This window comes from Astyanax mexicanus, chromosome 11 (assembly GCF_023375975.1).
Source record: "Astyanax mexicanus isolate ESR-SI-001 chromosome 11, AstMex3_surface, whole genome shotgun sequence".
Taxonomy (NCBI): Eukaryota; Metazoa; Chordata; class Actinopteri; order Characiformes; family Acestrorhamphidae; genus Astyanax; species Astyanax mexicanus.
Genome location: NC_064418.1, coordinates 36142955 through 36195618, shown reverse-complemented (window position 1 = coordinate 36195618; position 52664 = coordinate 36142955). Strand labels below are relative to the sequence as shown.

The 52664-nt window shown below is 37.7% G+C and overlaps 2 protein-coding genes and 2 long non-coding RNA genes across 23 annotated transcripts; 3 read left to right on the top strand and 1 right to left on the bottom strand.

Moving 5' to 3' along the window:
• Positions 1 to 214: 214 nt before the first annotated feature.
• LOC111194897 (deleted in malignant brain tumors 1 protein-like) lies at positions 215 to 39311 on the top strand. Of its 19 annotated transcripts, none has more exons than XM_049484566.1 (32): positions 215 to 880; positions 1009 to 1311; positions 2568 to 2870; positions 3078 to 3386; positions 3721 to 4023; positions 16897 to 17205; positions 19283 to 19573; positions 20447 to 20749; positions 21001 to 21309; positions 21402 to 21704; positions 22433 to 22747; positions 22882 to 23196; positions 23285 to 23608; positions 23794 to 24129; positions 24290 to 24595; positions 24697 to 24765; positions 25827 to 26135; positions 26248 to 26313; positions 26624 to 26782; positions 26912 to 27004; positions 32954 to 33053; positions 33315 to 33379; positions 33498 to 33521; positions 33643 to 33703; positions 33791 to 33872; positions 35766 to 35941; positions 36079 to 36119; positions 36198 to 36263; positions 37213 to 37310; positions 38273 to 38368; positions 38469 to 38539; positions 38746 to 39311. In XM_049484566.1, exons 1-21 carry the CDS (start codon positions 670 to 672, stop codon positions 32959 to 32961), a joined length of 5244 nt encoding a protein of 1747 aa, XP_049340523.1. In that variant the 5' UTR covers positions 215 to 669; the 3' UTR covers positions 32962 to 33053; positions 33315 to 33379; positions 33498 to 33521; positions 33643 to 33703; positions 33791 to 33872; positions 35766 to 35941; positions 36079 to 36119; positions 36198 to 36263; positions 37213 to 37310; positions 38273 to 38368; positions 38469 to 38539; positions 38746 to 39311. The 19 variants fall into 19 exon arrangements, with proteins under 19 accessions (XP_049340523.1, XP_049340524.1, XP_049340521.1 ...); XM_049484567.1 differs by having other exon boundaries at positions 35766 to 35946; positions 38481 to 38539; XM_049484564.1 differs by having other exon boundaries at positions 35766 to 35946.
• On the top strand, positions 11085 to 13663 carry LOC125804892 (scavenger receptor cysteine-rich type 1 protein M130-like). Of its 2 annotated transcripts, XM_049484605.1 has the most exons (5): positions 11085 to 11144; positions 12352 to 12660; positions 13040 to 13093; positions 13185 to 13349; positions 13479 to 13663. In XM_049484605.1, exons 2-5 carry the CDS (start codon positions 12357 to 12359, stop codon positions 13646 to 13648), a joined length of 693 nt encoding a protein of 230 aa, XP_049340562.1. In that variant the 5' UTR covers positions 11085 to 11144; positions 12352 to 12356; the 3' UTR covers positions 13649 to 13663. The 2 variants fall into 2 exon arrangements, with proteins under 2 accessions (XP_049340562.1, XP_049340561.1); XM_049484604.1 differs by lacking the exon at positions 11085 to 11144 and having other exon boundaries at positions 11523 to 12660.
• On the top strand, positions 14225 to 16890 carry LOC125804894 (uncharacterized). The gene is made up of 4 exons (XR_007441114.1): positions 14225 to 14336; positions 14901 to 14963; positions 16046 to 16177; positions 16358 to 16890. It is a non-coding gene; the product is annotated as an uncharacterized LOC125804894 (long non-coding RNA).
• Positions 39312 to 44538: 5227 nt separating the features above from the next.
• Positions 44539 to 52388, bottom strand: LOC125804893 (uncharacterized). Its single transcript, XR_007441113.1, has 12 exons — positions 51820 to 52388; positions 50797 to 50896; positions 50471 to 50535; positions 50329 to 50352; positions 50147 to 50207; positions 49978 to 50059; positions 47904 to 48084; positions 47587 to 47771; positions 46540 to 46637; positions 45482 to 45577; positions 45311 to 45381; positions 44539 to 45104 (listed from the first exon to the last, which is right to left on the bottom strand). It is a non-coding gene; the product is annotated as an uncharacterized LOC125804893 (long non-coding RNA).
• Between the last annotated feature and the right edge of the window lie 276 nt (positions 52389 to 52664).

The following is a 52664-nucleotide window of genomic DNA, read 5'->3' as shown; positions in this document are numbered from 1 at the left end:
TTTACAGGGCTTTTATTTTGTGTACTACCAGGACTACATGAAATTGACATGTGATATCAGACATAACATGTGATATTATGTGGATTCCTTACCACTCCACAGCATAATGTCGTGATATTAAGGGGGGGGACTTTTATTTTGAAATGTGTTCTTTCTCACGCTTGCCGCAATGTTCAGTATATGCGCGCTCTAAGAAACAGCGTGGGGGCTAGTTTGACCAAGCGTTTTGAAGTGGGGGCTGGCTTGACCGCAGTGCAAAAAGCCTGCAATGTGTGGAGCGGTAGAGCTTAGATCGGGCCCAAAAATCCAGCCCGACCCGGCCCAAATCCATGCACTTTCTGCCCGAGCCAGACCCGACCTGAGCCATAAACTGTCCTTCTGAACCCGAGCCATTTTTTAGTAATTAGAGCGTTAAAATTGAGCTATTTAAAACATTTTCGGGCTGTTTGAATTAGCGAAATCTGTTAAGAATTATGTTAAATAACCTTGCGACGCTGAAGAAGCATAGACCTATTATTATTTATTTTTTTTATTCGCTTCTTTCTTTCTTTATTCCTTGTCTGTTGTACAGGCAGTGTGAGGTTGGTGGATGGTGGCAGTCGCTGTGCTGGGAGAGTGGAGGTTCTTCATAGAGGGCAGTGGGGAACAGTGTGTGGTGATGACTGGGATATGAGTGATGCTGCAGTGGTGTGTAGAGAGCTGGGCTGTGGAGAAGCTGTAGATGCACTGGGCAAATCTCATTTTGGATCAGGATCAGGACCAATCTGGATGGATGATGTGGACTGTAGTGGATCAGAGTCTAGACTGAAGAACTGTAGATCACCAGTATGGGGTAAACATGACTGCAATGAAACCCACAATTCTGGAGTCATCTGTTCAGGCAAGCTACACTATGTTCATATAATATGTGCACTGTATTGAATAGTTACATTGTGTGTCTGTGCTGTCTGACTTTCATTTATTAAATCCTGTTGTTATCTCATTGTTTATGCTCTTGTGATATTTTAGGAGCCAGGCTGGTTTTAGGTTCTCGCTGCTCTGAGAGAGTGGAGGTTCTTCATGGAGAGAGCTGGGTCACAGTGTGTGATGCTGACTTTGACCAGCAGGGTGCAGAGGTTGTGTGTCGAGAGCTGGGCTGTGGTTCTCCTGTGAAGGTTCTGGGAGCAGCTGCGTTTGGTAGAGGGGAGGGTCAGGTGTGGTCAGAGGTGCTTCAGTGTAGAGGAAACAAATCTCAGACTCACTTCTGTCCAAAATCATCTTCACTCAAACACAACTGCTCCCATGATAATGATGTGGGACTGGTGTGTGCAGGTAAGAACTGCATTCAGCACAATGAGCCTGTGACTTCATCTATTCCTACTTAGACAGCCCTCTGTCTCAGTAGCTCAGCCCTGTGCTCCATTACCTGTTTGCCATTAAGACCTGGTGAAATTTAATATTTGTGACTTATTATATTGTTTGTTTGGGGTGAGGGTGTTATGTTTGTGCAGCATTACTGTTCTGGCATTTGTTTTTTAGTGGATAATAGTGTAATAAAGTGTAGGGGATCTGTGTTTGTCTAGAATACATTGCAGTGTGAATTTAAAAACATTAAAAACACAGCTAGCAGAAACTTCCTGGTGGATAGCACTAATTATAAACACAATAGACTTTGGACAAATGTAATGAGTTTCTCTAGTCTAACAGACACAAGAGACTGTTGTTTTGGAGATAATTTGTGGATTTTTGGAGCTGCAGTAACACATTATACAAAATGGCTACAGCAACATGTATCCATGTGAATCACATGTAATATTCTGGGTTGGAGTGGAACAGACTTAGAATACTTGTACTGGCAGCACATAGTTTAAAAGCAAGAATGGTGAATTAAGTATGTGTCTACTGTTCTGTTCCTCCAGTCCATTAAGCAGGTAACAAGACTGGTGGAGGTCATATAGTGTCTGGAAAATAACTGCTCACAGGATTGCCAACAAATTAAAAGTCTATGTGTATCTTTTTTATTTTTGTTATTTTGAAACTGTAAAGAGAAAAAATATTAAAAATGCTAAATAGACGTGTCCACTTCAATGTTATGTGTTCTAAACATTAGGTCATTTTTATTTCCTTCTGTAGTCACAATAATATACATTTTGATTAGGGGTGTCCTATGCTGGAGTTATCTGTTCAGGTAAAACACTGTAAACAGGGACTGTATATTATCTGCCATGTAGGCAAAGTGTACAGCACATATGATTTTTCTTTTTAACCCACCCTAAATGCTTGTTGATTGCCAAGGTAAATTGGTATGTTTAAACTGAGCAATCACCAAACTGTGCTGTACACTGGAATTCTCAACCAACAATTAATTTACTGATTTTTTTTTTTACTGATTTCATAATTTTGCTGATCCATATTAATTTGTTTAATGTAATTCATAGCTTTACTGAACTTATTTTGAATCCTTATACTCTCTTTAGTTTTTTCCAATGCATTTATGAATCATTCATTGTGCAATATTTAGCATCATCATGCTTAATCATTTATCATTACTGATAAATAAGCTTTCTTTTTTTCATGGTAATTTTTAGGAGTCCTGCTGGTTAATGGCTCTCGCTGCTCTGGAAGAGTGGAGGTTCTTCATGGTGAGAGCTGGTTCACAGTGTGTGATGCTGACTTTAACCAGCAGGATGCAGAGGTTGTGTGTCGGGAGCTGGGCTGTGGTTCTCCTGTGGAGATTCTGGGAGCAGCTGCTTTTGGTAGAGGGGAGGGTCAGATGTGGTCAGAGGAGCTTCAGTGTAGAGGAAACGAATCACAGATTCACTTCTGTCCAAAATCATCTTTACTCAAACACAACTGCCCCCATGATAATGATGTGGGACTGGTGTGTTCTGGTAAGAGCTGCATGTTTGTGATTAATGTCATTAAGATTAGCTCAATGTTTATGTAAACTTTTTGTAATTCTGTCAAAAATGCAAATGTCTTGCTATTATTTCAGTTTTCAGCCACAATTCTACTTTACATCATTTATAGTGGTGAAAATACATGTTTTTTTCCATTCTTTCTCAATGTCTTGGTCTGTCTTACTCACTGTTGTACAGGCAGTGTGAGGTTGGTAGATGGTGACAGTCGCTGTGCTGGGAGAGTGGAGGTTCTTTATAGAGGACAGTGGGGATCAGTGTGTGGTGATGACTGGGATATGAGAGATGCTGCAGTGGTGTGTAGAGAGCTGGGCTGTGGAGAAGCTGTAGATACATATCATGAGTCTTACTTTGGATCAGCATCAGGACCAATCTGGATGGATAATGTGCACTGCAGTGGCTCTGAGTCTACACTGAGGAACTGTGAATCAGCAGGATGGGGTAAACATAACTGTGATCATTCTAAAGATGCTGGAGTCATCTGTTCAGGTAAATTGTATCAGTAAATTATTTTATGTTCCCTTCTGTTAACTAGGAACAGGAAACTGTTCATAATATATCATACATGTAAAACAAAGTCTTGTAAGTGGTGGGAAAGGACCCATTTTAGAGGCTTAGGGTCCAGTTAAGCGTAGTAGTACTGTTTGTAAGGAAACAGATAGCGTTCATTTAGTCAACTTTTCCACTGAAGGTTAAATGCCATATCTATTTTGACCATTCTTGCTGTGTTAATGTCAGAGATTCAATGACATGGAAAGACATTTTCATGTTGAAGCAGTGACTCACATATGTTTAAATTCAGCTTTATGTTCACAATTTTTAGGAGTCCGGGTGGTTGGTGGTTCTCACTGTTCTGGGAGAGTGGAGGTTCTTCATGGAGAGAGCTGGGTCACAGTGTGTGATGCTGACTTTAACCAGCAGGATGCAGAGGTTGTGTGTCGAGAGCTGGGCTGTGGTTCTCTTGTGGAGGTTCTGGGAGCAGCTGCTTTTGGTAGAGGGGAGGGTCCGGTGTGGTCAGAGAAGCTTCAGTGTAGAGGAACTGAATCTCAGATTCACTTCTGTCCAAAATCATCTTCACTCAAACACAACTGCTCCCATGATAATGATGTGGGACTGGTGTGTGCAGGTAAGTGTTTTTCAAAAAAATGTTTCCCATTTTTACTCTTACTAGTTCATAATTCGGTACATTTTTCTTGTTCTTATTTTCTCTTACACAGACAGTGTGAGGTTGGCGGATGGTGGCAGTCGCTGTGCTGGAAGAGCAGAGGTTTTTCACAGAGGACAGTGGGGAACAATTTGTGGTGCTGGTGCAAATTTCATAGCGGGTTTTGTCATGTGTAAAGAGTTGGGCTGTGGAGAGCCGTTTAGGACTGATGCAGCTGTTCCAGGATCTGCACCGATCTGGATGAGTCATGTGAAGTGTACTGGATCAGAGTCTACACTGAAACACTGTGGATCATTAGTGTGGGGTGAACACAGCTGTAATCATAATATGGATATTGAGCTTACCTGTTCAGGTATGTTTTAATTAGACAAAAACTGTAATACGTACGTATTACATGTATTACATTTGTGAACTTTCTGAGAATGTTTCGACACATCATAGACAAAATCAAATCAGAGATCATATGATGGAATGTCACTGTTTTGTATACCTATTCCATATTAAATATTCTATTACATAGTAAATTCTGACAGTTACAGCTAATGTGAGAAGCAGTGATGTTTTTTTTTTTAACATTTGCTTTGACTTTTATTTAATTGCTGAAAATATTAACCCAAGATATTGTCTAGTCAGTTTCATTTTGTTTGATAAAATTTAATTTAATAAAAAGGGTCTGCAGTACTGATTTGCTAGAGCACAACATTTGTTTTCAAAATTATAACCTGAATGAAACAAAATGCATTAGTCCTTTCCACTTCCAGACAACTTCTCAAACACTTTATGTGCCAAAACAAAACCAGTCAACACACTGTAATTAGAAACATAGTGCCATTTCCAGCTTAACAATTTAGTGCTGGACGATATGACAAAACGTATGTCACAATATATTAATTTTAGTCGATGTGTTATCGTTTTGATATAAATGTGTACAGCTCAACTGAACAACTTCCTGATGTGTACATTATCACACACTGAGATTGCCAGACTATGGTATTCTATACCACTCTGCTGTTTCGCTTTAAAAAAAATCAGTCAGTAAAGATGCTGTAAATACTGTACATAGGCCTGGACAATAATTCGATATCGGTATTTATCGCGATAAGAAATGTTTCAATAGCGGTGATATCATTTTTGTGGTATATCGATATGTATTATTTACAGATCTGTCACGGACATGCGATTTACTGGCGTCAGCTCGCCGCACAGCTGAACACAATCAGCTTCCGTAGCTGGACTATCTCTGTGCGTGATGACGTAATCACATAGGCACGTAGCCAGATAGGCTAGGCTAGGCTAGATTTGGCTAGGCTAGGCTAGGCTCGGGTCCGCTACGCATCTAAAATGCCTCGCGCTGGAGCCAAACGGAGCCGGCACGAGCGGATCCAAGGTTAAGGTAGGCTCGGTTTGCATCTGAAATGTTCCGCGCTGGAGTGGAACGGAACGGAACCGAGCCTAGCCTAGCCTCGGGTCCGCCCACGGGTCCGCTCGGTCCGCCTACGGGTTCGCTCGGTCCGCCTACGGGTCCGCTCGGTCCGCCTCTGGTTCGCTCGGTCCGCCCACGGGTCCGCTCGGTCAGCGGTCAGTTGCGGGTCCTCTTTGTCAGCCGCGGGTCCTCTTGGCTCCCAGCGCGGGACATTTTTGATGCAAAATGAATGCCCCTGCCGCTTCCACAAGTGATTAATTGAAGGAGGGAGGTCTAATTCAGTGGTGAGGATTTGGTTCGACTCTCGGAAGGTCTGCTAAACTTCAGTTTGCTGCAAATTGTGCCGGAGAGTGGAGCCGACCAGCAGCGGTAACGTTAAAACATCTAATCTGTTCCACCACCTCAATCAGTTCCACTACATACAATATTTTCCTTATACTGGCTGAAGCACTTTTATAGCTTATGTTGTAAGTTATTTAAGTTATTTAAAGTTTATGAATCCTTTAGGTTTGTTTATTTGACGGGGATATCATGTTCCTTTTATGTTCATAAAGAGTTGTATTTTGGCTGAAGCACTTTTGTAGCTTATATTGTAACTAAGTTATTTATAGTTGATAAAGCCTATAGGTTTGTTTATTTGACGGGGAAATTTTGTTGCTTTTATGTGTATAAAGGCTTCTTGTGTTCTTTATCCTAGTTGGAACACTTTTGTTTTGATCTGTTAAATTTGTTTACAAAAGACTAAGAAGCTCTGCTTCTATCCTAATTTTAAGTTATTTTTTATTGGTAATAGTTATATTGGCTTATGTTTGATAGGGATGTCATGTTTTTATTTTGCTATATGCAAATAAAATTGAGCATTGATTTATCTTGACTATTGTTTATTTCTTAAGTATTATAATGTTTTCGTGAAAGGAGGTTTCAAAGACTTAAATTAAGTAGACAGTAGTAGGTACTAGGGGTGTGCCATATCATATATCAGGATATTATACTCTGAAATATCGTGCCACATCACTCATCCCTAATTATCACATCAGGGTATTAATTTTTTTGCTGTTTTAAGCAAAAGGAAAAACTCACACATTTCTAATTTCCTATTAAATATTTACTAGAGACAGAATATATCTGTAAAGTGTCATTTATTTTACTTTAATACTGGATATATGGAGATATTTGGAGTGCATTATTATTATTAGTATCATGTAATTCTCAAATATTGACTTCTGTTATAAATCTGCTGAAATTATTGTTTTTTTTTAATATCTTAAAGGTGTGCAATATCATATCGCATACAATAATAAAAAAGTTTTTTGTTTTTTTGTCATATCGCCAAGAGTATCGTTATCGCGATAATACCATGAAATATTGTGATATTATTTTAGGGCCATATCGCCCACCCCTAGTAGGTACATATTTCCCTTGCAGGGATTCTTAGCAGTTTTCTGAGGCCTTCTAAGTATTTATATCGATATCGGAATTATATCGTATCGACCGAAATTAAGGAATATATCGTGATATGAATTTTGGCCATATCGTCCAGCACTAACTGTACATATCTTAAAAAAAATGTTATAAATTGATGCTCCTTTATTCGTATGCAAATTACAAAATTACAGAATTAAGATATCAAATATGGACAGAATTTAGATATTTAATTATATTTTGACCAACAAAAAAAGTCAGAATAAAAAAAAGTGTTTTTTTTTTTATTGTTTTTCTATAAATCTTTTGTTATGATTTTCAAAATGGCGGATTAGCCACTATGGCTATTTGGCGATGCCAACTGTTTTCCTAGCTAAATTAATCTGTATTATTAACATGGATGAATTGGATAGATTATGTGGTTTGATATGATCTGTGAACTGGGATCTAGCGTCGGAGGTCAGAGGGCACAAAGTAGGGTAATTAATGAGCAGTATTTTTGTTATTTGTGTTCATTTTTTTTATTCATTAATGAAGTGAACATGTTAATTTGACAACTCTAGTATTTTTTCATCTCATTACTAGCCTTCTGTTTTGTTTAGCATTTGTCTATTATACAAGTCTTTATTTAATCTGATTGTGAGAGAGAGAGAGATTTAAAATTTTTGCATTACACACAGATCACAGGACATCCAGACTTGCTGATGGTCCTCATGTTTGCTCTGGGAGAGTGGAGGTTTTTCATGGAGCGTCTTGGTTCACAGTGTGTGATGCTGACTTTGACCAGCAGGATGCAGAGGTTGTGTGTCGAGAGCTGGGCTGTGGTTTTCCTGTGGAGGTTCTGGGAGCAGCTGCTTTTGGTAAAGGGAAGGGTCAGGTGTGGTCAGAGGAGCTTCAGTGTAGAGGAGATGAATCTGAGATTACTCTCTGTCCAATAACCTCTTCACACAAATAAAACTGCTCTCATGGTAATGATGTGGGACTTGTATGTTCTGGTACAGTATAATATGTGATATTATCGTCTAACATTTCTTTATATAATATACAGTATAGGAGAGAACTTGCTCTTTTACGAGTCTCTTGGTTGTAAATTCAGGTCATACTCAGGCTCGGCTGATGAACGGCTCAGTCTCTTGTTCTGGTCGAGTGGAGCTCCAGTACCTCAGTGAGTGGGGTACAGTGTGTGATGTAAGCTGGGATATGAGAGCTTCCAGTGTCCTCTGTGCTCAGCTGAAGTGTGGGAGTGCTGTGGCTGTGTTGGGGTCAGACTGGTTTGGGGAGGGGAGTGGCCGGATCTGGGCGGATGTGTTTGATTGTCAGGGGAATGAAACACACCTATTGAAGTGTCCCATTTCATCATGGAGTCGAACTGCATGCTCTCATAAACAGGATGTTGGACTCATCTGCAGTGGTGAGCTTTTAAGAATCTTAAACATTCTTATCAATGGGCTGTAAAGTGATTTTAGGAGGAAGTGCCCTTATAATGTTCTTATATATATTTTTTTTTTACTTCACTTCAATTAATTTACTAATGTATCTCAGTTTTGAACATGTATATACATTTCCATAGACAATTTTGATTTCTGAAAATCAATTTCTAATTTCGCTCCATATATAGCTCAGCTAATGCAGCAGTACCTGTAAAAAAACAATGTGTTTAATTTCTAAATCTGATTTATTTCAAGTGCTGTAAAAACACTTGCTGTAAAAAAAAATCTTATTAAGCCTGTAAAATCTAAAATATATTTGTGGTACTTTCAGGTTCTTCTCTGGCGTCTCATGAGGGAGGAGTGCGGTTGTCTGGAGGGATGGAGTGTGAGGGGGAGGTGGAGGTGTTCTTCAGGCAGGAGTGGAGGAGAGTTCTGCTGGACTCCTGGAGTGAGTCTGAGGCCTCTGTGGTCTGCAGACAGCTGGGCTGTGGTTCTGTACTCAACATCTCCAGCTCCTCTTCATCCAGTCCTGAACACAGCTACATGTGTGTGACGGGTTTCAACTGCTCTGGGAGTGAAGCTCATCTGAGGAACTGCAGCAGCTCACAAGCAGTTAACTGCAGCTCCACGGAACAGCTCTACATCACCTGCTCTGGTACATTTAATTCAAATTATTTGGAGTTGTAGTGAATAATGCCTGTTGTTAGGGGGAAATTGTTTTATTTTGTTTTATTGTAAGGGTTATTATAATTATTATGAATCTGAAATGAACCAATCATCATGTGACTACGGGTGAACTAAGAAATCATACTTTGAACTGGTTTCTCTTAATTTTAGGCTACAGCTTCATCAGGCTGGTTGGTTCTGGGGGAGACTGTGCTGGAAGGCTGGAGGTTTTCCACAGTGGATCATGGGGGACAGTGAGTGATGAATTGTGGGATATTGAGGATGCGCAGGTGGTCTGCAGACAGCTGCAGTGTGTAGTCGCCCTCAGTGCTCCAGTACCAGTACCAGCCCGGTTTGGATCTGGAACTGGACCCATATGGCTGAATGAGGTGGAGTGTGAGGGGAACGAGGCGTCTCTGTGGAACTGCAGATATCAGCTGTGTGGAGAGGATTAATGTGGACACAAGGATGATGTAGGAGTCGTCTGCTCAGGTACAGTGTGCTGATTGCTGGTGTTCTTACAACACTTCACCTGTCAGACCTCTAAATTTTCTCTTCAGTGCTGAAAGTGAGACTTAGTTAAACTGTTAAAATAAGACTTGTTAAACCAATCTAAAGTTGTTGCCATGTGGGTCAGCCAGACGTCTTCCTGTACCTTTTTTTTCTTGTTTTTTTGAATGTGTCAGAATGTATCTAAAGGGCAAACTAAATTGTTTCAAATTGATCTGTATTTTGGTGTCTTTTTTTAGGTATTATGATAAAAGTGCAGTTTACTACAAAGTCAGCAGTAGAGTGCAGTAACACATTCTCTTCTAACTTTACTACAGACTAAGACTTAATTTATTCTTATTTTTGCGCCAATTTCCAAAGCTTTCTTTAAAACAAATATATTCAGTTTTTTTTTTTTTTTTTTTTTTTTTACAATATACACTTTTTTCGGATCCTTTTCTGTTTAAAGGCCCTGGCACTGCTAACTTTTGTACCATTTGAGCACACTGGATTTTGTACCATTTCAGGTTATTAACTGGGCTGGAGAGCTTAAAAAAATGGCAAAAAAAATGGGGGTGTTCTAAAACTTTTAACTAATAGTGTAGATTCATTAAGTTTGTTTTAAACTACATGAAAACTCCAGGGTCTAACATAAAGCATTTTCTCTCATCAGAGTATAAAGAGATCAGACTGACTGAGGGCTGTGAGGGGAATCTGGAGGTGTTCTATAATGGAACCTGGGGGAATGTGTGTAACAATGGGATGGATGTAGAAACAATGGGTCTCATCTGTCGGGAGCTGAACTGTGGAAGATTTAAGACTGAGAGAGCTACCAAAGCACGAGTGGAATCAGCTCCTAACTGGCTGGATGATGTAAAATGTAGGAAACATGACTCTACTCTGTTTCACTGTCCATCTTCATCCTGGATAGTCATATTTAAAATGAGCTTTTTTTATGTTTACTCGGGTTATCTTTGTCTGATGTTAAAGTTTTTTTAATAATCAGAAAAATATCAGTATATCTGTAGGGGGCAAATACTTCTTCATGGCAATGTATGTGTGCAGGATTGCTTGAGATTTTTTGGGACTACAAGCTACACCTTGCTGTGCTTTTTACACTCATCTGGTCATGCTGGGAACACATTTTAATAAAAAGTGTAAAGTGTATCAGAAAAAATTACATTTGTGAGTGAAATAATAAGATATATTACATTGAATTACATTACATTTGGCAGATGCTTTTGTCCAAAGTGACTTACAATAATGGTGTACATTTACTAATAGGAGCCTGTTCTGTCCGAAAATCGCACTGAAAAATTGTTTTTGTCATTGCTGGAATAGTTCGGTGGGGTTAGAGAAAAAGAGCAGTCTGGTGCAGCTTGAAGTTTCCTGTGCGCCCTGTTAGAATGCCTGGTGTTATTTGAAAATCACAACCAGACTGACTTTTAATTCTGTGCGTTGGTGTGAAATGAGGGGGTTTGCCGCTCAATTGAAACTCTCAATTGTTATTGCTGAGATCATTATTTTAGTAATGAGTTTAGTAGTATTGATTTGATTTTTGTAGTATTTATAGCATGTGTCTCCATTTCTAGGAGAGAAGAAACAGCTTGCATTTGAAAACCTTCAAAAATTCTTCTTATTTCCAAACCAGGGTCAGTGCTCAATAGGGGTGTCACGATCTCGATATTTTATCGAAATCGATCGAAATGAGGTCATGGTCTCGAGTATCGAAGTCAAAACGAGAATCGACGATCCCTCCCGCGCGCGCTACGCAAATAGCGCAGCGCGCTACGCAAATGGCGCGGCACCAACACAGCGCATCCTATTCATTTAATAGAGAGAGCCCGCCCTCAGTTCTGCTGTGTGAGAGGCAGAGAACAGCTGCCTTTCAGCCACAGAGGAGAAACTGAAAACGGACTTATAGAATTAAAGAAAGGGCTCTCAAGTTTTGAGTGTCGGCGGGAGTGTGATCACTGTTTTTTTATCTGTGCAACGGGGGAGGAGGGGGGTTGGGGTGCGCGCAGGTTTTGTATCTGTATCTAACGGAGGGGTGGGTGCGCGCAGGTGAGAGCGTGTGAACTCGCTGAAATGCGTGTGTCAGTGTGACTTGAGAACACTGACTATAGATCACAGTCAGGTGGATTAAAAATCTTAAACTTATGATTGACTACACCTGTTGCTTTCCATTGAATTAAAAAAACAACTTTCTCTCAGATAAAGTTAATAATATATCTTTCTTAAAGAAAAAAACTTGTAATTCTCAGGGACCCAGTCTTATTTTTCATGTTTAACTGTTATAGTAGGATAGAGTTCAGTTTGTTAAGGCTTTAATTGTTCCTATTTTTTTTTTTTTTTTTTTTTTTTTTTTTTTTTTGCACGTTGCAGTTTTAATAGTGCACACTGTTGCTACCAAAAAAGTCACTAGATGGCATTACCATATATATATTAATAAATAATAATAATAATAATAATAAATAATATATTATTTAAATTTTATGAGGCATAAAATAATAAAATGTAAATATATAATAAAAAAGAAAATCGAGAATTGAATCGAATCGTGACCCTCAAATCGGAAATAAAATCGAATCGAGGATTTAGAGAATCGTGACACCCCTAGTGCTCAAGTACGAATATTTGACTACCACTCCATTCACTACTTGAATAAGTATACATATTAATCAGATTTGTTCGTGCCTACATTCTAACTTGTTTTGTCAAATAATTCTAAACTTCCCTTTTCATCAGTTGATCTTTGATTTGAGTGAAAACTGATTAAATAAAAACACTAATGCAGTTTGCTGTAGTTTTGTTATAAAAATGTAATATTATTCATGTGTCTGTTCATGTGTGATGTAGATTACATGCCTATTAGGTTGAGAGGAGGAGAGGAAATCTGTTCTGGGAGGTTGGAGGTGTATTATAATGCTGAGTGGGGGTCTATATGTGCTGATCTGTGGGACATCAGGGATGCTCAGGTGGTCTGCAGGCAGCTGGGTTGTGGGCCGGCGCTGAGTGCTAATAGAAGAGCTGTTGATGGTTCTGGTGGAGGAACTATCTGGATGAACAGAGTGAAGTGTAGAGGGAATGAGATTCACCTGTGGGACTGTCCTCATTCCCTGAAGAACCACACTGACTGCTCCCACAGTGCTGGAGTCACCTGTGCAGGTGTGCGAGAACGTTTTTTAATCTAGTATTAACTTCTCTTAAGATAACTATGGTTATGTTAAGCAGTGTACTCTGTATTTCAGTCAGGTTCAATATTATTATTATTGTGCTCCTCTGACCTGTAAAAGAGAATAGCATTTATATTATGGCTGATTTAGGCTCACAACACTGATAAATACACTAAGTAACATTGGCAGACAATAATGCAACAATATTTTTGAAAATACCTACAATATTACCATATCAGCCATATACTTCTTTTGTTTCAAAGACAATAAACACAAAAACAATAAATACCATTTCTTAAATAATGCTGCTCTAATCTCTTTCTCCTTCTGTAACCTCTTTTTCTTGACCATTTTTATGATATTTCTTTCAGACATATTTGTCACATTACCTTTTTCATCTGAAACAACTACAACTTACACCACAGGTACTCTTTTAATTAGTTCCTTTGTGTGATTTTTTTTAAGTTTAAACAACACTATGCAGTGTTCAACAGTGTTTTTATTCTGTGTTTTCAGTACCAGCACAGCTAACAGAGAAAAAGACAGTCCCTCCTTCAAAAAATCCATCATCTAATTTTCCATACATCTATCCAGTGTCTCTCCTGGTTCTGGGATCTGTGCTCTTCCTGGCCTTAGTGCTTCTGGTTGTGCTGTTTTATCAGAACAGAGTGCTCAGGAGAGGTAGGGAGATTTAGAGATCATCTAAAATCCACTTTCTGTACTTTCTATAATCATCATTAGTCCTTCAATCTGTCATCAGTCTTCTCTTCTACTGAACTGACTCCATGTTTCTTTCTTTCTCTCTCACAGTGATTTCTAAGGCGAGGAGGAAGACTCTGCTTGAGGCAGTCTATGAAGAGATTAACCATAAATGTGTCACTAATAGATATACTAAAAGAGGTAAATTATATGTAGAGAGTTTCACTGAAGGCAGTCTTCACACAGTATGTAAAGTGGATCTAAGGTCAGATATCAAATAGCAATTCTGAGTGTTTAAATGACTATAAATGAAAAAACTACGTGCAGTAAATCAATTGTAGCATTGTTACCTTATCTTACAGGTTCAAAATAATGTGTTACTCCACTGACTATAATAGAAGAATTACATATCTGTTACTATCAATTCAGGCCTGTACTGCTGTTAAAAAGCAGAGGAAAGGGATGGGGTTTGTTAGCCAACTTTCCCATTTCACCTTAAATGGTGCAAGAGACAGCAGAGGCTGCATCATTTAAGGCGGAACAGAACAATTAAATAAAATGAAAGCTAATCCAAGCTCCCCATAACAGGAATTAAGAAATTGACAATTGTTCCTTAATCACCAACCTTTCTGAAGACATACAATGCCATAAAATTAGCTAGGTTACTGAACCTTAGTGCTTCTGATGACGTATCTGGTGCATGAAGTGTTGTCCCAATTCTTATGGGGAGGATTTCACCCTTTACACTCTAAGAATGGTTGGGGTAAGTGGTAGGGCCATGGGGTGAAATGGGATTGGGCTTAAAGCCTCATCTCATTTTCAGACTTACAAATACATTTTTTTGCTGTAGATTTTGATTAAATAATTGAACTTTGGCATTCTGACTGTTCTGATCTCCTTTAACAGGAAGTTTTATCTCTGAAGATCAGCATTCAGGATATGAGGACGTAGATGAGGAGCTTCTCTCAGGTAAGTTGACATATACTGAATGTGTGTTAGAATTCTTAATGCAGAAGAAAAAACATATATATATATATTTTGTTTTATAGAAAAAAGTTCCATGCAATATGTGTAGGGTTCTGAAGTGTTTTAGCAGTTAGCATCAGGCTTCAGGCCGATAAGACTCACCCCTGAACGGGAAAATAGTGAGCGTGGTTAGCGGGTAATGCTAATGCTAAATTCAATTTATCTTTGACTACTCCAGTATATCCATGTCTGGCACAAGTTAAAAACAATGTCTTGCCTACTGTACAGTTTGTAATAGTGATTTTAGGATTGCCCAGGGGTAACTAAAGGATTGCAAAAGGCATGTTGAGGTGAGTTAATATCCTTTGGTGTGTGGGAGTTTTTTTTTTTTTTTTTTTTTTAAAGGGACACACTTTGATTTGTCAACCAGTTCTGATCGCAGAGGGCGACAGTACCAATACATTGAAAACCCCTTAGTATTTTAAAAGTTTGAGTCTTTGAGTAACAGTGTCTTGCTGCCATCATCCTGATGCTGCTGTGCTGCAATGCATTTTTTAATTTTTACAGAAAACTATGGCGAGGTCTATGATGATATCATACCTGCTGAAGAGAGCCCACACATTACAACAGGTTTGGATATTTTAATACGTACGATTTATTGTGGACACATGGTAAACATGCAAATTATATTTGCTTTTCACCTTAATCAAAAATATATCTATATATGTCTGTGCAGCATACATTATTATGGTTTTCTATATTATGATAATAAAGTGTGATTTTTTTTCACACCTATAAAGAATGTGTCTTCTTTTTTTTTTCATTTTTAAAAGCACACTGAGCAACATGTTTCAGTTAATTAATGCGCTTCATACTGTTTTAGATAAATAAATTAATCATTACAGAGAGAATAAAGGTTTTCTCAACCACCCTCGTGGTCCCATGGGCTCACAAGTTCCTGGCAGCGCCAGAGTCGGCCCGTTTCTCATTATAGATTAAGCAAGTTTGGACTCTTGTACTTTGTCAGAACGAACTTGGTAAGTTCGGCTCACGAGTGCAAACTCCAGAGAACAGGACTTTTATTTTGTAATTGGAACTGCTGTGATCAGTAGAGTAGTAGGTGCATCCTTAGATGCATTTCCACAAACATACCCTACACCCGCCTCACAGGGCAGACAAACCGTCTTTGTTTGGTCCATCGCTCACCAGCCTTGCTGTAGTTCACAGGGAACCCACAATATTCCCACACTTAATCAGAGTTTCTGTAATCAGGATTAAAACTAGTTTTATATACTCTGTAAAAGCATGAGAAACACAAAAAAGTTGTTTGTATGTGTAGTTAAAAGAAACTGTGACTTATCTTCATGGTGGATGTTATGTGTTTGGATCTGCTGTCTGCAGGTGCAGCTTTAATGCTGTTTTTTGTGTGTTTACTCTCTCTGAAGTTTGTCTCCAGAAGGTAGCTGACTTTGTACCTTCCTTTGCCCATAGACACACACACAGACACAGACACAAGGAGGTGGAGCTGTGTTAATTAGTGCTGACGCTTTTTAAAAATATGGCGAAATGAAAAAAAAGCTTCTTCTGATTTGTCACTTAAAATGTTTGTTAATTTCCTCTCCTCTTTCTAATAAGGTCATAGTGAGTGTGATTGGCGGCTGTGGGGAATCTCTCTCTCTCTCTCTCTCTCTCTCTCTCTCTCTGTCTCTCAGGTTCTTGAGTCTTATCTGGCTGAGTAGAGGTAAAGCTTGTTCTGCTGCTGAGTTGAGCAGTGTGTGTGCAAGAGATGGACATCCGAGTTCTACTCATTTTTCTATTGACCACTGTCACTCTCGTCACATCTGGTAAGTATAATATACTGGTAAAAAAAAAAAAAAAAAAAAAAAAAAAAAAAAATATATATATATATATATATATATATATATATATATATATATATATATATATATATATATATATAATATATACAGCATATTTAAACTAACTTTGTGGACTGTATGTATACTGGCCTCTTTTTCTGTTAGGATGTTGTTGGAAAGGCAGTGAATGGTATAAATTCCTTTATCCTCGAAGAACTTAACTACTTTCTCCACATCGGGCCGGGGATTGTCATGCACCGTGAGAAACCACGGACTCACTGCGCCAGCGTAGGGTCTTACAATGGGTTCAAGGATTTCATCTCAATACCTAAGAGCAGGCAGGGTACTGTTGTCTAACCTGTAGAGGCCTGGGCATCTACAGGCCTCCCCAGACCATCACTGATCCCCCACCAAACCAGACATGCTGAATGATGTTGCATAAAGTGGCATTTAATTGAAAAGTATATATTTACTTTTTGATCTTACATTCATGTGATTTACACTTTGCTATCATCCAGTCAGCCCATTTTAGTATTGCTATAGAAGTACAAATTAGTGAACTGATTTCTTATGATCTCTAAATGGGAGCTTTTGATGTCCATGATTTGGTTTAAATGTATTTCAGCCTTGTTTGAGTATTATTATTTGAGTATAAGTGTAATTATTCTCTGATTATCAGTGTGTTTGTTTTTTTCTCCACACAGACAGTGTGAGGTTGGTGGATGGTGGGAGCCGCTGTGCTGGGACAGTGGAAGTTCTTCATAGAGGGCAGTGGGGAACAGTGTGTGATGATTACTGGGATATGAGAGATGCTGCAGTGGTGTGTAGAGAGCTGGGCTGTGGGGAAGCCATAGATGCACCACGGAGAGCTCGCTTTGGATCAGGATCAGGACCAATCTGGGTGGAATATGCTAACTGTGCTGGATCAGAGTCTTCACTGAAGAACTGTAGGTCGTATGATTGGGGTAGACAGAGATGTAATCATGATGAAGACGCTGGTGCTGTTTGTGCAGGTAAGATGCAAAAAAATAAAACATATTACACAGAGATGTAAACAAACGTGATGAGGCCTGTGTTGGAATGTACTGAATTAATTAAACAACTGTTAGTTGTTTTATATACACCCCTGTAAAAAAACTTCTTTGTAACATGAAAAGTTTAAGCCTGAACCTAAATTCACTTTCATACACTTAATAAATGGATTATTACAGAGGTGGTTTTGAATGCTTTGGTTTAGAATTAGCAACTAAGAAATAATATATATATATATATATATATATATATATATATATATATATATATATATATATATATATATATATATATATATATATATATTTTTTTTTTTTTTTAAATCCTTGTATTTCAGTTAATGAAAAGTGCAAAATATAAAAATCACTGCCCCATATAATTTAATTCCCTTCTATTCAAATTAACCTCCCAGCCCTCCCAATGCTGTGTGTTAATATTAACGTACGTGTTCTCTTTGCTCTTATAAACACATTGTAGAAGTCAGACTGGTGGGCAGATCTCACTGCTCAGGGAGAGTGGAGGTTTTTCATGGAGAGAGCTGGGTCACAGTGTGTGATGCTGACTTTGACCAGCAGGATGCAGAGGTTGTGTGTCGAGAGCTGGGCTGTGGTTCTCCTGTGGAGGTTCTGGGAGCAGCTGCTTTTGGTAGAGTGGAGGGTCAGGTGTGTTTAGAGGAGCTTCAGTGTAGAGGCAGCGAATCACAGATTCACTTCTGTCCAAAATCATCTTCACTCAAACACAACTGCTCCCATGATAATGATGTGGGACTGGTGTAGGCCTGGACAATAATTCGATATCGGTATTTATCGCGATAAGAAATGTTTCAATAACGGTGATATCAGTTTTGTGGTATATCGATATGTATTAGAATCATGGACAGGCGTTTTTTACTGGCGTCAGCTCGCCGCAGAGCTCAACACATTCAGCCTCCATAGCTGGGCTACGTCAGTGCGTGATGACGTAACCACACAGGCACGTAGCCAAATAGGCTAGGCTAGGCAAGGCTAGGTTAAAATGGCTAGGCTCGGGTCCGCTTCGCTACGCAGCAAAAATGTCTCGCGCTGGAGACAAACGGAGCCGGGACGAGCGGATCCAAGGATAAGGTAGACTCGGTTCGGTCGGCCCCGGATCCTCGAGGCCGGCCGCAGGTCCGCTCGCTCGGCCGAGGGTCCGCTCCCTTGCCGCTTTGCTGCAAATTGTGCCGGAGAGTGCAGCCGACCAGCAGCGGTAATGTTCATACATCTAAACTGTTCCACCACTTCAAGCAACTCCACTACATACAATATTTTTCTTATACTGACTGAAGCACTTTTATAGCTTATGTTGTAACTAAGTTATTCATAGTTGATAAAGCCTGTAGGTTTGTTTATTTGACGGGAAAATCTTGTTGCTTTTACGTATATAAAGGCTTATTGTATTCTATATCCTAGTTGAAACACTTGTTTTAATCTGTTAAATTTGTTCACAAAGAATAAGAAGCTTTGCCTCTGTTGTAATTTAAAGTTATTTTTATTGGTAATAGTTATATAGGCTTATGTTTGACAGGGATGTCGTTATTATTTTGCTATATGCAAATAATATTGAGCATTGATATATTTTGACTACTTTTATTTCTAAAGTATTAAAGTTTTTGTGAAAGGAGGTTTCAAAGGCTTAAATTAAATTTTCAGACAGTAGTAGGCACAGATTTCCATTAGATATATAGATAGATAGATAGATAGATAGATAGATGTGCATATAATGAGGGTATCTGATGCCAACCATACAAAAAGTGCAAATACACAGTTATATAATAATTTAAATTCGCAGTGCTGCAGGGATTGCAGGGCTTCTTAGCAGTTTTCTGAGGCCTTCAAAGTATTTATATCGATATCGAAATTATATCGTATCGACCGAAATTTAAGGAATATATCGTGATATAAATTTTGGCCATATCGTCCAGCACTAGACTGGTGTGTGCTGGTAAGAGCTAAATGGCTTATGTATTAATTTTGAGATTCAGTCTGATTTTTCAGATTTCTACATCTTTTCCTCTCTCTTTCTCTCTCTGTTGTACAGACAGTGTGAGGTTGGTGGATGGTGGCCATCGCTGTGCTGGGAGAGTGGAGGTTTTTTATAACAGAACATGGAGATCAGTGTGTGGTAAAAACTGGGATATAAGAGATGCTGCAGTGGTGTGTAGAGAGCTGGGCTGTGGGGAGGCTGTATTTAAAAATGTTCAGTTTGGACCAAGATCAGCCTGGATGGATGATGTGAACTGTAGTGGATCAGAGTCTTCAGTGAAGCACTGTAGATCAGCTGGATGGGTGGAACAAATTTGTAATCGACTTGCTGGAGTCATCTGTTCAGGTGAGCTCTCCTAAATCTTAAAATACTTGTCGTTGGAATGTATATCAGTTGTGCACAATTTATTTATTATAGCATTTCTTCCTAATCTGCCATAATCATGACCTACTTTCACCTATATTAACCCACTTTTATTTGGTTAAGACCACTAGATCAGTCACTGTTTGCTCAATCTCAGACCTGGTTTTGCGTTTAAAAAATAATGTGGCAAATTACTGTATAGAAGAAAACTATAAGCTGTAATAAACCTAGTTAACACTTATAATACAGCCTGTGTTTTAGAGCTTAAGTTCCCATAACTTACAGTGTGATTTCTCTGTATGAACTAGCACATACAAAATACTTACCGGGTCTTACTAGTACTTAAATGTAGGTAATAACTTGATATACTAAGTCAAATTATTAAAAAAGCAAATTATTATATGGAGATGAAAAGTGATTTTCACTATAAGACAATACTTAATTATAGAAAGACTATTGCTGTAGGCATGATGGAGAAATACAGTTTTGTAATCTTTCCTTTCTGGTAGAAAATAATGGATTTCCATGCAGAAGTCCCATTCACAAAGAAACAGGCGTTAATATTTTTTAGTTAATTACAGTTACACCTTAGTTCAGTGGTACATGGCCAGAGTTTTTATCTTTATATATTTTAAGCAGTTAATTAGTACATTTGTTTGTGTTTAGTGCTTAAACTGTTAATTGACTCCATGTGTAAGCCCACACTGCAGTTTTTCACTGTCATCAGTTCTTCACTAATATTAGTTTCATCGGTCCTACAGTAGAACCCTGTGGAACTTCTTAAGGTTTCCAAGTACTTAATGCTGTGTGTTAATGTTAATGTACATGTTCTCTTTCTCTTATAAACTAATTTAGGGGTCAGATTGGTGGGCAGATCTCGCTGCTCTGAGAGAGTGGAGGTTCTTCATGGAGAGAGCTGGGTCACAGTGTGTGATGCTGACTTTGACCAGCAGGGTGCAGAGGTTGTGTGTCGAGAGCTGGGCTGTGGTTCTCCTGTGGAGATTCTGGGAGCAGCTACTTTTGGTAGAGGGGAGGGTCATTTGTGGTCAGAGGAGCTTCAGTGTAGAGGAAACGAATCTCAGATTCACTTCTGTCCAAAATCATCTTCACTCAAACACAACTGCTCCCATGATGATGATGTGGGACTGGTGTGTTCTGGTAAGAGCTGCATATTTTATTTATTTTTTCTTTTTAGAGTCTTGATGAAAAGATGTTCTTTTCTTAGTGGTCAGTGTATAATGTACTTCATGAAACATATTCTTCTTAATTATTTTATTGATATAGTCCATATTTGTGCATGCTGGAATATAGCACATGTGAATAGCATTAAAATGAAGTTTTACCCGATTTTAAAAGATGCAAAATGATGTTTGAGTTGTGCATTCAATCTTTCTCTTTCTGCTCTTTAGAAAGTGTGAATTTGGTGGATGGTGGGAGTCGCTGTGCTGGGAGAGTGGAGGTTCTTCATAGAGGGCAGTGGGGAACAGTGTGTGATGATAACTGGGATATGATAGATGCTGCAGTGGTGTGTAGAGAGCTGGGCTGTGGAGAGGCTGTAGATGCACTTAGTGGTGCTTACTTTGGATCAGGATCAGGACCAATCTGGATGGATAATGTGGAGTGTAGAGAATCAGAATCCATACTAAAGAACTGTAAATCAGCAGGATGGGGTAAACATAACTGTAATCATCCTAAAGATGCTGGAGTCATCAGTTCAAGTGAGTTACACTAAAAACTTAGTATGAACTTCTGTAATCAAAAAACCTTTTAACCCACTGCATAATGTTTATTATATTTTGATCATACCTAGGAGTCAGGCTGGTTGGAGGTTCTCACTGCTCTGGGAGAGTGGAGGTTCTTCATGGAGAGAGCTGGGTCACAGTGTGTGATTCTGACTTTAACCAGCAGGATGCAGAGGTTGTGTGTCGAGAGCTGGGCTGTGGTTCTCCTGTGGAGGTTCTGGGAGCAGCTGCTTTTGGTAGAGTGGAGGGTCAGGTGTGGTCAGAGGAGCTTCAGTGTAGAGGAAACGAATCTCAGATTCACTTCTGTCCAAAATCATCTTCACTCAAACACAACTGCTCCCATAATAATGATGTGGGACTGGCATGTTCTGGTCGGTATTTCACTTCCTTCTGTCAATTTCACACAAAACACTGACAAAAACACACATCCACCAAATTCAGATAACAGACAGGTGACGGAGTCACAAATCCACCAGTTTGATTGATTTCTGTATTGCACAATATTATGAAAAAAGATATTAAGACATTAAAACATTAAGAAACCTTTAGTTTGATTTGTCATTTATGTCCTTGAGGGCTTACCAGACTTTTTAAGTTTACAAGGAGTGCTGCAGAGAAGTCAAAAAGCAAAAGTTTTATACATATGAAAAAATGTTTAGACTTTGACTATGTTGAATTGTTTTTGGTGACCATTTTAAAAGAAACTTACAAAGTCTTATTTTTTCATCTAAAACTACAAGTATGTTTTTTTTTTTTTTTAATGTCTACCATTGATTTACAGGCAGTGTGAGGAATAATAAATTATTTCATTTAGACTAAGATGAGTAATATTTAAGGAACTACACATACAGTGTGTAATGCAACATGTCAGATGTGTGGCATTCCTAATGTGCTTTCACTAATGTGATTTTGCGATGTGGTAGAGTGCTGATCGTGGGTCCAACAGTATCCAGCACTTTTTAGTGGATTAGTGGATTGACCTGTCAATGTGTTTAGCCATGGAATAGCACATCTTTCTTCTGACTAGCCTTGTAATCTGATGCTTTCTTCTGGGTGCAGTGTTTTTTGATGATCAATGTACACAAATACTATACTGTAGGTGACAAGCGAAGACTTGTTGGTGGTCCTCACGCATGCTCTGGGAGAGTAGAGAAGCTTCATCGGAATTCTTGGCTTCCAGTGTGTGATGCTGACTTTAACCAGCAGGATGCAGAGGTTGTGTGCAGCTGGGAGCTGGGCTGTGGTTCTCCTGTGGAGGTTCTGGGAGCAGCTGCTTTTGGTAGAGCAGAGGGTCAGATGTGGTCAGAGGAGCTTCAGTGTAGAGGAAACGAATCTCATATGTACCTCTGCCAGACATCTCCTTCCTTGAAACCCAACTGCTCTCACAACAAGGATGTGGGACTAAGATGCTCTGGTATGATGAAGTATGTTTGTAAAAGATTTAGATTAGTACTAAACTGTGAGCAATTAGTTTGTAATTACTGTATTTTTTTTTTTTATTATTGTATTGTATTATTGTTGCCTACTGTTTTTCCTCTGTAAATTCAGGTCACACTCAGGCTCGGCTGATGAACGGCTCAGATTCCTGTTCTGGTCGAGTGGAGCTCCAGTACCTCAGTGAGTGGGGTACAGTGTGTGATGTAAGCTGGGATATGAGAGCTGCCAGTGTCCTCTGTGCTCAGCTGAAGTGTGGGAGTTCTGTGGCTGTGTTGGGGTCAGACTGGTTTGGGGAGGGGAGTGGCCGGATCTGGGCTGATGTGTTTGATTGTCAGGGAAACGAAACACACCTGTTAAAATGTCCCATTTCATCATGGAGTCGAACTGCATGCTCTCATGAACAGGATGCTGGAGTTATCTGTAGTGGTGAGATCTTACAGTTGCAGTATAATAAATAACTGAAAGTTTATTACTCCCTCATTTTAAGCCAAGTAATATATTTTTTTCTCTTCAGGTTCTTCTCTGGCGTCTCATGAGGGAGGAGTGCGGTTGTCTGGAGGGATGGAGTGTGAGGGGGAGGTGGAGGTGTTCTTCAGGCAGGACTGGAGGAGAGTTCTGCTGGACTCCTGGAGTGAGTCTGAGGCCTCTGTGGTCTGCAGACAGCTGGGCTGTGGTTCTGTACTCAACATCTCCAGCTCCTCTTCATCCAGTCCTGAACACAGCTACATGTGTGTGACGGGTTTCAACTGCTCTGGGAGTGAAGCTCATCTGAGGAACTGCAGCAGCTCACAAGCAGTTAACTGCAGCTCCACGGAACAGCTCTACATCACCTGCTCTGGTAAGCATTGCACAGTTAATATATGTATAATTTTATTTGTATGTATGATAACATGCAAAAGTGCCTCTATTATCCATATTTTTGAACATTTGAGAATAATTATTTGGCAAATATGAGTACATATACACAACACATATCTTGTGAAAGGAGTTTGAAAACATCTTTTGTATTTGTGTAAATTTTAGGTACATCTAACACAGTCCACAGCTCCATCAGGCTGGTTGGTTCTGGGGGAGACTGTGCAGGAAGGCTGGAGGTTTTCCACAGTGGATCATGGGGGACAGTGAGTGATGAATTGTGGGATATTGAGGATGCGCAGGTGGTCTGCAGACAGCTGCAATGTGGAGTCGCCCTCAGTGCTCCAGTACCGGTACCAGCCCGGTTTGGATCTGGAACTGGACCCATTTGGCTGAATGAGGTGGAGTGTGAGGGGAACGAGGCGTCTCTGTGGAACTGCAGATATCAGCTGTGTGGAGAGGATGAATGTGGACACAAGGATGATGTAGGAGTCGTCTGCTCAGGTACTTCGTATCTTGAATTGCTCAGTTTGTAATGATCTTATAATCAAGTACCAATGCCCTATCTATGTACAACTGGAGGTACATTTTGAATAATTAAAGAAGAAACTTTTGCACGTTTAAATCAATGTGCATAACTAGCTAGCTATCTTTCTCCCGCCAGAGTATAAAGAGATCAGACTGACTGAGGGCTGTGAGGGGAATCTGGAGGTGTACTATAATGGAACCTGGGGGAATGTGTGTGTAAATGGGATGACTGATGAAACGGCAAAATTGATCTGTCGAGAGCTGAACTGTGGAAGAACTGGCAGTGAGTCTTGGTCTAAAGCAAGAGTGGAATCAGCTCCTAACTGGCTGGATAATGTAAAATGTAGGAAACATGACTCCACTCTGTGGCACTGTCCATCTTCTTCCTGGGGGGAGAACAGGTGTGATAATCGCAATGAGGTTGCTTGCATTACCTGCTCAGGTAGGCAGATATGATGAGGTGTTAAAGACTTTAAAGAATGCTAGAACTAATGTAGTTTGTAATTGGAATTTCATAATATTTGATTTTTTGTCCTACCACAGAGAATGGAAATACACTAGATTTGACAAATTGGCTGTGTGATTCATCTCCTCATGAGAGACCGTGCTCAAGTAAGAAAACTTATCATTATCAAAATGATCATGTCTTTGATAAACTACATTTTCTTTCTTTTTGACTGCATGTTCTGCCAGCATGCTTTCACTAATAAGCAATTCTTGTCTTTGCTCGCACTGTTTTATTTGTAGTTTGCATATTTTTTTGCACTTTAACATATTTTAGATAACACTTCTACAGTGATATTTTTAACAAAGGTTTAGAGAGGGATTCTGGGTAATGGAGTCCATCAGAGTGTCTATGTAAGTCTGAGGAATTCAGGTGTAGACAGGACAGGTGTGGTGGATGGGGGTGGGTAATATGGCCCTAAAACAATATCACGATGTTTCATGGCATTTATCGCGATAACAGTACTCTTGGTGATATGACAAAACACTGAATTAAAGATATTATTTTAAAAATACACTACTGAAACAAAATAAAAATTAAATTCTGTTTTTGCATATGATATGGCACCCCCCAAACTACGATATAAAAAAATACAAGACTTTTTATCAGATGGTAACAGACATCAGTGATCAAGAAAGTCATGATACTATTAATGCACTCTATATAATCTATATAATTAATAATAAAGTAAAATGAATAATATTGGACAGATAAAAACAGCAACCCCAGTGGTGCCCTGCAGTGGTAATTAGGGGTGGGTGATATGGCACGATATTTCAGGGTATAGTATCGTTTTTTGCGCTTGATACGATATGGCACAGCCCTAGTGGTGGAAATAACAGGTGTAACAGACAGCTTGCTGAAGACAGACAAACTACACTCTATTAGAAGCAATATCTTATTTAAAAAAAAATATTAGTTTAAAAAAATCAACTGTTTAAACTAAAACGGTAAAACAAGGTAAGTGCTTTTTTTTTTACTATGGCTACTTCTGTTTTTTTTTCTCCTGCTCTCTTCTGCTTGTACATATTTTTCATCTTACAATGCTTTTTTGTGGTTTACCACATCTCTATAAGAACATATTTCATCATACAGTATATACGACTGTTGTAAATGTTTGTAAGTCTTTGATGGATAATCATTTTTTCCCTCTGTGGTGTGTTTGTAGAGCACATTCCTCTGAGGCTGAGGGGAGGAGTAGGAAGCTGTTCTGGATGGCTGCAGGTGTATCATAATAAAACATGGGGGTCTGTATGTGGTGACCTCTGGGACATCAGGGATGCTCAGGTGATCTGCAGGCAGCTGGGTTGTGGGCCGGCGCTGAGTGCTAATAGAAGAGCTGTTGATGGTTCTGGTGGAGGAACTATCTGGATGAACAGAGTGAAGTGTAGAGGGAATGAGATTCACCTGTGGGACTGTCCTCATTCCCTGAAGATCCACACTGACTGCTCCCACAGTGCTGGAGTCACTTGTGGAGGTCAGAGGAACAGACACAACTGAATATATTTGCCTCCTAACTGTTACAGAAACTTTACACATGCTTGAGAAAAATACTTACATCACATTGTTATTTTATGCTCACTCACTAGGCTTCCTGTATCATACTTTGCCTTTAAATAATAAAAGAGGACAGATGGGACATTTTGTCTTGCAAGGTCAGGGACCACTTTTCTCCATTGTAAACAGGCTTGATAGCAACTTCGGTAACTATTGTTGATCATAATGTTGGTCACACACATTTGGTTTCCATCATTTAATAATTGTAATGTTTTTGGATAGAAAGGATAGAAAGCAACAATAGTGAGAGTCTGTATGTGCTTTGCACCAGTCTGTCTAGATCATTCTGTGTTTATAGACATTTCATATGTCATCTTCCATAATATTCATCACAAAATTATTCACATCCAATAAAAGGACTGTGTTCATGTATAAATTGTCTATACATTTTGTATATTTGTTTTTTAGATTCTCAACCACAGACAAGAAGAATCATACTTCCACAAACTCCTCCACCAGCTGTTCCCTCCATCTATCCAGTGTCTCTCCTGGTTCTGGGATATGTGCTCTTCCTGGCCTTAGTGCTTCTGGTTGTGCTGTTTTATCAGAACAGAGTGCTCAGGAGAGGTAGGGGGATTCAGAGATCATCTACAATCCACTTTCTGTACTTTCTCTAATCATCATTAGTACTTCAATCTGTCATCAGTCTTCTCTTCTACTGAACTGACTCCATGTTTCTCTCTGTCTCTCTCACAGTGATCTCTAAGAGGAGGAAGACTTCAGCTGAGCCTGTCTATGAGGAGATTGACACCAGGCTCATCCCTAAAAGAATTACTGTCTCAACTGAAAGTAAGAGTAAAATGTTTTTTTTTTTCTCTCAAAGCAGAAATGTCTGATCTTTACAGAAATAATGTAGCAGTTAATCAAATACTTGTCAGATAACTCTCTTTTCATATTGTTATATTTTAGTGTTTAAATATTTAGTGTTTTTTTTGGAGATTTTCTTCCTTTGTTAATAAATTACACCAATTTATCTATCTTTTCTTCCCACTGAATAATGTTCTGAATAATGTATCTTCTCATTCAATAAAATGTATTTATAAAAGCTATTGGATAAAAAAACTTTTAACAATAATTTTAGTTTTCTTTGCTTTTTATTGTTCTATGTATTGCTCTTTTATTGCAACTTTAATATTCACTATCATAGGGCACTACCAGTATTTTCAGTTTCCAGTAGAGGGCAATGTTAGACTTTTAGACCCTGTGGATGTTTAGTTTCTGTAACAGTAATGCAAGATGATTGACAGGGATTATTTTATTGTTTGTGCATGGAGTTTCTGTAGGTTCACATGTGCTGTAGGTACCAAATGTGTAGCACCTCAAACTATCAAAATATGTTACTGTGCCTGTTTACTTTTTTGAGTTATTTCTGTGGCGAGAGGTCATGAGATCTTGGGGAAAAGGGAAAAGAAAGAAGAAAAAAAGGAAGAAATAGGGAGACACTTAAATCAGGCCCTCAAACCCACATTTACATTTTTTTGTAACAAATAAATAGAAAACACAGACACAAGCAATAACAATGAAAAAAAAACACTTATTTAGAAAGCAATTTACAAAGCTTTGATCTGCTCTCCCTCTCCTCTCCTCCTCTTTACATCCTGGAAGCCTCCTTCTGCTGATCTTCCTCTTTCGGGTGGGGATGGAGACGGTGGAGTGGCAAGTGCTGCTGCTTGAGCTCCAGGACACTGAAGATGCTGGGTCTTCGGGGACTGGGCCTGAATTTACAGAAGAGAAAGATCTGTAGATTTACTTTCACATAGTTACTGTAGTCCTGTAATAGTTTATCCAAATAAGAAGATCTACAGTTCTCCATAGTTCATACATTTGTCGCATTAACATACACTGCTTTTAGCTTGTATGGGATCCTGGGCAAACCCCTGATTCAGCACTTCTCTCATACCATTTTATACACTGCCTGTATTTGTAATTAATGTACTAAACTAGAAATGTCAAAAAAAGTAACCAAATAAATAACTTTACTGCAGGATACACACTATCATGATGAAATAATAGAATTAGTAAAACAACTATTTTTTTTAAACAAGCAAGCCTGGATGAAAATGTTCAGAACAGAGAATTAAGAATGACAAGTATTTAAAATTAAGTACAGATACAGTCCAGCATTTATTCTGACAGGTGACTTTAATTTAGTTTTAGTCTTTTGTTTGTCACACTTTAGTCATTTAGTCAACAAAACATTTTAGCCTAGTCTAGTCAAATAAAAAGTATGTATTACATTTATGGTTTTACTGTTTTAGATGTGTATTATTTATTGCTAATATTTATTAAAACACCAGCTTTTAAGTTTTGTTTCATTTAAATTAAGCACAAGCTATTTAAAACAAGGTGTATGTATGGACATATTGACAATTTAAAGAACAACTCCCAGGTTCAGATGATGCAAAAATGAAAGACAACCAAAACTGAGATAAAATGGCAATACTGCTAATTAGGGCTGCCACAAACGATTATTTTTATAGTCGACTAATCACCGATTATTTTTTATGATTAGTCGACTAATCGGATCATACGTTAATTGAATATAAAACACAGTTTATCACAATAGAATGCAGCTGCTATTATACAACCATCATTAGATTTCAGCTATATGCTAACTAAAAATAAAAACAATTAAAATCATAGTTCATTAAACCTTTAATGAAATATGCAGCTTGTTGTAACAGACAATTATTTTACTGTTTAGCATAAAGTGTAAACAACTGTGTAAAATAAGGATAAGGCACTGGCATTTATGAAACATCTCAACCGTGAGGTTGTTTGAACTATTATGAAAAAAAAGTATATTAATAAAAAATGCCTCTCTGTCCAGATATTGTGTACATTACCGTCTCTCTGTCGCACTCAGTGTGTCTTTAGTTTCTGCCTGATCTTGTTTTTCTGCCAGTTCTTGGGCTCCCTATCTCTTTATAAAGGCGTTTTTCCCTGTCCGCGTCCCAATTCACTAGCCAGGGCAGCGGTCTGCACAGATCTGAATTGCAGAGGAGAGCGTTTGGTGATTTTACACCACACATGACTGATCTGTGAGTTTACTGCACCGAAAAGCACTGAAAACAGAAGCCACTGTCAGAATGAAATCCTTCTCTGTAGTTTATCGGTTTGGGACGGCATTTGTGACAACGTCCGGGTCCGGATCGCGGTCCGCCTATTAGTGACCTCTGTTTTAAAGCTATCAAGATGAGTAAGTTAAGTACTAAGTTAACGCTCTGTTTACGCTAATTTTAGCAGCTAAATAGCAATTTAGCTTCTTCGTCATTTAATCAGCCACAACATGCCTCCTTTTCAGGTGCTCGTGCATCGCGGTTGTGCTGCCGAGGAATGCAAGTTCTTCATTGCAGATATTGCATTGCACGCGTTTCACTTTTATTTTCTTGGTGATCCCACACTTTTGAGTTCTGTAGCGGGGTAGCCATGAAACCAGAGCCTGTCTGTATAATGTCCTGAGATGTCGTCCACTACCTACCCCGGTTTCCACTACTGCGCATGTGCGTCCAGGACAGAAAGGCAGTCGCAGCAGTTTGGAGAGCAAAAACAAAGAAAAAAAAAAAAAACGACTAATCGACTATTAAATTAGTCGTCGACTATTTTAATAGTCGACATAATCGTGACTAGTCGACTAATCGTGGCAGCCCTACTGCCCTACTTCATTTTAACAGTTTCTCAACTAGAATCTCTCCTTTACTCACAGCTAAATTGGTGTACTCTCATTATACATATATGTATATGATATATATGTGTGTGTGTGTGTGTGTGTATAATAAAATAGCATTTTAAAATCTAAGAACTTGCTGACAAATATGATTCATCTTTATTCTGAAGTGCTCAGAATAGCAGAGGACTGACAGCTTAGGTACCATACTAATGCATACATAACTACATAGGTAGTTAGTTATCTATATTGTAATAAGTTTTTCACAGTCATTACATTGCAAAAAACTAAATCTTAGCAAGTGAAATTATCTAAATTTAAGGCAATAAATCTTATTTTCTTCTCTGATAAGACTTTTTGTCTTACTAAGCATGGTGTAAGTGTTAGATTATTTTGCTTATTTTAGGGATAATTATCTTAATCATTCTTACTTAGAATTTGTACCTTATTTTAAGTAATTTGAACTCAAAATAAGCACAATTAAGCAGCAATCAAGTTATTCTGTGTCCATAAACAGTGACTTTTTTTGCTTGATTTAGGTGTTACTTCACTCATTTTGAGACTTTGCCATTGCTTTTTTGTAAGAAATCTTACTAAGAAAATGTTGCTTACCCGATTGGCAGATTTGTTTTGCTTAATACATATATTTGTCTTAATTTGCATATATTTTATGTCTAGTTTTTTTTTTTTTGCAGTGTAGTGTAAACTGCACTGTGAAGTTTTAAATTAAGGGATGAAATTAGTCCCCCTGCTTCTTTTACCCGGTGAAAATAGTCACACTTCCATTACATTATGCTAACATTACTTTGTTTTAAAGCAACTGACCTATGAAGATAGTGAGCCAAATTTAGGTCGAGCCAAGTTTATGAAACTACACACTTTTACTGCAGTACAGATTTACACTCTCTAATAAATAATCCATCTCAAAAGCAGAAAAAACGTACTTTATACTGGGAGGCTATATCGTTAAATATAGGGAGTATAGGGAATGTTTTCTTCTGATTTTGAGCTGGACTTTTTAGCAGGGTCAACATTACTGGCTTTCAGGAGCCTAATCTTTAAATTCTTAACAATTAGCTATATTGTAGCGAAGCTGCTTTTATATTCTGTTCACTGTGAATTCACTGTTCTGTTCTGTGCTGGGCTTGTGATTGGGGTAGGGGGAGGGGCAGAGCAGGAAAGCCCGTGTGTGTGTGTGTGTGTGTGTGTGTGTGTGTGTGTGTGTGTGTGTGTGTGTGTGTGTGTGTAAAGGGAGAGAGAGAGAGAGAGAAGAGCTGCCCGTGAGTGTGTGCTGAGAGTGAGAGCTAGAGTTAACCAGTTAGCACTAGCCTTTTGTTATTTTTCGTAGTGATTGGCATAACAGCTCTTTTAGATGAACTGAACCATTAGAATAAGTTCACTAAAAAGATGGGAGACGGAAAGGTCTCCCGTTTTTTTTACAAGTGTTGTAAAAATATATATAAATAACAAATATTGAAATATGTAACTAAATGTTGGGTTTATTATACGATATCGTATAATAAACCCAACATTTAGTTACATATTTCAATATTTGTTATTTATATATATTTTACAACACTTGTAAAAAAAACGGGAGACTTTTCTTATTATGTTATTTGTATATATATATAAATCACATTACAAATAACATAATACAAAAAATAAGTATGAACTTCTGCAACATAGATATTACATTAAGAGCAAATTAACATAAAAAAATTTACATTCAGAAGAAAGTATCAACTTCAATGTGCAATCAAATTGAAAATAAATAGCGTAACTGTAGTGCAAAACAAAAGGTCAAGAAACTAAAATAAATACATATAAATAAAACAAAGACACATTCATACGCTCACTGTTGTGGGTGCAGAACAAATTAAATCCAAACAGGATCATCATGATAAAGGTGGCCTTATGCCCTTTACTTCAGAAACTTTGTCTATTGGTTATGAATATGCTTGTTATACAACTATTATTACTAATAGTAATAATATTATAAAAAAATAACCACGATAACAATATACGTTATTATTACTATTACCAGGCCTCAACCTTGTTTTTCTTTCTCGAGAGCGCCAGCCCTGATAACAGTTCAGTGAGTGACCGAATCACTGAGTGAACGAGAGCACCAGCCCTGATAACAGTTCAGTGAGTGAAGGAATCACTGAGCATTGAGCAAGTTTCCTCGCAATGAGAGTCTCCGCCACCAGATTCGCCGGTGATTCAGTGATTCACAGACCACACAGCAGTTCCCCTGCCGGCCTGTGGGGTCGCTGCTGAGCTTAACTACTGAACTGAGAAATGAACGAATCAGCTGTGGAAGTGATTGGATTCAGTTCGTTCACTCAAATGATTCGTTCATTCGAACGAATCGTTCATGAACGACACAACACTAATTTTTCGGCGTGGTTGCGGCCTACAGCAACCTGTGTTCTAAGTTAAGTCAATAAAGCGACTTAAACTGCCTACTCGGTCCTTCTTTCAGAGTCCAGGCGGACGCTACAATATATTTAAAACCCCTTCAGTCCAGTAACAGCTGTGTTTATTTGTTTTTTAAAGTCACTGGTTAGCACTGGTTGATCTCAGTTCATAATATTGCAGCAAATATCCAGCACAACAAACCCAGCTTTAAACCCAAACCATCGCTGTATAAACAGAGACAGAGGAGAAGTTTTCTTTCAGAAACAGCGAGGGTTACCTGCGTGTTTACTAATCCGTTACTCGTTCGTGCTGGCGTTAAGATCATTTGCACGTTAGGTGGATTTACAGGGCTAACGTGTATTTATCTTATTAATCTTTAGTGATAGCAGGTAAAATCTTGGCAATGAAAGCTATATGAGTCTCGTGGCTCGAGTTTATGGGGCGTTTGGGGACAGTAGAACCAAAACAGCTTAGCTATGTAAGTTAGTTTGCTAACTTACGGAGCTACTTCATGACGCAGATTAGTCCATTCGTCATTAAATTATCATACAGTGCAAAGAAGAAATGCTGTGTTCAGATGATGTGGTAAACTATTCATCTACATGTTGTTCTTTCTTAGCTATTCATGTGATTTTCTCTATCATTAACAGGGTGGTGAGCTTCCTGAGGGCTTTGAGGATAGTTATCCTGGTGCGTGTCTTTCGTCTGGCCTCTCAGAAGAAAGATCTGGAGAAGGTCACTAGAAGAAAGGTGAGGATCTAAATGGGTGCTGGCCATCATTCTTTTATTTTAATTAAATTATATCAATTATTCATATAGATTCTAATGAAATGTTAAACTTAATTACAGTTTGATTATTTCATCATGATTCAGAGAGAATTAAATAAAAAAATTAAACATTTTGATGTATTTAGAAATAGGTTGGAAAATTATTAAAATCCATCAAAACCTTTTAAAATACACCCAAGTTACTGTTTGTATGCTGATTTGTGGCATTTGTGAATCTTGCAGGTATCTGAGAACAAAAGGCGGTAACAAAAAGGATGGATTTGATTTGGATCTCACCTATGTCACAGGTTGGGATGCTTTACCTAATTATGTAATCTTATTTGAATCTAGATTTTCTGCTTATGGTTTGGGATCCAATAGTTAATAATGTTTGTTGCCATGTCTTTTCCCTCACCTGGAAAGCAGGCACTCTACAGAAATCCCATAAAAGTAAGCTTAACAATTAAGAAAATAAAATAAAACTGAAAAGTCTGTAGAAGGCAATTATTTTAGCTGAATTATTGATTTAAACAGATTTTTATGTAACAATGTTACAATTTGCTGTATTTAGGAAGCTGCCATATTTCTGGACACAAAGCATCCCGATCATTACAGAGTTTACAATCTCTGCAGTAAGTTAGATCATATAATATTATATTATATTGCTGGAGACACTCAATAAATGAGTGGTGCTGAGCATAGCTTTGGTCTTGTTTCAGGTCAAAAAGGCTACGATCCACTGTTCTTCCATTACAGAGTGCAACGAGTGATGATTGACGACCATAACGTACCGTCATTAGAGTAAGTAATAAGCAGCACTTTACTCAAATGCTTCTTCTGCCGTTAACGTTGTGTTCCATTTAGCTTTTATGTTGGATGTTGGAGCTGGGAATAACTTCACACCTGAGTCGACAACGTTCTGTTAAAATAACTGTACAAAATATGTCGAAAAAATGTCTTACCCTATAAGTGAAACTTGCACCTGTACATAACTAGCTATTATTGAGGTGTATATGAAGCACTGTGGAACAGGGTCATGAAAAACCTGGAAAAGTCAAGGAACTTGAAAATAGTCATTTTCAGGCCTGGATAAGTTTTGGAAAAAAACAAAACAAAAAAAAACAAAGTCAAAGTCAAATTTACTCTTTGTGACCTTTGTGTTTCCATTTATTGACTCTGTTTATCGACTCCGTTTATCGACTCTGTTTATCGACTGAGAAAAGCTATTTAAAAAATAATTTGATAACTTGATTGGAGTTTCAGATGGAATATAACTGTAAATTCACAGAGAAAAATCTAGGTGTTTAGGCTGTAATTAAGCTCTTGCTCTCTTCCACTCTTTGGGAAGCATATTGGTTATATATGCAAGTAAATTACCAGTAATGGTGACAAGAAGGCAACATTTAAACAGATGCATTTAAAAGCTGTTAAAAAATAAAGAATCTACACAATATAGACACAACCTAAACATATTCCCTGACAGCCAGATATATGCCAAATTAGTTTATTTAAAAATTGATTCTGTTCAAAGTTTTAAACAGAAGATTCTATATCATGTTTGATGAAAGTGTGAAATACTGTTTACAGGTTAAACATTAGAAATGTTTATCAGTGTTTGAAATGGGCCTGAGCTGATTAATACATCAGTGCAGAGTGAAGTAATTTAGCCCTACATTATGGAGCGCTCAGAATTTGACACATTTTATTATTGAAGATTGTGTCTTAGCATTGCTTAAATAAATGTTTTTTTTAAATTATTTAAATATATTTAATGTAAATATAGGCCTACTATAATCAGTTTTGATATACATTCTTGTCTACTCTGATGTTTTAAACACGCTATGGTCATTAAAATGTGCTGCGAAAGTATAGAAAAGGCACAGAAAATAATTTAAATTTATAGGTTAACACTATTTGTAATCTACATGTGTATACATATTTTACCCTTGTTTTCTTTTTTTCCAGAGGGAATTATAAAATAAGCTAAAGACTTTCATGTTTACTACAACTTAATTATTAATCATGTACCAGTGTTTTATAGCAAATGTAACCAAAAAATGTCCCACATTATATGTCCCAGGTTATAATTTTTTGCATTGTCAGCGATACCAGACGCACATTCACACACACAATGGAAACATGAACAGCTAGACGTGCTAATGAAACGTAAAATACTACTGCTTTTACTACTGTTGATGTTTGGTGCAGCCATCTTGCGTTCTGAACTTGTGGGTTTATTCCAGTTGAAATGTTCTACTTAGAACTTGGAAATTTCCAGTTCTGAATTCCTACTTCAGATGGAATGCAGTATAAGGATTCACATTAGAGCTCGACCCAACCTGCCCCATACACTGTCATTTTGAGCCAAAGCCCGAATTAAACCTGACCTTTTTTGAGTAAGTAGAGCATTAAAACTGAGCTTTTAAAAAACATTTTCGTTCTGTTTAGAATGAGTGAAGAATGAATAAGACCTATTATTTAAGAAAAATATTATTAATTATTAGGAACAGATCTCCAAAAGATTATAACATGAACAATGCAAACAATGATCCAAAGGCCTAAACATTAGGCTACAACAATGTCTGAATGACTTTCCTCTAATCTAGTATAATATAACATGGTTTAAGAAAAGAAAATAAATTATTTTATAATTTTATTTATAATTTTTTCCCATTTTCTCCCCAATTTACACAGCCAACCCACTCGTTAGGACTCCCCCTATCACTAGTAATGCCCCAACACACCAGGAGGATGAAGACTAGCACACTCTTTCTCCGATACATGTGACGTCAGCCACCGCTTCTTTTCGAGCTGCTGCTGATGCAGCATTGCCAAGCAGCCAGCACATTTGGAGGAAAGCGCAGCGGCAGGTGAAGTGCGTAATATGGACAGTGTGCACTTTGCACTTGTGCAACTTTTTTTTTAAAACAGTTTGATTTGTTTCTGCTATATTTTGATTCATAGCTTTATATAAAATGAAAATAACTTATAACTATATTTTCTTTAGCCCGAGGAACCTGAGGAAAGTGGTGGGAAATCTCGAGCCAGGTCAGACCTTGGGTTGGGTTTGGGCAGAGAACCTAAGCTCTTATTCACATATTGAACTTTGTGTTATTGTGTTCTCAGTGACATGTTGAACTACACTGCCAGTTTGAGGGAATGTCATTGCCATCCACTGCAAAGGAGGCAAAGGTGATGCTGAAGTTTTCACTGATTTAAAGACATCATCAATGTTTTCTATATGTATTTGATTTGATTTTTAGGTTAACCCATCACCATAGTTGTTCAGCTGAATGTCTAAAGCCATATCCAAACTGGATTCACTTATTCATTTTAGCTGAGGAGGTTTTTTTTTCACGGGTACGATGGTGTGTACATGGTTGATTGACAGCGTTTAGTTTGAGAGTGCGCAGGTACTGTATTTCTCCTGAGGTGAGGTGAATGTGTATGTATATATTCAGTGTGTCAGAACTGCTCCTTTTGTTTCTGCTGTGCTCAGTTGAAGACTGAGACCAAGTAGTTAAACATACAGCTCTGGGGAAAAAAATGGTTTTCATGCATCTTGGCATGTTCTCCTCCACCAGTCTTACACACTGCTTTTGGATAAGTTTATGCCATTCCTGGTGCAAAAATTCAAGCAGTTCAGTTTGGTTTGATGGCTTGAGATTATCCATCTTCCTCTTGATTATATTCCAGAGGTTTTCAATTAGATTTTTAAGTGGTTTCTTTTTTTCCCAGAGCTGTATGTCTGCACTCTCCTACAAAAGTATTGAAACACTGAGGCCAATTGATTTTTTTTTTCTTCTGCTCTAGTGAAAACATTTTGGTGTAACAAAAATATAATTTAAAGATGAATATTGAAGACAAATTGGTAAGTTCGGACAAAAGCTGAATTGTTGACCTTTTGTCTCCAATTCATCTTTTAATGTCAAACCCAATTTGTTTTCAGTCTAAATCAGAAATAAAGAAATGAGACTGACTTATCAAGTACTTTTGGGGGGCAGTGTATGTTTAGGGGCTGTTTCCTGTGTAGTTCCAATTAAAATCTGCAGTCAGTCTGCTCCTTTCAGAGTGACTGCACTGTTATGTGTATTGGTTATGTAATTTAATGCTCCTGGGCATTGCTGTGTTTGTTGTGCAGGTGTGGGAAAGGGCAATGGCAGTGATCTGAAGGTGCGGATCATAGTGAAAAGAGAGCAGGTGTTCCAGTGTGTCTGTGCCACGCAGACGAACTGTAGGGTAAGCTAACTTTTAAAGGTTTTCTACAGTATAAAACTGTATTTACTTCCTCATAGTCAAATGACAAGAGTAGTTTCAGTACAAAAAAGTGAAAAACTGTGAACCTTAAACACAGTGGTTTCCTAATTAAAACCAGAGCTATATGGCATATCCAGAACAGACATGTGAAGTGGGCTAATCCCACAACCCCTAAATGATTTAGTAGTTTAGGGTGATTTCACACCTACTTTTTTTATTTGTCAAAATAAACTGTTCATATTTACGTGTAGTGCTGTTTGTTTGGACATGGATGAGTACAGTAATCACAACTGCAATGAGACTGCTGAGAACTGTTGGTCTGAACTCTGAATTGGTTGGTTTGTGATGAGAACATGATCTGACCTTGATCCAACCCATCTGTCAAGCATACTCAGTTTTAAGATGTGGAGTCAGTCAAATGAACACATGCCACCTCTGCTGTTGTTCCATGTTAAACTGCACAGAAATCTGTTTACTTTCTTGCTCCCAGCCAAGACAGCTCTGACCAACAACCAAAGAGATTACAAAGATTGTTGTGACTCATTTTGGTGAGCTTGAATTTTATCCTCTGTTAAAACAACAAACCATGAGGGAAATGCTCCAAGAGAATCAATTAATTACCTGACTTGGACCGGAGCAAACAAACTATAGTGTGAAAAAACAGCCTTACATACACTATTAAAAGATTTTGTACATACATACACTAGTGAAAGCGTTTGTGAATCGGTATCATCTTAACCCCAAATCATATTTTAAATATGTACTAAAGAACAACTTTTAAATATTCAATAAGCTCATAATATTGAACCTTTAAAGACAGTAGCAGCCCACTAAAACATAAATCACATTGTAATTGTTGGGAAAGGTCTTTCAGATGTTTGTCTTATGTTCCTTTGTGTTTATTTTACTGTTCGCTCATATACTGTGTTCTCATATTTTACCAGCTGTTCCCAGATACTGAAAACAATGCCGGGGTGATCAGCTTTCAGGAAGGGCCAGTGGTTTGTGGTGATGTTAAGGTCATGTTTGAATCCAGGGCTGTAAGTTCCCAATCTATTGTAACGTAAGAATGATTTTATGGACATCGTTTTTTCCAGTTGTTTGGCAAAATGTTTTTTCTCTATTGTTCTCTATGCCCAGGGTCTTCCAAAGGGGTATGAGGACTATCCTTTCTATTTCTGGTTCAACACTTCATTTGTAGAGAACAACAGGTGAGGTTTTTGCTGTCCATTGTCCTCAGAAGCAGACACTGGCTTTGTTTACCTACCAGACCACTCTGGTTTTAGATTTTATATATAAAAATGCCAGGCCACTTAATTCATTAATTAGAATATTTTGATATTTTGTCCCCTCTCAGTTTAGTAAACATTACTGCTTTCAATGTAAAAGGATCTATAATGCTTTGGTCCCAAAACAGGCTCTATCTGTCAAGGGAGGAACTGGACAACCCTCGTAAGTCCAAAACCTGGGACATCTACAAGGAGGACTTTGGTGTGACCGTGTCTTTCAGTGACCCTGCACTTATGTAGCAGACGACACTTGCTTGTGTATCTCAACTAAAACCCTTAAGCCCTGCACAAGGTCTAAATCTTTGCTCTAATGTAGGTTTTCACACACTTATAAAAGGTGAGTGATGTTTAGGGATTGGATTCGGGCATATTGTGCCCCTAAAGCTATAGCTATAGCTATATAACCTCAACTTTATGTCCATCCCCCATCTTCACTGTAAGAGCTTTTTACTGAGCCGTGCATACATCACAATATTATGCATTTGTTTGTCAAATGTTTTTTGTCTTTAAATGAAGACAAATGTTTGTGTCAGTTTAGCATATTATGCTTCCAAAATGTAAATCTTACTCTTTAAGCTTGTGTACATCAAATAAAGCAATCGAGGCTGCCACTGTGAAATGGTCAATGGTTATGTGTGCAGAAACATTTTTTTGTAGTACACATGTATTGAAATAAATACTAATGTCTCTGTAACACTTGTCTGTCTCTTTTTTGAATTAACAACTGATCTGGGTTGCTGAATTTCTGCAATTGTTTTTAAGGATAGATCTGAGTGACTTGTTTTTTTAGAAGTAAAAAGTCTGGTCTTACAGGTGGGCATGCAACTCTAAACTCTTTAGAATCAGCAGTTTTAGAGGTGACCTTTTTCAGAAGCGCTGTCAGTGCCATTCTCATATAAAAGGCTTAAAATCAAATCTCAAATGTGCAGCTTTTATAATAGTAAATAAAATAATGTACTATGTAATTGTGTAGAACACAAACACAAAATTTAATTCTAGAATTGATATACACTATCTGCTGCTGTCAGTACAAATGGATGGCTGGATCAAAAATCAGAGGGAAAATATTAAACTGGGGATTCACAAAAATGCTTTTTCTTAAGTTCTTAAGTTTATACTTAACTTAAGAGGTCTGTTTTGGTTATTTTTCTTAATGTTTATTTTGTACCAAAAAAATGGAATAATAATATATATACCTTTTATGATACACTCACATTTCAGTGCTTGGTTTGACTCTGTTTTTTTTTTTTTTTTTTCCTAATGTTTTCTTAAGCCTTCACATCAGTGTATCAGCACTGGCATTCAGAGCCCCTTATTCACCATCGTACTCCATTGGACATTTCAGGGACAACAGCCTTTTTTGCCCAATTATAAACACTCTTCTTGTAAAAGTTATCCAGACATAGGTAAAAAAAAAAAAAAAAAAAAACAACAGTTGAACTACAAAGTATTGAAAGACTAGGATACTAAAAGCCAGTAATGTTAGCCCTGCTTTATTTGTCTCACTATCTTTATATATCAGTTGCTTTAAACATTATAATGTTAAGCATAATTTTATTTATAAATTTAAATAGAACAAAACATAAATGTTGTTTTAATAAACGTTAGCAATAAATAATCTCAAAATAACACATCTAAAATACAGCAGACTAATAGTTTAAACCATTAAACCCAGCCTTTCATTGAGCTGAGAGAAAATTAAGTGTGCTGTTCAATTTCCAACGTTAAGAAATGGGTTAGACAAGCTATACTAATGCACCATCCATAATCTCATCAGCAGTTCAGCTGTGACTTTTGGAAGAAACCAAAGTCAATGTAAAAGAGCGGGGGGGGGGGGAGGTGGTGTCTGAGATTTAATATAACAATATTATTTTAATATAACTGTTCATAGTTAATTATTATACTTACTCTGAATTACATAAGAGTGCTAGTAAAATAAAAAAAAAAAAAAAAACATATATATATATATATATATATATATATAAACATTTCGGGCACCGTAGCCCCCACACCTAGTTTTGAATGGTCGTGTCTCCCCCTCCCACTCAGTCAGTAACAACAAGACGGTCGCCCTTTTCTTCGGAATCTTCAGGGAGTTTGCAGGAGGTGTAATTTATGGGGAACAATCATTAATGTTGGGTTAAATAATCTAGTGTTTTTCACTCTGGTGCTGAAGGTCCGCTGCGCAGCTCTTTACTGTGTTTCCCTATTACTCTGTTTTCATTAAAAGCCCCTCAGTCTTAAAACAGCGGCAGTAAAACAGGCGGAGCGGTGGGCCTTCAGCAGCAGTAGTGATAACCCTGCCGGTGTAGAGTGGAGCAGCGCGAAGGGAGCTCTTTCAGTCCCGGTGAGTAATTTAGCTAGCTGGCTCTCGGTGAAGCGCGGTCTTATTATAATACTTAACTACAGCGTGGTGAGACTATTTAAACTGAAGCGTGTTAATGGCGAATAACGCTGTAAGATAGCTAAGGCTAGCGAGCTACGGTGGAGCTGGCTAAGCTAATTAGCTTAGCCAGCTCCACCGTAGCTCGCTAGCCTTAGCTTCAGTTAGCCCGATTACCTGCAGCAGCTGCCCGTTCAGAAAAAAACCCACAACCAGCGCTGTTTAAGAGCTGCTTTACGAGCTTCTCTCCCAGCATAGGGTGTGTTTTTCTCAATCAGCAGCTGCTTTTAAACCACGCTGTAGTTTAGTAATAAGATCGCGCTTCACCGAGAGTTGAAACAGCCAGTTAAATTACCTAACAGGGCTGAAAGAGCTCCTCGGTTCTCCGGTCTAATTCGGTCTAAATAAACCCAAACACCTTTGGTTTATTTAGATTTAAGTTAGCAGTTTGTTCTCTCTAGACAAAAAACGAAAATAAGAATAAAATAAAATAAAAAACAATAAAAAAATAAATAAATAAATAAAAAATAATAATAATAATAAAATAAATAAAAAATAAATAAATAAATAAATAAATAAAAAAAATAATAATAAAAAAAAAAATAAAATAAAAAAAAAAATAATATAAAAAAAAATAAGGGGGGCGCAGTCTGCGCATGCGCCAGATTTTGCGGCCGCGCATGCGCAGTAGACCGATTTTTGCGGTCATCTGCGCATGCGCGGCCGCAAAATCTGGCGCATGCGCAGTGGACCGATTTTTTGCGGTCTTCTGCGCATGCGCCAGATTTTGCGGCCGCGCATGCGCAGTGGACCGATTTTTGCGGTCTTCTGCGCATGCGCAGTAGACCGATTTTTTGCGGTCATCTGCGCATGCGCGGCCGCAAAATCTGGCGCATGCGCAGAAGACCGCAAAAATCGGTCCACTGCGCATGCGCGGCCGCAAAATCTGGCGCATGCGCAGTAGACCGCAAAAAATCGGTCTACTGCGCATGCGCGGCCGCAAAATCTGGCGCATGCGCAGAAGACCGCAAAAATCGGTCCACTGCGCATGCGCGGCCGCAAAATCTGGCGCATGCGCAGAAGACCGCAAAAAATCGGTCCACTGCGCATGCGCCAGATTTTGCGGCCGCGCATGCGCAGATGACCGCAAAAATCGGTCTACTGCGCATGCGCGGCCGCAAAATCTGGCGCATGCGCAGACTGCGCCCCCCTTATTTTTTTTTATATTATTTTTTTTTTTATTTTATTTTTTTTTTTATTATTATTTTTTTTATTTATTTATTTATTTATTTATTTTTTATTTATTTTATTATTATTATTATTTTTTATTTATTTATTTATTTTTTTATTGTTTTTTATTTTATTTTATTCTTATTTTCGTTTTTTGTCTAGAGAGAACAAACTGCTAACTTAAATCTAAATAAACCAAAGGTGTTTGGGTTTATTTAGACCGAATTAGACCGGAGAACCGAGGAGCTCTTTCAGCCCTGTTAGGTAATTTAACTGGCTGTTTCAACTCTCGGTGAAGCGCGATCTTATTACTAAACTACAGCGTGGTTTAAAAGCAGCTGCTGATTGAGAAAAACACACCCTATGCTGGGAGAGAAGCTCGTAAAGCAGCTCTTAAACAGCGCTGGTTGTGGGTTTTTTTCTGAACGGGCAGCTGCTGCAGGTAATCGGGCTAACTGAAGCTAAGGCTAGCGAGCTACGGTGGAGCTGGCTAAGCTAATTAGCTTAGCCAGCTCCACCGTAGCTCGCTAGCCTTAGCTATCTTACAGCGTTATTCGCCATTAACACGCTTCAGTTTAAATAGTCTCACCACGCTGTAGTTAAGTATTATAATAAGACCGCGCTTCACCGAGAGCCAGCTAGCTAAATTACTCACCGGGACTGAAAGAGCTCCCTTCGCGCTGCTCCACTCTACACCGGCAGGGTTATCACTACTGCTGCTGAAGGCCCACCGCTCCGCCTGTTTTACTGCCGCTGTTTTAAGACTGAGGGGCTTTTAATGAAAACAGAGTAATAGGGAAACACAGTAAAGAGCTGCGCAGCGGACCTTCAGCACCAGAGTGAAAAACACTAGATTATTTAACCCAACATTAATGATTGTTCCCCATAAATTACACCTCCTGCAAACTCCCTGAAGATTCCGAAGAAAAGGGCGACCGTCTTGTTGTTACTGACTGAGTGGGAGGGGGAGACACGACCATTCAAAACTAGGTGTGGGGGCTACGGTGCCCGAAATGTTTATATATATATATATATATATATATATATGTTTTTTTTTTTTTTTTATTTTACTAGCACTCTTATGTAATTCAGAGTAAGTATAATAATTAACTATGAACAGTTATATTAAAATAATATTGTTATATTAAATCTCAGACACCACCTCCCCCCCCCCCCGCTCTTTTACATTGACTTTGGTTTCTTCCAAAAGTCACAGCTGAACTGCTGATGAGATTATGGATGGTGCATTAGTATAGCTTGTCTAACCCATTTCTTAACGTTGGAAATTGAACAGCACACTTAATTTTCTCTCAGCTCAATGAAAGGCTGGGTTTAATGGTTTAAACTATTAGTCTGCTGTATTTTAGATGTGTTATTTTGAGATTATTTATTGCTAACGTTTATTAAAACAACATTTATGTTTTGTTCTATTTAAATTTATAAATAAAATTATGCTTAACATTATAATGTTTAAAGCAACTGATATATAAAGATAGTGAGACAAATAAAGCAGGGCTAACATTACTGGCTTTTAGTATCCTAGTCTTTCAATACTTTGTAGTTCAACTGTTGTTTTTTTTTTTTTTTTTTTTTACCTATGTCTGGATAACTTTTACAAGAAGAGTGTTTATAATTGGGCAAAAAAGGCTGTTGTCCCTGAAATGTCCAATGGAGTACGATGGTGAATAAGGGGCTCTGAATGCCAGTGCTGATACACTGATGTGAAGGCTTAAGAAAACATTAGGAAAAAAAAAAAAAAAAAAACAGAGTCAAACCAAGCACTGAAATGTGAGTGTATCATAAAAGGTATATATATTATTATTCCATTTTTTTGGTACAAAATAAACATTAAGAAAAATAACCAAAACAGACCTCTTAAGTTAAGTATAAACTTAAGAACTTAAGAAAAAGCATTTTTGTGAATCCCCAGTTTAATATTTTCCCTCTGATTTTTGATCCAGCCATCCATTTGTACTGACAGCAGCAGATAGTGTATATCAATTCTAGAATTAAATTTTGTGTTTGTGTTCTACACAATTACATAGTACATTATTTTATTTACTATTATAAAAGCTGCACATTTGAGATTTGATTTTAAGCCTTTTATATGAGAATGGCACTGACAGCGCTTCTGAAAAAGGTCACCTCTAAAACTGCTGATTCTAAAGAGTTTAGAGTTGCATGCCCACCTGTAAGACCAGACTTTTTACTTCTAAAAAAACAAGTCACTCAGATCTATCCTTAAAAACAATTGCAGAAATTCAGCAACCCAGATCAGTTGTTAATTCAAAAAAGAGACAGACAAGTGTTACAGAGACATTAGTATTTATTTCAATACATGTGTACTACAAAAAAATGTTTCTGCACACATAACCATTGACCATTTCACAGTGGCAGCCTCGATTGCTTTATTTGATGTACACAAGCTTAAAGAGTAAGATTTACATTTTGGAAGCATAATATGCTAAACTGACACAAACATTTGTCTTCATTTAAAGACAAAAAACATTTGACAAACAAATGCATAATATTGTGATGTATGCACGGCTCAGTAAAAAGCTCTTACAGTGAAGATGGGGGATGGACATAAAGTTGAGGTTATATAGCTATAGCTATAGCTTTAGGGGCACAATATGCCCGAATCCAATCCCTAAACATCACTCACCTTTTATAAGTGTGTGAAAACCTACATTAGAGCAAAGATTTAGACCTTGTGCAGGGCTTAAGGGTTTTAGTTGAGATACACAAGCAAGTGTCGTCTGCTACATAAGTGCAGGGTCACTGAAAGACACGGTCACACCAAAGTCCTCCTTGTAGATGTCCCAGGTTTTGGACTTACGAGGGTTGTCCAGTTCCTCCCTTGACAGATAGAGCCTGTTTTGGGACCAAAGCATTATAGATCCTTTTACATTGAAAGCAGTAATGTTTACTAAACTGAGAGGGGACAAAATATCAAAATATTCTAATTAATGAATTAAGTGGCCTGGCATTTTTATATATAAAATCTAAAACCAGAGTGGTCTGGTAGGTAAACAAAGCCAGTGTCTGCTTCTGAGGACAATGGACAGCAAAAACCTCACCTGTTGTTCTCTACAAATGAAGTGTTGAACCAGAAATAGAAAGGATAGTCCTCATACCCCTTTGGAAGACCCTGGGCATAGAGAACAATAGAGAAAAAACATTTTGCCAAACAACTGGAAAAAACGATGTCCATAAAATCATTCTTACGTTACAATAGATTGGGAACTTACAGCCCTGGATTCAAACATGACCTTAACATCACCACAAACCACTGGCCCTTCCTGAAAGCTGATCACCCCGGCATTGTTTTCAGTATCTGGGAACAGCTGGTAAAATATGAGAACACAGTATATGAGCGAACAGTAAAATAAACACAAAGGAACATAAGACAAACATCTGAAAGACCTTTCCCAACAATTACAATGTGATTTATGTTTTAGTGGGCTGCTACTGTCTTTAAAGGTTCAATATTATGAGCTTATTGAATATTTAAAAGTTGTTCTTTAGTACATATTTAAAATATGATTTGGGGTTAAGATGATACCGATTCACAAACGCTTTCACTAGTGTATGTATGTACAAAATCTTTTAATAGTGTATGTAAGGCTGTTTTTTCACACTATAGTTTGTTTGCTCCGGTCCAAGTCAGGTAATTAATTGATTCTCTTGGAGCATTTCCCTCATGGTTTGTTGTTTTAACAGAGGATAAAATTCAAGCTCACCAAAATGAGTCACAACAATCTTTGTAATCTCTTTGGTTGTTGGTCAGAGCTGTCTTGGCTGGGAGCAAGAAAGTAAACAGATTTCTGTGCAGTTTAACATGGAACAACAGCAGAGGTGGCATGTGTTCATTTGACTGACTCCACATCTTAAAACTGAGTATGCTTGACAGATGGGTTGGATCAAGGTCAGATCATGTTCTCATCACAAACCAACCAATTCAGAGTTCAGACCAACAGTTCTCAGCAGTCTCATTGCAGTTGTGATTACTGTACTCATCCATGTCCAAACAAACAGCACTACACGTAAATATGAACAGTTTATTTTGACAAATAAAAAAAGTAGGTGTGAAATCACCCTAAACTACTAAATCATTTAGGGGTTGTGGGATTAGCCCACTTCACATGTCTGTTCTGGATATGCCATATAGCTCTGGTTTTAATTAGGAAACCACTGTGTTTAAGGTTCACAGTTTTTCACTTTTTTGTACTGAAACTACTCTTGTCATTTGACTATGAGGAAGTAAATACAGTTTTATACTGTAGAAAACCTTTAAAAGTTAGCTTACCCTACAGTTCGTCTGCGTGGCACAGACACACTGGAACACCTGCTCTCTTTTCACTATGATCCGCACCTTCAGATCACTGCCATTGCCCTTTCCCACACCTGCACAACAAACACAGCAATGCCCAGGAGCATTAAATTACATAACCAATACACATAACAGTGCAGTCACTCTGAAAGGAGCAGACTGACTGCAGATTTTAATTGGAACTACACAGGAAACAGCCCCTAAACATACACTGCCCCCCAAAAGTACTTGATAAGTCAGTCTCATTTCTTTATTTCTGATTTAGACTGAAAACAAATTGGGTTTGACATTAAAAGATGAATTGGAGACAAAAGGTCAACAATTCAGCTTTTGTCCGAACTTACCAATTTGTCTTCAATATTCATCTTTAAATTATATTTTTGTTACACCAAAATGTTTTCACTAGAGCAGAAGAAAAAAAAAATCAATTGGCCTCAGTGTTTCAATACTTTTGTAGGAGAGTGCAGACATACAGCTCTGGGAAAAAAAGAAACCACTTAAAAATCTAATTGAAAACCTCTGGAATATAATCAAGAGGAAGATGGATAATCTCAAGCCATCAAACCAAACTGAACTGCTTGAATTTTTGCACCAGGAATGGCATAAACTTATCCAAAAGCAGTGTGTAAGACTGGTGGAGGAGAACATGCCAAGATGCATGAAAACCATTTTTTTCCCCAGAGCTGTATGTTTAACTACTTGGTCTCAGTCTTCAACTGAGCACAGCAGAAACAAAAGGAGCAGTTCTGACACACTGAATATATACATACACATTCACCTCACCTCAGGAGAAATACAGTACCTGCGCACTCTCAAACTAAACGCTGTCAATCAACCATGTACACACCATCGTACCCGTGAAAAAAAAACCTCCTCAGCTAAAATGAATAAGTGAATCCAGTTTGGATATGGCTTTAGACATTCAGCTGAACAACTATGGTGATGGGTTAACCTAAAAATCAAATCAAATACATATAGAAAACATTGATGATGTCTTTAAATCAGTGAAAACTTCAGCATCACCTTTGCCTCCTTTGCAGTGGATGGCAATGACATTCCCTCAAACTGGCAGTGTAGTTCAACATGTCACTGAGAACACAATAACACAAAGTTCAATATGTGAATAAGAGCTTAGGTTCTCTGCCCAAACCCAACCCAAGGTCTGACCTGGCTCGAGATTTCCCACCACTTTCCTCAGGTTCCTCGGGCTAAAGAAAATATAGTTATAAGTTATTTTCATTTTATATAAAGCTATGAATCAAAATATAGCAGAAACAAATCAAACTGTTTTTAAAAAAAAGTTGCACAAGTGCAAAGTGCACACTGTCCATATTACGCACTTCACCTGCCGCTGCGCTTTCCTCCAAATGTGCTGGCTGCTTGGCAATGCTGCATCAGCAGCAGCTCGAAAAGAAGCGGTGGCTGACGTCACATGTATCGGAGAAAGAGTGTGCTAGTCTTCATCCTCCTGGTGTGTTGGGGCATTACTAGTGATAGGGGGAGTCCTAACGAGTGGGTTGGCTGTGTAAATTGGGGAGAAAATGGGAAAAAATTATAAATAAAATTATAAAATAATTTATTTTCTTTTCTTAAACCATGTTATATTATACTAGATTAGAGGAAAGTCATTCAGACATTGTTGTAGCCTAATGTTTAGGCCTTTGGATCATTGTTTGCATTGTTCATGTTATAATCTTTTGGAGATCTGTTCCTAATAATTAATAATATTTTTCTTAAATAATAGGTCTTATTCATTCTTCACTCATTCTAAACAGAACGAAAATGTTTTTTAAAAGCTCAGTTTTAATGCTCTACTTACTCAAAAAAGGTCAGGTTTAATTCGGGCTTTGGCTCAAAATGACAGTGTATGGGGCAGGTTGGGTCGAGCTCTAATGTGAATCCTTATACTGCATTCCATCTGAAGTAGGAATTCAGAACTGGAAATTTCCAAGTTCTAAGTAGAACATTTCAACTGGAATAAACCCACAAGTTCAGAACGCAAGATGGCTGCACCAAACATCAACAGTAGTAAAAGCAGTAGTATTTTACGTTTCATTAGCACGTCTAGCTGTTCATGTTTCCATTGTGTGTGTGAATGTGCGTCTGGTATCGCTGACAATGCAAAAAATTATAACCTGGGACATATAATGTGGGACATTTTTTGGTTACATTTGCTATAAAACACTGGTACATGATTAATAATTAAGTTGTAGTAAACATGAAAGTCTTTAGCTTATTTTATAATTCCCTCTGGAAAAAAAGAAAACAAGGGTAAAATATGTATACACATGTAGATTACAAATAGTGTTAACCTATAAATTTAAATTATTTTCTGTGCCTTTTCTATACTTTCGCAGCACATTTTAATGACCATAGCGTGTTTAAAACATCAGAGTAGACAAGAATGTATATCAAAACTGATTATAGTAGGCCTATATTTACATTAAATATATTTAAATAATTTAAAAAAAACATTTATTTAAGCAATGCTAAGACACAATCTTCAATAATAAAATGTGTCAAATTCTGAGCGCTCCATAATGTAGGGCTAAATTACTTCACTCTGCACTGATGTATTAATCAGCTCAGGCCCATTTCAAACACTGATAAACATTTCTAATGTTTAACCTGTAAACAGTATTTCACACTTTCATCAAACATGATATAGAATCTTCTGTTTAAAACTTTGAACAGAATCAATTTTTAAATAAACTAATTTGGCATATATCTGGCTGTCAGGGAATATGTTTAGGTTGTGTCTATATTGTGTAGATTCTTTATTTTTTAACAGCTTTTAAATGCATCTGTTTAAATGTTGCCTTCTTGTCACCATTACTGGTAATTTACTTGCATATATAACCAATATGCTTCCCAAAGAGTGGAAGAGAGCAAGAGCTTAATTACAGCCTAAACACCTAGATTTTTCTCTGTGAATTTACAGTTATATTCCATCTGAAACTCCAATCAAGTTATCAAATTATTTTTTAAATAGCTTTTCTCAGTCGATAAACAGAGTCGATAAACGGAGTCGATAAACAGAGTCAATAAATGGAAACACAAAGGTCACAAAGAGTAAATTTGACTTTGACTTTGTTTTTTTTTGTTTTTTTTTTTTCCAAAACTTATCCAGGCCTGAAAATGACTATTTTCAAGTTCCTTGACTTTTCCAGGTTTTTCATGACCCTGTTCCACAGTGCTTCATATACACCTCAATAATAGCTAGTTATGTACAGGTGCAAGTTTCACTTATAGGGTAAGACATTTTTTCGACATATTTTGTACAGTTATTTTAACAGAACGTTGTCGACTCAGGTGTGAAGTTATTCCCAGCTCCAACATCCAACATAAAAGCTAAATGGAACACAACGTTAACGGCAGAAGAAGCATTTGAGTAAAGTGCTGCTTATTACTTACTCTAATGACGGTACGTTATGGTCGTCAATCATCACTCGTTGCACTCTGTAATGGAAGAACAGTGGATCGTAGCCTTTTTGACCTGAAACAAGACCAAAGCTATGCTCAGCACCACTCATTTATTGAGTGTCTCCAGCAATATAATATAATATTATATGATCTAACTTACTGCAGAGATTGTAAACTCTGTAATGATCGGGATGCTTTGTGTCCAGAAATATGGCAGCTTCCTAAATACAGCAAATTGTAACATTGTTACATAAAAATCTGTTTAAATCAATAATTCAGCTAAAATAATTGCCTTCTACAGACTTTTCAGTTTTATTTTATTTTCTTAATTGTTAAGCTTACTTTTATGGGATTTCTGTAGAGTGCCTGCTTTCCAGGTGAGGGAAAAGACATGGCAACAAACATTATTAACTATTGGATCCCAAACCATAAGCAGAAAATCTAGATTCAAATAAGATTACATAATTAGGTAAAGCATCCCAACCTGTGACATAGGTGAGATCCAAATCAAATCCATCCTTTTTGTTACCGCCTTTTGTTCTCAGATACCTGCAAGATTCACAAATGCCACAAATCAGCATACAAACAGTAACTTGGGTGTATTTTAAAAGGTTTTGATGGATTTTAATAATTTTCCAACCTATTTCTAAATACATCAAAATGTTTAATTTTTTTATTTAATTCTCTCTGAATCATGATGAAATAATCAAACTGTAATTAAGTTTAACATTTCATTAGAATCTATATGAATAATTGATATAATTTAATTAAAATAAAAGAATGATGGCCAGCACCCATTTAGATCCTCACCTTTCTTCTAGTGACCTTCTCCAGATCTTTCTTCTGAGAGGCCAGACGAAAGACACGCACCAGGATAACTATCCTCAAAGCCCTCAGGAAGCTCACCACCCTGTTAATGATAGAGAAAATCACATGAATAGCTAAGAAAGAACAACATGTAGATGAATAGTTTACCACATCATCTGAACACAGCATTTCTTCTTTGCACTGTATGATAATTTAATGACGAATGGACTAATCTGCGTCATGAAGTAGCTCCGTAAGTTAGCAAACTAACTTACATAGCTAAGCTGTTTTGGTTCTACTGTCCCCAAACGCCCCATAAACTCGAGCCACGAGACTCATATAGCTTTCATTGCCAAGATTTTACCTGCTATCACTAAAGATTAATAAGATAAATACACGTTAGCCCTGTAAATCCACCTAACGTGCAAATGATCTTAACGCCAGCACGAACGAGTAACGGATTAGTAAACACGCAGGTAACCCTCGCTGTTTCTGAAAGAAAACTTCTCCTCTGTCTCTGTTTATACAGCGATGGTTTGGGTTTAAAGCTGGGTTTGTTGTGCTGGATATTTGCTGCAATATTATGAACTGAGATCAACCAGTGCTAACCAGTGACTTTAAAAAACAAATAAACACAGCTGTTACTGGACTGAAGGGGTTTTAAATATATTGTAGCGTCCGCCTGGACTCTGAAAGAAGGACCGAGTAGGCAGTTTAAGTCGCTTTATTGACTTAACTTAGAACACAGGTTGCTGTAGGCCGCAACCACGCCGAAAAATTAGTGTTGTGTCGTTCATGAACGATTCGTTCGAATGAACGAATCATTTGAGTGAACGAACTGAATCCAATCACTTCCACAGCTGATTCGTTCATTTCTCAGTTCAGTAGTTAAGCTCAGCAGCGACCCCACAGGCCGGCAGGGGAACTGCTGTGTGGTCTGTGAATCACTGAATCACCGGCGAATCTGGTGGCGGAGACTCTCATTGCGAGGAAACTTGCTCAATGCTCAGTGATTCCTTCACTCACTGAACTGTTATCAGGGCTGGTGCTCTCGTTCACTCAGTGATTCGGTCACTCACTGAACTGTTATCAGGGCTGGCGCTCTCGAGAAAGAAAAACAAGGTTGAGGCCTGGTAATAGTAATAATAACGTATATTGTTATCGTGGTTATTTTTTTATAATATTATTACTATTAGTAATAATAGTTGTATAACAAGCATATTCATAACCAATAGACAAAGTTTCTGAAGTAAAGGGCATAAGGCCACCTTTATCATGATGATCCTGTTTGGATTTAATTTGTTCTGCACCCACAACAGTGAGCGTATGAATGTGTCTTTGTTTTATTTATATGTATTTATTTTAGTTTCTTGACCTTTTGTTTTGCACTACAGTTACGCTATTTATTTTCAATTTGATTGCACATTGAAGTTGATACTTTCTTCTGAATGTAAATTTTTTTATGTTAATTTGCTCTTAATGTAATATCTATGTTGCAGAAGTTCATACTTATTTTTTGTATTATGTTATTTGTAATGTGATTTATATATATATACAAATAACATAATAAGAAAAGTCTCCCGTTTTTTTTACAAGTGTTGTAAAATATATATAAATAACAAATATTGAAATATGTAACTAAATGTTGGGTTTATTATACGATATCGTATAATAAACCCAACATTTAGTTACATATTTCAATATTTGTTATTTATATATATTTTTACAACACTTGTAAAAAAAACGGGAGACCTTTCCGTCTCCCATCTTTTTAGTGAACTTATTCTAATGGTTCAGTTCATCTAAAAGAGCTGTTATGCCAATCACTACGAAAAATAACAAAAGGCTAGTGCTAACTGGTTAACTCTAGC

Excerpts from the sequence above, each read along its gene's own strand:
- LOC111194897 (XM_049484563.1), top strand. The coding sequence starts at position 670 with ATGAGTGATGCTGCAGTGGTGTGTAGAGAGCTGGGCTGTGGAGAAGCT. Across the intron at positions 881-1,008 it reads TTCTGGAGTCATCTGTTCAG|GAGCCAGGCTGGTTTTAGGT; the intron begins GCAAGCTACACT and ends GTGATATTTTAG. Across the intron at positions 24,596-24,696 it reads TGCTTGCATTACCTGCTCAG|AGAATGGAAATACACTAGAT; the intron begins GTAGGCAGATAT and ends GTCCTACCACAG.
- LOC125804892 (XM_049484604.1), top strand. The coding sequence starts at position 12,327 with ATGTGTCTGTTCATGTGTGATGTAGATTACATGCCTATTAGGTTGAGA. Across the intron at positions 13,094-13,184 it reads AACTACAACTTACACCACAG|TACCAGCACAGCTAACAGAG; the intron begins GTACTCTTTTAA and ends CTGTGTTTTCAG. Across the intron at positions 13,350-13,478 it reads GAACAGAGTGCTCAGGAGAG|TGATTTCTAAGGCGAGGAGG; the intron begins GTAGGGAGATTT and ends TCTCTCTCACAG.